A 72089-nucleotide genomic window follows, 5' to 3' on the forward strand; every position below is an offset into this window, starting at 1 on the left:
AAGGTGTGAGTCGTGGAAAATAAGGAAACGAAGGGATGAATTTATAGTGAAATATCCGACAGAGCAATCGAAACAGATTATTGCATATAATCAAAGAAGATCCTGATTTTCTTAATCACCAAAGAACCAAATCTTATTACGTTAGATTCTCTTTAAATCCCTTAAATCCCGGAAATCAATCATAACTACGTCATCGGTTAAGACGAATATATTTTACTCATCTCACTCTTTTATGATAGTCTCATTTATATTCTTCGCATAATCGAATCGTTTTATCTACAATACTCAATGATGATAAAACTCCATTATCACCTTATATTTTTCATGAAAACCTTCTTATTGTTATCCATAACAACCTCTAATAAATTTCGGGGACGAAATTTCTTTAACGGGTAGGTACTGTAATGACCCGGAATTTTCCGACCAAATTATACTTATGAGATTAATATTTACATAAATTAAACCATACCAACATGATAAGCAATCCAAATTGTTGAGACTTGTGTTTTTGAAAAGAGTTTTACACAACGTTTGACCGTCCAATATGACCGATGATATCACGAACTATATAACATACGATAATTATATGTTTGTGTATATATATGTATTTATATATATTTAACATGATCTAAGGATGGTTTAACATCTCATTGTGTACTAATGACAATGAGTTATAAGTATATTTTGAAACTACTAACTTAAGTTTTCAAAATGATAACTATACGTAACATTCTTTGATATATATACTTATAATCTATAATGCTTATACATGTATCGTATATATAATGTATTTAATCACTTTTTAAGGACTTAAATACATAAAACAATATAAGTATATTCACAAAAGATAGCTATATTTGAATTCTCGTTCCGTTTCCTCAAGATTTCTATACGTATATCTAGGGTATATGTACCCGTATCATACCCAGCTTCTATATGTATTTACTATTGGTATATACACATCAAATCAACATCCTAATCAACATTATTACTACCCTAGATATGAGGTAACTAGAATTTGTCAAGTAGTATGAATTATTAGTAAGAAAACAAAATTAGGAATCCTTTTCTTTCTTTATAAACTAAAAACATTTTTATAAATGAACACCATTTCTTCACTCCATTTTCTCATACCTACACCCTCATTTCTCTCTCAAAATACTCCTAACTTCATACTTGATCATCTCCAAGCATTTTTCCCATCATTTAGCTTCAATTACAAGCCTTAAACACCATAAGAAAACTCTTTCAAGAACATATCAAAATAACCACCCATTTGAAGAAGTTTACTTCCAACCTTTTGATCTAACTCCACCACTCTTTGATTCCAAGATTATTTCTTATATTTTGTAGTAACTTTGTCCAAGTAACTTGAGGTAGTAACCTTGTTCATAATCTTATTCAATTTATATTCATATAGCTATCTTATTTTGTGGTATAAAATTTTAACAACAAGAACATAGTTTGAATGATTTCAAACTTGTTCGCAAACTAAATAGATCCTTCTAACTTGACTTTTAAAACACTTCAAGACCTGTAATATATCATAATGATATGCTAACCTAATAAGATATAACTTGGTTTTACAAAGAACATCTTAAAAACTGAATCTACGTCGTCGGAGTGCAACCGGGGGCTGTTTTGGGTTGGATAATTAAAAACCATCTTGAACTTTGAATTGGAAGTTCATGTTCTGTAAAAATGATATTTCTTATGAATATGTTAACACATAAAAATTTCATGGTTTAACTCAAAGTGTAAGTATTTTTAGAAAAATGATCATTAAATGTTGTTTTTATGATGGAAAATGATCACTTTCATAAGTTTCACCAAAGTTTGACCTATAACCTATGATTTCGAATATAAACTAAGGTATTTTCAGTTCATATTCTTAAAATTTGACTCGATCCAAGGAAGTGGCAAGTTGAACCAACAAAAACGGAGTTGTAATGAAGAAACTACGACTAAAACAAGATTGGGTATCCGAAGCTAGTTTAGCTACGAAAATATTTGGAGAAAAAGTAAATTAATCATATCTTTTCTAATAAATATGATATTTTATATATAATTACTTATGATTTGATTTTATATATTTCAGGACCACCCGTAAACAACACGATAAGATTAATCATAAGACCTCATGATTGTACGCAACACGTCATTTGACAACACGGTACTTTATGTACGCAACACGTCATTTGACAACATGGTACCATGGGTCGAGATTAATTCTGATCAATACGAATACGATGGGGTCTTTATTTATTTTATTTAAGTAACTAATTGTGGACCACTAACATCGGACTGCTAACTGCAGACTAAGAAAATATTAAAAGTATTAAAAGTATATATATATATATATATATATATATATATATATATATATATATATATATATATATATATATATATATATATATGTAACGATTACTTAAAAAGAAAATATGTTGATATATTATATATATGGTTAGGTTCGTGATATCTATCGGAGACCAAGTCGAATTAATTACCTTCAAGGCAAAAGTGAGTTTCATTTGCTCCCTTTTTAATTGCTTTTGCAATATATATTTTTGGGCTGAGAATACATGCGCTGCTTTTATAAATGTTTACAAAATAGACACAAGTACTTAAAAATATATTCTACGTTGAGTTGTACCACTGGCATATTTCCCTGTAGCTTGGTAACTACTATTTACATGGGTATTGTAAACGCGAATCCTGTTGATAGATCTATCGGGCTTGACAACCCCAACCGGACTTGACGACCAGTATTCAACGGTTGCACAGTACTTCGTTTTGGTGACTACACTTGGTACGGTGTAGTGAGATTTCATAATAAAGGGAATATGCGACGTTGATTAAATGTTAAGTATGGTTACCAAGTGCTCAACCACTTAGAATGCTTTACATACACTTGCGAGTGTATTATGTTTATGATTATGAAATCTTGTGGTCTATTAACATATTGAAATGATTGTTATGATAAACCTATGAACTCACCAACCTTTTGGTTGACACTTTAAAGCATGTTTATTCTCAGGTACGAATTAAGTCTTCCGTTGTGCATTTGCTCAATATAAGGACATTACTTGGAGCCGATCATCGCAATGGGACCAAATATTGATGACTTCGTCCAGGTGGATTAGGACGGGTCCTTTCATTTATAAAAGTTATATACGTTTTAATAATAAAGTTCTTTTTAAACTGAAAACGTTTTTGTACGTTTGAAAATAGATTAATAGAATATTATGGAAACCAATTCTCCAATAGCTTTTGTCTAACTTTCGTAAATGACACTTTTTATTTTTATTTATAAATAGCTTTACAAATTATTCCGAATATCGTTAAGAGGAATAGATTTCTCAAATCATAGTGGACCTCTCAACAGAGACTTGTAATCATAATTCAATGTTTCTGATAATTCAATCATTTAATATATATTTTTTTAATTTCGTCGATAATCATATTGAAACAAATACATTCATATAAAGCATTATACTTTTAAATACTTTGTTGACATTTTCAATTTATAACATATACACATATACATACATATTCATATATGTTCATTTAATGGTTCGTGAATCATTAGAATTTGGTCGAGGTTTAAATGAATGTATAAACATAGTTTAAAATCCTTGAGATTTAACTTAACAAACATTGCTTATCGTGTCAGAATAATATAAAGATAAAGTTTAAATTTAGTCGAAAATTTCCAGGTCGTCACAGTACCTATCCGTTAAAGAAATTTCGTCCCCGAAATTTGATAGAGGTCGTTATGGCTAACAATGAGAATGTTATTAGGACGATTATGAAGTTTTATCATGTCTAAGAAGTATGGATAAAATAATTCGATTACTCAAAGCGTATGAGGGAAGTTATCGTAAATGAAGGAAATAAGATTATAGTGATTCATCATATCTTTTGACGTCATCACAATTGATCTCCGAATTTAAAGAAAATCTTTGTAATCTATGTTGGATTTGATGCTTCGGTGATTAAGGAGATTATGATTCTCTTCGAATTAATACGATAATCCATCTTGATTTCTCTGTTGGGTATTTCACTATAAATCCACCTCCTTCGTTTCCTTACAACTCACACCTTCTATTCTTTCTCCCTCAACTCATATTTTAAAGTATTTATCAATATGCTTCATCCAGTACTGATTCTCGATATACTCCTCACTTTCATATCTGTCATTCTTCTTTTTCATCTGCCTCCGGAAGAATCTATTTACTTCTACTATATTCTCGGTTTTATAGTGTTTTTAGTTCTTCCGTGTCTTTATATTGCTATATGCATCGATATATACGGTTTATAATTTTTGGGTGGTTGTTGGGTTTTATATCTTCCCTTATATTTCAAAGCCCCTGCTTTTGTCTTCTATAATCATTGACATCCAAGTTAATGCTCCCTTCTATTTGCTGCGATTTATACTCCAATTTCTATTTTGGAGTTTTGTCCTTTCGTTTCTTCTTCTTGCGATTAAGCAACGTTTGTAATGGTCCAGTATTCGCAGATATGAATTTCAGAATGAACATAGTTAATGTTCTAAGAAGGAAATGGTAATGGCACGATCTTGATTTGTTAATTTACCAGAATACCCTGAAAAGACCGAATCATCAAGAAAATATATTCTTGATATTTTTAGAGATTAAATAGAATACAAGAGTCGTGTAACATGGAACATGATGACGGCATGGTCTGTGAATCGTCATGTCCCATTAGAAACTCAGCATGACTTACTGTAATATAATCACGTTGATCAAGTGTCATTATATTATACTAACTCATGCTTCAGTTCCCAACACTACTTCAAAACATTCATAATTTAAACTCGAAAGTTTATAGAATATAGAAACTAATAGTTTCTTATATGATGTAACACTGATAGTGCAAAGAGATAAATGACTTCAGATAAGATTAGTTGTGAAAATATCTTCAGAAATATCGCGGATATTTATAATGAAAGATATGATAATATCTTAGAATTTCTAATATTGATGGATGATGATGAAGATTTGTCTGTAAAGGTTTAGAATAAAGAGTAAGCTATTCGTTAATGAATTTAGCAGGCACTGAATCATTTAGATTCTTTGAAGGCAGATTTAGTCTTTGTGATTTGTCCACAGCCTCCTTCATAGTCTGTTCAATCCGTTTTCCAGTTCCAAACCTTCTCTTTTTCTCAGCTTTACCACCTTACTATTCTTTGTCATCAAACTTTTTACTGTTAAGATCGTTTACAGTTTTTGATGCTTCGTCAGCATTTCAAGAACTAGTTTGCAGTTCAGAATATTTTTCAGAACTTCACATTCAAAGTATGTAAGTCCAGGAGATAGACGTTTTACGTACACATATAACTGTTGGCGTAGACATGCTGCGAGATTTCAAAATACTGGTTACTGTTTTTCGATGATTCGTATGACAATTATCGTTACAAGATGCGAATGAGTAAATGATGTGATTTCAATAAATATAATGATTTTTTGAAAAGTCAAAGATAATTGAAGTTGTTGGTAAGTTTATTACTAAGGTGGCGAGATATGAAAGGTCCCCAGTAACAATGACGAAAGGGCAACGTATCTATCGAGGTTATAATAAGACTAGTCCGACTGAAAAGTCGAAGTTGACTTGCTGGAGCTGTGACAAAACTGTCTACTTTGAAAAGGAATTGAAAAGTCATTTTAGCTAATAAATGCCAAAGGGTCTGACACGGATACGCGTCGAACTATGACTTTGGCTTCGAGAGCTTTTTAGGTACATAAATGTGGGTAATATGTGATTGGATCATCATCTCGATTGTTCATTGTTTGAAGTGTCTTCGAAAACTTCGGAGAGTTTGAACACAGTTTGTAATCGTTAATATACATATGATGTTCTAACACGGTTTTGAAGTCAAAGTATAGCTTTGAAAGATGTAGGAATCTAAGAGTGATGTCTTCTGTTAAATCATGACTTGGATTTTGATTTGTCAAAATCAGAATGCGTAATCAAATTTGGGTGAGAATGGTTGTTTTGATTTCTATACAAGAATGTATATTGTTGTGAGATTTTGAGAGTATAGTTGATGATTTGCTTAATCAGATTCGAAAAATGTAATATATTAATTGTGAATTTATATATCTCTCGGGTATTACCTACCCGTTAAAAAAAAATTTCACAATTAATATTTTGTACAACAGAATTTTATTACAGTCTTTATGAAAATATATATGTGCATATTTTCTTCAGATGTAACATAGATTTAATGAGTTAATATTAAATTAAACTCATTTGATTTACGGTTGAAACTAGAACTGAATAATCCCTAAAGACTTTAGAAATTACATAACTTTTACGGAGTATTTATTCAATAAAATTGAAATTATGAATTAATACTTCATTATTTGTTGGTGTTTGTAACCCTTGCACCATATTCTCTAAAGCCACTACTCGAGCGCGAAGCTCGTTGACTTCTTCTATTACATCGGGGTGATTGTCGGTTCGGACGAGCGGATAAATAAAATCTAGAATTTGATGTAGTATATAATCGTGACGAGATACTCTGAAAATGAGAGAGAAAATGGTGTTTCAGACCGGTTCGCAGGTAAGTGCTTCAGGTTCATCGCCAAGAGGGCGATGTGGTGGATGGAAGGGATCACCTTCTTCTTGTCTCCAATTACTGAGGAGGCTACGAACCTATCCCCAATTCATTCATAATAGATGATGGCTAATTGGTTGATCCATTCCGATCACACTGCTTTCGGAGCTTGAGTGGGATTCCATATCAGAATTCGAGGGACTTGAACTAATGACGAATTCCATTTTGTTCGATTGAATAAAGAATTTTTCGATATGAAATGATTTTTCGGCTATCGGGTGGTATTCTAATTACATAGAATATCTATATATATAGCGCAAAAGATTTCGTAGATTACGGAGAAAATTACGGGATATGTCAGGCAAAGTTTACAGTAACAGATACGCTAAGATATGGATTAGCAGATATGCTAAGATATGAATTTTGTCTATACACTATTCATGCAATCAATGCAGTAAGACGTTTCTAGACTAAGAATGATAAGCAGGCAATTTCCGACAAAAATGATAAGCAAAACTTTTGACATGCAGACACGGTCGAAGTCCAGGCTCATTAATGCATCCTAACGACTATCAGTCAGACACACTAATGTAGACCTGGTTCGCTAAGACCACCGCTCTGATACCAACTGAAAGGACCCGTTCATATACATTAGAAACGATTCACAATAGTTGATTACATCGCGAGGTATTTTGACCTCTATATGATACATTTTACAAACATTGCATTCGTTTTTAAAAGACAAACTTTCTTTACAACGAAAGTTGACGGAATGCACACCATTTCATAATACATCCAACTATAATTGACATAATAATAATCTTGATGAACTCAATGACTCGAATGCAACGTCTTTCAAAATATGCCATGAATGACTCCAAGTAATATCCTTAAAATGAGCTAATGCACAGCGGAAGATTTATTTAATACCTGAGAATAAACATGCTTTAAAGTGTCAACCAAAAGGTTGGTGAGTTCATAGGTTTATCATAATAATCATTTCAATATATTAATAGACCACAAGATTTCCGTTTATAAATATATGTACACTCGCAAGTGTATAAAAGTATTCTATAAGTTGTAGGCACCCGGTAACAAGCCTTAACGTTCATGTTTTACCCTCTGAAGTACACCAGATCAGGTGTGTTTAAAATAACCTCGAAGTACTAAAGCATCCCATAGTCAGGATGGGGTTTGTCAGGCCCAATAGATCTATCTTTAGGATTCGCGCCTACCGTACATAGACAAGTAGTTTAATGTTACCAAGCTAAGGGTATATTTCTGGTTTAAACCCACGTAGAATTAGTTTTAGTACTTGTGCCTATTTCGTAAAACATTTATAAAAACAGCGCATGTATTCTCAGTCCCAAAAATATATATAAAAGGGAGCAAATGAAACTCACCATACTGTATTTCGTAGTAAAAATACATATAACGTCATTTAACAAGTGCAAGGTTGGCCTCGGATTCACGAACCTATATTAATTATATATATTTATATGTTGGTCAATATTTGTCTAACAATTTTTGGTCAAGTCATAGTGTACCACAATCCTAATGCTCGAGACTAATATGCAAAAGTCAACTTGACCCAAAATGACTTCTAAAATTTATACGTATTTATTATATAACTTAGCTATAGTCGTTTTATATATTTAAATATATTTATTAGATTTTATAATAATAAAACTCATTTATTAATAAAAATTTATATTAACGTTTATATATGATAAAATATACTTTTATATATCTTAAGTAGTAAAATTTATAAAGTTCACTTAATATCGTAAAACTATAGTGGTAAGTATTATTAATGTAATTATATTACGCGTGGTGAAAAATATATTTGTATCCCCTATTTATTTGATAAAATAATATTGATCATAATAATAATAAGTAAAAGTTGTATTATTTTGTAATAATAATTATTATTATTCTATAAAAAATAACAATATTTATATTTACTAAAAATGTTATTATGATAAAATGATAATACTAACATAATAGTAATAATGATATTTTATAATAACAATGATATTTCTATTAAAATAATAACGACGATAGTAATAATAATCATTTTAACAATAATACTAAAATTCAGTTGACTATAACTTCAAATCCGTTCATCGAAACCATTCGATATCTAAATGAAAAGTTCTTAATTTTTCGCTAGCTTTCCAATGACATGCATATCATATACCCTATCTCAGTAGCATATGTATCTAATTCAGGATTCAACAAACCTATCTAAGGACAATATCGAATGTACAAGCATGCATAATCCTATATACTCGAGCACTAGTCAGGGATACACTATTGATATATAAAAGTTAAGTTATGAGTGCTCACGTATCAATATTGAGATTCAATATTGCAGGAAAGTACGTAGACGTAACGGAGATGATAAAAACTAGATTGACCTCACGAGCATACCCATGAACCATACCCATCACCTCCATAGCTATAACCCATAATTTCCTTAGCTTCGACTCATTCAAAAAACTATTTTGAAATCACTCGGACATCACTCCGTCGTAATATTTTATGTATACTAATAATATCTTGAAATAATATAGAGCAAATATATATATATATATATATATATATATATATATATATATATATATATATATATATATATATATATATATATATATATATATATATATGTAAATCGATTGAGAGAGTTTAGAGAAATATATTTTCAAGTTTCTATGAAATAATGAAACCTATTGAATTCTATTTATAATAGATTTTTGAATTATTAAAGTGAATTATTAAAGTATGAATTATTAAAGTGAATTATTAAAGTATGAATTATTAAAGTGAATTATTAAAGTATGAATTATTAAAGTGAATTATTAAAGTATGAATTATTAAAGTGAATTATTAAAGTATGAATTATTAAAGTGAATTATTAAAGTATGAATTATTAAAGTGAATTATTAAAGTATGAATTATTAAATTGAATTATTAAAGTATGAATTATTAAAGTGAATTATTAAAGTATGAATTATTAAAGTGAATTATTAAAGTATGAATTATTAAAGTTAAAGTAAAGGTAAAGTAAAGTAAAGGTAAATTTAAAGTATAGTAAAAATATAAAAACTATGTATGTATAATACGTGTATAAATATATATAATATTAATTTAAATCGTTATATATATTTAATGAAATAAAATATAAATATCATTATATTTATTATACTGGTTAAGTAATGAGTTGTCATAAGTGATTCTAGATATTTATAAAAGTTATATACGTTTTAATAATAAAGTTCTTTTTAAACTGAAAACGTTTTTGTACGTTTGAAAATAGATTAATAGAATATTATGGAAACCAATTCTCCAATAGCTTTTGTCTAACTTTCGTAAATGACACTTTTTATTTTTATTTATAAATAGCTTTACAAATTATTCCGAATATCGTTAAGAGGAATAAATTTCTCAAATCATAGTGGACCTCTCAACAGAGACTTGTAATCATAATTCAATGTTTCTGATAATTCAATCATTTAATATATATATTTTTAATTTCGTCGATAATCATATTGAAACAAATACATTCATATAAAGCATTATACTTTTAAATACTTTGTTGACATTTTCAATTTATAACATATACACATATACATACATATTCATATATGTTCATTTAATGGTTCGTGAATCATTAGAATTTGGTCGAGGTTTAAATGAATGTATAAACATAGTTTAAAATCCTTGAGATTTAACTTAACAAACATTGCTTATCGTGTCAGAATAATATAAAGATAAAGTTTAAATTTAGTCGAAAATTTCCGGGTCGTCACATAAGGACTAACAACATTCGGACCTCCGACACTTAGTCGTAGATAAACTACATCGGTATCGTCTCGATTTCGACAGGGTGGCCGATTTGAGAGTCTACCAACAATCTAGCATACGAGGTTGAGTGGCCCAAAGACATGAAGGTTTTATAGTTCGAGGCATATCTGAAAGTCTTTAAGATCGTATGAAGCTTTGTTCATACGATGAAGATATGTATGCTGGTGTTACGTATGAGTAACGAGTATGTTTTTAGGGTTTATGAGCTATGCATTTGTAGGCTCACTAATTAGGGTTTCGGTATAATCTCTTCCCTAATTAAATGTGATCTCTTCCCAACTAACTTTCGTTATTTAAGGAAAAAGAATCCGAATTGATTATATCATACATCTTTATAGAATATACTAGACCCTTATGCAAGTATACAAAACTCGTATCAGATGGTATAGGCACATAGAGTGCGGCTATACCCGTGCCATATCTCTGACATGACAGTTTTGCGTGCGGTTCATGGCTTTAGATGCATAATCCGCATAGTCTTGCGGATATGCGTATCATTAAGTCCCCCAGTTCGATGTTATATACAATGAAAATTAGTGTATGACGTCGAACTAGTAAGAAAATGTACTCATAATGAACCATAACAATACCCTTGATCCAAATTAGCATGCTTAATGACTTTGCTAAAAAATCCTAGTTGGATTCCAAATATAACCGGACAGTGCCTAAGATTATTTAAGTATATATGCGTAACCAGATACTGTATTAGCATTAAATGCAATGTATGCGTACAGTTACCAACCTGTCTTTTCGGCTGCATTTCCTGCACCTGAGGTGACAACTGTCACTATTTTCTGAATAGGTAATGATTGTAATTATGCAACCGCCTGTTGATGCTATCGTGCACCGGACATCTTAACAAAGTGTTTAGCTTAAGATTGATACACGTGTATGGCTACTATTATACCCTTGTTACTTTTTGACTCCCATATTTTTTCTATAAATATGATATTGGCTTTTTCATATCTCACAATCTTTTCCCTTTTAAATCATTCAACCCTTTTCATCTTCTCTGCGAAGACCTGTTCTTGACCAAAAAAGTTATATTTCATACTCTCATACTTTGCATTACGCTATGTAACCCTAGTTACATTTTTTATGTATCATTCATGTGTTGTTCGTTCTGACATTATAGATGAAGTTGGAATCTTACGCACCCAATCCGGCCACCGATTCTGGTAACCATTCCAGTTCACCGGTTAGTCATTCAGACACAATACCTTCACTATACCAAACTCCCGGTACTAGAGGGCTAGGTAACCACAAAAGGTTACATGACGAAGGTACTAATTTCAACCGACGGACTTTTCATTGAATATTGACGTTAAGTTTTTATACGCCATGTTTATCGTATTTGCAGGTCCAGGTGGTGTAGCTAATCATTTCAAACGTGTATGCCCGAATCCAGATGATTTATCTTTACTGATTCTGAATGCCAATGAGTTCATGAAGGTTCCCCTTCCAGTATTTGCACAACAATTTTCTTTTTTACAATCATGTGCCCCTCAGCAATTGATGAAAAAGTTTTCTGCACTTTCACCTACCGAAGAACTTTACATGGATACGCAATCGACGCTGTTCAACTTTTCCAATGACCTGAATCGTTTGCAACTCAAATCTACTACGCTCGCTCATCCCCCACCACCATCGTATAAAGAAACGTCCAAGATAAATGCCTTATAAGAGGATAATGCAAAGCTAACTGCCCAACTCGCGATTGCGGTAAATGCGTACGTGTATGCAGAAGAGCGAATCAATGCTTTGATATTTAAAAGGTAGCAGGAGGAGGATCAGCATGTTGCTGAAAAAAGGTTTATGGAGTCTGAGATTACATCGTTGTCTGCAAAGCTTAAAGAGTCAGAGAACCATGTCATCTTTTTAAACGAAAGCTTTAGTGACTGGATTGCGTCTCAGGAGTCATGGGGCGTGAAACATGACGCTATAAAGGCGGAGTATGACATTCTCCGAAAGGGTTTACCGAACCTTGTCCAGCATGCTCTCGACTACAAAGTCATTGAGCAGCAATTTGGTGCAGCCATGGTTGCCGCACGTGCGTATGAGCGAACCCTGTTCTGGAATATTATTCGCCAGGAGCTGTATGTGCCCCCTGTGATTCCTCCCAATATTGCTGAACTTCTCTCTTATGGAGCCAAAGAAAAATGTGAAGAAGCTTGTGCCCGACTTCAACAAATCCCGATCCCCCGTCTACAATATCTCATTAATGATCCTACCATCACTGCTCAGGAGATAATCAATGACAAACTCGACTGAGTTTGTTAAGCTACTCAGGATGGATATTACTTATCCATCCTTAGGTAGTGTTTTTTTGCTAGTGAGGGATGGGCCTTGCAACCTTGGAGGTTTCGCATCCCTATATTATATTTTTATTTTATGTTTAAAGCAGGGTATGCATCTGATCACTGCGAGCGAGGATGGCATACTCTCCTTAGTGTAGGGCAAACGTTCCAGCTAATGCCACCTCCTTGTTTATTTTTTATATTAGCGTATAGTAGGTCAAATTTTGGTACATGTCCCGCTTTTATCCTAAGCGGGTGACTTTATATCTTCTAACTGTAATTTGTTAGCTTTGGTTGAATATAATTCGATATCTCTTTTGGTTAAAGTGCAATTATTGCGTTTTTATGAAATCACTATGGTGGTTATAATGATTCGTTACAATTTTATGCATTCAATAACTCATGTTTAGAATAAATGCCATGAATTCATGATGGGAGCGATCCTTCAATCGTTTCACGATCTTTTTATTCTTGCGCTAACAATCCAATGTTTTATGCAAAAGTAAGCAAACCAATGCTTATAAGTTTATACTCAAGAATTTTATAAAAAATTTTATAAGTATGTACGCATATACAATCCAATGTAATTTACCCATACTATAGATAAATCAATATCTATACTTAAGAGTCTTCTGGCCACGCCAATGTCCGGGTTATTTAAACAAGTAAACCAAACTTGTGTTTTATAGTCTAGGCTGTGCAAGTCTCCGTCTTGCGCGGTGTACGAGCGTTTGAAACAAACCAATGTTTTACTACTGTCACCATTAAAAATAGTATTAGTAACCAAACTAAACTATGCCACTTGAGACTCGGAGTGTGTCCCTGTGCAGCTTAAGGGGCATGCAATCAACAAATATAAAAATGCACAAGTTATTGGCTTAAATTGCATGATTCAATTTATTTTAAATATATCACTTAACCAACACTTAGTTGTCATGTTTACAATGGAAAATAAAAACTTTACATAATAAAAACTTAAAACAGTTATTTGGGGTGATCAATCCCTCTGCAGTTTTTTCATATGTAGCACCGTTTCAGTGTTTGGGCATGCCATGTGCGTTTTATTGCTTTTCCATCTAAACTTGCTAGTCGATACGCCCCTGTATCGCTTACGCCAATAACCTTGTATGGTCCTTCCCATTTAGGTCCGAGTATACCCGTGTCTTCTTGTGATGGCCCCGTCAAAACACTCAACGGCTCCATTACTTGGTCCCATAGCTTGATCGAACTTAAATGAATTTAATGAACGACATTGCATTCTTTTATTTCAAAAGTTTCCCAAAAAGGAAATATACCAAAAATATGTAGTTTAAGTAACCCAACATATTAAATACCAAAGTTGTCATAAAACATTGTCAACAAAACCCACAAGTTTAATTTATTCAAAAGTAGAATGCAAGTTCAAAGTTTCATAAATGTTTAACAAAATCTGCCCAAATGCATGCAGACTCTTCTAACACAGTGGAAGCATCAAACAAACTCAAGTACCTGTGAAAACATGCGAGTAAACTGTCAACAAAAATGTTGAGTGAATTATAGGTTTAAATAATTGAATAAACTTTAGACCACAAGATTTTAAATGTTAGAAAACATAAAACATTATTCCATTATCAATGAGCCACCTGGTAACCACTTAACCCTTTATTTACCCTTGCCAAACACAATAATAATATACACTGAACAAGTGTATCTACAACAAAATATGAAGTACTAAACTTTCCGATTATAAATTGCTAGCGCGAATAGCTCGAAATGGGGTTGTCAAACCCGATAGATCTATCCGTAGGATTCGCATTCACCAGTAGAAACCAGTGATTAGAGTTACCAGACCAGGGAATATTTTTGTTCAACTCATAACGAATAATTTAAATTTAATTGTCACTTGTGTCTAAACGTAAAATAAAATGCATGTAATCACATCCCAAAAATATACTTTGAAAAGTATGTAAAAACGGGACGATAACTCACCTTAAAGCAAAAGTAGTAACCACACAAAAATGCGAACAGCAAACGAAGTAAAGTGATCAGGAATGATCACAACGTCGACCTATAAATAAAGCAGGTCGATATAAATAACTAACTTAGGTTAAGTCTTAGTATGATAGCTATTGTACATGTTGCAAGTAGACATAGAACAACACTCAACATGCATCGGTTTGATCGAAACAGCGTACGGACACACACTTTCTATTTTTAGAAAGTTTCTATTTTTAGTACGTTTCCATTTTTGAAAAGTTTCTATTTTAGGAAAGTTTCTATTTTTGGAAAGTTTCTATTTTAGAAAAGTTTCTATTTTTGGAAAGTTTCCAAATTTAGAAAGTTTCCATATTTAGAAAGTTGCTATTTTAGGAAAGTTTATAAGTTAGGAAAGTTTCCTTAATTAGAAAGTCAACAAAAGTCAACTGAAAGTCAAAGTCAACCGAAAGTCAACTTAAAAGTCAACCTTGGTCAAACATAGTCAACATTGATTTTTAAAGTATATGTTATAATAATAATAGAGGTTATAATGTTATTTAAAGTCATAAATATATAATTATGTCATAACATAAGTTTAATTAAATTAAATTGAATTATTAAAGTTAACATAAGTTTAAATGATATAATTAATATAACATAAGTATTTAATTAAGTAATTAAATATTAATCATAATATAAGTATTGTTAATTAATAATAAATTTTAAATCATATCATATGTATTATTAATTAATAATGAATTATTAATTATATCATATGTATTATTAATTAATAATGAATTATTAATCATATCATAAGTTTCTAATTATAATTATTAAATCATAAGTATTTAAATTATAATTAAATAATAACTAAGCCTTATAATAATTAAATAATTAATTAATCCTTATTATAAGTCTTAATATAATAATCTCATAATATAAGTTTAATACTTACCATAAGTATTTTTCATTAATAATAAAAGTATTATTAATCATAAGTTTAATTAAAAGTTTGATTAAATCATAATTAATTAATAAATGATATAATAAATATGTATATCATAAGTATTAAATTAAAATAATTACTTTTTATAATATAAGTAATTTATTAATAATGAAATTCGTTATTTATATCATAAGTCATAATTAATAACCATAAGTTTTAATTAAAAGTTCATCGGGTCATAACTTGAGCCCCGGGAATCGGTTTTCGGCGAATCTTATATATATCTTCACCTAAACAACCTACCCGACATATTAGTGTGCTCAAGAACACCCCAAGAACAGCCACCAAGTCGTGACCTACAGCCATTATTCAACTTGGAGCTTTAATCCGTTAAAAAACATGTTTTAGTCATACCGGGTGATCCGTGGCTCGGATTTCAATGACCCGAACATGAAAGTTCATCCAATCATCAATCCTAACACACTAGTACACCCTAAAGACTCTAAAAGTGGTTACAAAGTCAGACCATACCTGTACCAATTCGTTCTTACATTTTAATTTCAATTAAACACCATTTAACCATATCTAGAGCTCCGGGAATCGAAATAACATGAATCCGAAGTCTAAAATTAATGTCTTGATGAGAGGAACTCATATAAACACTCTAATTTTACTTTTATATCAGTTATGTTCTCAGAAAATAACAAACAAACCGCTGTCTCAAAACAATCAAACCGAAAACATATATAATCGAGCATTTCTACGCATACAATCAACAATACAATAACATATAAGCATCATACTATCATTATAACATATAAAAACAGAAAAATATAAGAAAAATCAAAAATCTAGGGTTAGGGTTTATACCCTAATCAATAATTGATTAGTATGAACGCGTAGAGATCGAAGAGATGAATCCGATTATGCTAAAAGCCCTTTGATCCAAGCTAAAATTGATGATGAAATGATGATGATGTTGTTGTTGGGTGATGGCCAAAGAAAAGGAGAAAGGGAGAAAGATGAGAGAAAAAGATACTTGCTAGTTTTAGGTTTAGAAAAGAAATGAGGAATAAAATGGAATGAAAAATTGAAATAAAAATAAAAATGGGGTATAGGGGGTTTTGGCCAAAATTTTTATAGGGGTGGGCCCCACATGGCCAACTTGATCAATGGAAGGAAGTCTTGTGGCCCGAATGCCCGAACGAAACCCAAAACGCGAAAACACGATTACGCAATTGAAAATTCGGAGAAATAACAAAAACGCGATGAAAAATATATATAAACACTATATATATTCATATGACATTAAAATATTATATTTAAAATAATTAGGACTTAAAAATCCAAAAATCTCGACCGTTGGTTTGAAAATCGAAAAGATTCGCCGGATAGAAATCCACGACACGTAGAAACGCACGTTTTAAAATACGAATACAAATATTCATATAACACATAATAATTAATATATTATTATTAAAATAATAATATAGGTCATAGAAATGACGTGGCGCGAATAACAATTAACGGACGTTAAATATTAACGGTAAAAGATAACGGAAAAATTAGGGTCGTTACACTTCTACTCTGCTTGCTTCATTCTTTCGCCATACCAAGTCATCCAATTGGAAAGATAATGGTTGTATGCGCTTATTATAGTAGCTTGCGATTCTTTGTTTGTTGATTGCTTCTTTTATGGCCGCCATTTCCCTGCGCTCTTCAACTAAGTTTAGATTTTCACGCAGTTCTTCGCTATTGCTACTTTCATCAAAGGAAGCTATGCGCATAGTTGGCACATTTATTTCAGCGGGTATTACAGCCTCGGACCTGTACACTAAACTGAAAGGTGTTTCATTGGTCGCGCCTTTCGGAGTTGTACGGTGCGCCCACAGTACATTCGGAAGTTCATCTATCCAACCCCTTCGGCACAATCCAAGCCTTGGTTTTATTCCTAACACGATATCCCGATTTGTGACCTCACACTGACCGTTCGCCTGGGGTGTGCAAATGATGTGAATGTCTGCTTTATGTTAAGCTCTCTTGGCACCAATCGCTAAATGGATTACCCTCAAACTGTGTACCATTATCACTTACTATTTCATTTGGTATTCCAAACCGATAGACGATGTTTTCCCATACGAAATTTCGGATTTGCTTGCCCGAAATTGTTTTTAGCGGTTTGGCTTCTACCCACTTTGTAAAATAATCAATGGCCACTACCATAAACTTTACACCTCCTGGTCCTGCGGGAAATGGCCCCACTATGTCAATTGCCCATTTGCAGAATGGCCATGGGGACGCGACCGACATCATTGGATGCCGCGGAGCCTTGCTTACCGGTGCGTGAAGCTGACACGACTGACATTTGCGTATCACTTCTGCGGCATCCCTATACATTGACAGCTAGTAGTATCCAAGCCGCATTATTTTGGACGCAACTGTCTTGAGTCCTTAGTGCAAAGTGCACATTCCCTCGTGCACTTCCCGTATGATTGACTCTGCTTGAGTTGGATTAAGACACCGCAAATGGGGTCCCGAAAAAGACTTTCTGTATAGAATTCCTTTATGTAACAAATACATTGGTGCTTTCATCTTAATCTTTCTTGCTTCAATTGAATCAATCGGCAATGTACCTTTGCTTAGAAATTCTACTATTGGTGTCATCCAACTCTGCTCCTCTTCTTCAACTGCGGCTGATACACCGTCGGTCTCAATGGATTTTACTTTCACTTCCTCGACCCAAATTTCTTTCTTAAAATGGCTGAATGTTAAGGCGGGTAACTTACTGAGCGCATCTGCCTTTTTATTTAATGTTCTTGAAACCTGAGTTATCTGAAATAAATCGAAGTCCACCGCGAGCACTTGCACAAGTTTCAAGTACTTTTGCATCGATTCATCATGTGCTTCAAATATCCCGTTGAATTGGTTTGCAACTAACTGCGAATCGACATATACAGACAGCTCTTTTACCTCCAGATATTTTGCTACCCGCATTCCGGATAACAATGCTTCATACTCAGCTTCATTGTTTATTACAGGGAAGCTAAAGCGCAGCGCGAAGGTATATTCTTCTCCTTCTGGACTTTTTAGGACTATTCCTGCCCCTGCGCCTTCTGGACCACAAGCCCCCATCTGTGTGCATTTCCTACAGCTGCTCGGGCGGAGGTGGTATTTCTTTTGATTCATGCGAGACTTCGATATCTCCGGCTGTTTCAGCCAGATAATTTGCTAGAACTTGCCCTTTTACCGCACTTCTTGGTGAGAAGCTTATATCATGCTCACCCAATTCAATAGCCCATTTGGCCATGCGACCAGAATTTTCTGGTTTATAAAGCACCTGCTCAACAAGTGTCAGTGAATGTAAACTTGCTAGAATTTATCAAGCAATTTTAAGTTTTTTGACAATACGTTGTTTTTTGTCATACCTGCTTTATTGGCTGGTCTGTAAGGACCATTATTGGATGCGCTTGGAAATATCTCCTTAAGCGTCTAACCGTATGCACGAGCGCATAAATCAGTTTTTCAATTGCAGGGTAGTTTAATTCGCTTCCTGTTAAAGCTTTGTTTACAAAATATACAGGCATTTGTACCTATCCGCACAGTGTAATATATATATGATAAATGACTATTGAATAAGAAACAACTAGATTTTGATTTGAAGCGCGTACCTGTCCCCTGTTTGCTATCAATACTGAACTTATTGCTTCTTTTGATGCTGCTAAGTATAGTATCAATGTTTCTCCCACAATCGGCGCAGTCATTGTCGGCAACTCTTTAAACAACTTTTTCATTTCCTGAAATGCCACTTCTGCTTCCTTTGTCCATTTGAAATCCGTTTTCTTTAAGCAATTTTTTAATGTCCCGAAAAAGGGGAGCGATCGCTCTACGGATTTTGATAAGAACCTTGTTAATGCCGCAATTTACCCGTTAAACTTTGCACTTCTTTTTTATTTTTGGGTGACGGTATATTTTCGATTGCCTCTATTTTCTTTAGATTTGCACGTATCCCGCGCTCATTTATTATATGACCAAGGAACTTTCCTTCTTCTTCTCTAAAATGCACTTCGACGGGTTAAGCTTCATATTTATCTTCCTTAATGATGCAAACGTTTCTAATATATCTTCCAACAAACCTTGTTCTGTTGTGCTTTTTATAACTAAGTCATCAACGTATGCTTCTAAATTTCTGCCAATCTGACCTTTGAAAGCCTCGTCTATTACACATTGGTACGTTGCTCCGGCGTTTTTTAAACCAAATGGCATCTTGGTATAGCAGTATATGCCCTGACTTGTGTGAAAAGCAGTTTTATCCTCATCGTCTGCTGCCATCTTTATCTGATGGTATCCTTTGTACGCATCCAAATAACATTTGTATCGGAAGCCAGCTAGCAACTCAACTTTACAGTCTATTTCTGGTAGAGGATAATTGTCCATGGGACATGGTTTATTAATATCCGTGATGTCAACACACATGCGCCAAGACCCATCAGGCTTTTTTACCATTACTGGGTTTGCTACCCACGTTTGGTACCTTAATTCTCGTAATATGTTTGCTTTGACCAACTTATCGACTTCTGCCTTCAACCATTCGCTTCTTTCAGGTGTCATACCGCGTTTATTTTGTCGCACTGGCATCAAACTTGGATTTGCGTTAAGTTTATGCTCAGCAATTTCTCTTGGCACGCCCGTCATATCTGCTTCTTTCCATGCAAAGGCATCCGTATTAGAAGCTAATATATTACGAAGCTTAAACTTTGTCTCATCGGACAGTCCTCCGCCGATTTTAATTTTTTGTTCTGGATGTCGCGGATTTGCGATGATCATGCAGTTTCGAAGCTGCTCTGCCTCACTTGGCTTTTTTTTGCTTGTTCCACAGCCGCGACACTTGCATCTTGTTTTTCTGACCTTATCATTTCAATTCCTAATGGTGTTGCGAACTTGATAAGGCCATGCACCGTGGAAGGGATAGCTGCCAATTTTTGCAAAGTTGTGCGTCCTAAAAGCGCATTATATTTTGAGTAAGACCTTACGACAGCAAATTCTACCGTTGTACTTCTTACTAACTTCTTATTATCATCATCTACCAGCTCCATTTCTAATTCAATGATCCCGATTGGCCATGCGGACTCCCCAGAAAATCCTGATAATGCGGTGATAGAGGCCACTAGCTTGGCTCGCACAGCCCCTGGCAGCAAGTGAAAACAATGTTCGTACATTATATCAACACCGCAACCGGTGTCTATATGCAATCGCTTGATGATGTACCCGCCGCTTTTAACGCGTCCTTTAATTATGATGGGTGCATCCGAGGGTTCCTGTGCTATGGCTGGGAACATGATGGGAGTGTTTTCCCATTCTTCAGATACTTCTAGCTTGCGTCTCTGATTTGTTCGTCTGCTGGTTACCATATTTATGGTTTTATCCGTTTCCTTTCCCTAATTCTTCTTTTGCCACGGATATTCCTTTTCTCCTTTAGGCTTATCGATTGGTGCTTTTGCACTTTTCTTCAGGTGTTGCAATCTTCCTCTTTTGAGTTCAGCAACTACCTTTTCGATTAGATGCCGACATTCGTTGGTTTCATGACCATAATCATCATGAAAATCACAAAATTTGATTTTGTCTCTATTCCCATACTTTGACAAAGGCCCTGGGGGGTCGAAGCTTTTGCATACTGCCTCTGTAGCCAAAATTTCTTTTGGTGTTTTTGTGAGGTCTTTTATTAACGCAACATTCTCGATGTGGCTGCTTTTAAACCTCTAACTTCCTCCCCCTTTGTTATTGTTGAATTTGCAATACATGTCATTATGATAGTTACCACTCCTTGATTGCCCATTACAACCATAACGCCTGCCAGACTCTGATCCTCTTCCCTGCATTCGATAATAATCATCGTCGATGTCCATACTTGAAGAGGTATTTAATTCTATTTTATATCTTCTTGTGCCCGTATGTAATCATGCGTTTCTTTTACGGCTTCTGCGAAAGTTTCTGGCACCCTTCTATGTAACCGCTGCCATAAATATAGGTGTCTGTCGGTATCTATACAATGTATAAAGTCGGACACCTTCTGGCTTTCTAGCAAGTCCTGTATTTTGGCCAGTTCCTTGGTGTACCTGTCTATTATCTCTCCTAAGCTTTCTTTCGATTTCTGCTTAATGTCGTGGCATTCGACATGTGTTCTTTTGCGTGAGCGCAAGTTATGGAAGTTTAATAAAAATCTTGAGCGCAAATCCGCAAAACCTGTAACCCTTTGGGCTGGCAAATTATTGAAACACTCCCTTGCTACTCCTTGCAGCACTATTGGTAGCATATGGCATGCTACTGCATCACCCCAGCTGTGTGTTCTTGCAGTTACTTCAAATTTTTGCAAAAAGTCATCTGGATCTGATAACCCATCGTAACTTCCGAGTGTTAGAGGCAACACAGTTGCCACTGTGAAGGGATGATTGGAAATATGTGGCACAAACTTTTCAGTTGTAGGAGCTAGCTCAAGACTTTGCCTGGATTTTTGTCCTTGCATTACCGCGAACTAGTTGTTCATGAATTGTTGAACCCTTGCTGGCTCATTAAACGCTGATGCAAAATGCGATCGCGTGACCTGCTGCAACTGAGATATAAAACTATTTGGCTGGGTTAAGACATGTTGCGGTCCGCTATATTGGTTGGTTGCAACATTAGGAATAGGTTGCAAAGACGCATATGTCGTTGACCCTTGTTGCAGTGTCAGCGTGATATATGAACCATCTTGATTTCTCAGACCCATCTGCCTAATTCTTTCTTGAGCGCTCTCGATTGTAACCCTTTCAATAGGAGTTTCAGGTTCCACCGAAGTGATGATGGGCATGGTGCCCACATAGGTAGTTTTAACTTTGAAACCTGGTGGAATGGTCTCGATTGGAGAACCGAAGCTCATATTTTTTGGAGGCAGATCCTCGAATGGTTTGAAGCTAGTTCCTGTTTCTAATATGCTTCCATCCAAAGAATGCCACCAACTCTTAGATGATTGTGTAAGGACCATTTCTGATGCAACTGGTCCTGTACCGATGCTTGATGTTGATGGAGGCTTGGACATGCCTTTGACTGGTGCAGGTGGCGTCGATGGTGTATTTGTAACAGTTGCCGTAGGTGTTTGAAACCCTGGACTTACGGGAGAATCTGATCGCCCCTGATTTTTGGCACTCTTACTTCCTCCACCCATTCTTGCTGACAATCTGAAAACCTGAAAGTGACCGATTAATTAAACAAAAAAGTTTTACGAAAAAAGATACGTATAATAAATCGTATACAACATAAATTACAATCTTATTTGTTTCATATAACCGGTCCCACGGATGGCACCAAATGATCAAGCATATTTTCACGAGGTAAAGGTGAACTTACACTTGAGTGCATAATAGGATTTAAGGACTAACAACATTCAGACCTCCGACACTTAGTCGTGGATAACCCACATCGGTATCGTCTCGATTCTGACAGGGTGGCTGATTTGAGAGTCCACCAACAACCTAGCATACTAGGTTGAGTGGCCTAAAGACATGAAGGTTTTATAGTTCGAGACATACCTGGAAGTCTTTAAGATCGTATGAAGCTTTGTTCGTACGATGAAGATTTGTATGCTGTTGTTACGTATGAGTAACGAGTATGTTTTTAGGTTTTATGAGCTATGCATTTATAGGCTCACAAATTAGGGTTTCGGTAGAATCTCTTCCCTAATTAAATGCGATCTCTTCCCAACTAACTTTCGTTATTTAAGGAAAAGAATATGAATTGATTATATCATACATCTTTCTAGAATATACTAGACCCTTATGCAAGTATACGAAACTCGCATCAGATGGTATAGGCGCATAGAGTGCGGCTATACCCGTGCCATATCTCTGACATGACAGTTTTGCGTGTGGTTCAGGGCTTTGGATGCGTAATCCGCATGGTCTTGCGGATATGCGTATCATTAGTTGTGTGGCTTACAACTCTGAAATTCCTTGAAAGTACACCCATTCTGAATGTTCTGGTTATCCGGTGGAGCTTGAGGGTTGGCATTCACCATGGCTGCGGCTACTCGAGCAGCTATCATCTCCTCAATCTGTGTCGCTGTGGGCATTTTCCTTGGACCTCTTCCATTTGCCATCGATCTTCCAAACAAGATTTTGACTCAAGTCAAAATCCGTATCCAATAATTAAATACGCTACAGTAATATAGTAATCCACTATTCGACCAACACAATACATGTTAACCAACATGTAATAATCATAAGGAAAACGTTGCACAAAAATCAAACAACATTAAGTTCTATTCATAATAAGAAAAGTTGCATACAACTTCATAAGGTTCGTACAATACATGAATGAAAAACATGAAACAACTAATGGGAATACATAATGAAATCTAATACAAGAATCATATGGGGATGGAGGATAAATGATGTCCATCATGTGGGACACATGGTCCTCGAGCTCAGTCACCCGGGTATGTAAGGCATGCACTTCCCTCGTCAGCTCATCGATGGTGGGAGGTGCCGATGGGGCAGGCGGTGCAGGTGGTGCAGATGGTGCAGGTGGCGCTGGTGGTGCAGATGGTCCAGATGATGCAGATGTAGCACTAGAAGTAGATGGAACAGTGCGGACGACCTTACACACAAATGGATCGACAGGATACGGCACAACCCGCTTGCGGGCGGTGACCCTAACCAACTGTCCATGTGCATTAACGAACGGCTTACCTCCATTAACCCCTGCAATAATAGTACCATTGTAGCGGTACTGCTTCTTCGGCGGGGTAGAGGGTGGCTACACGGGCTCTTCCTCGGAGCCCTCCTCAGAATCCTCCTCGCTGGGGTCATCGGATGATGAACCGTCTGAATCGTCTGAACGTAGTGCAGGTACATCACAGGAGGAAGAAAGTGTCTGGCCGGTGGTCATGGCCCGATATCTGCCTGGTGTAATCGTCACGACTCGTCCGTCAATGGTGCGTCTGACCCAATGTCCATGCTCGTTACGAAAGGGACCGCCCCCATTTCCTCCAGGGATCACATTACCATCAAAATGGTGCTGTGGCCCCGAGAGTCTGGGGCTGGGTGGAGCTGGGACCTCCTCGGGTAGTGGTGAGTCAGCAACAATAGTAGGTGAGGTAGCAGACGTATCTGAATCACTCTCGAAGTCAAAGGTCATAGGAGGCATGTCCGACATCTGAACAAGAAAAAAATGACTTTTTCCATGTCAGTAAGACATATAGCAAGCACGTAATCAGGCATAATAACTACAGCAGCCTAGATCGTCTACAACAGTACATAGCATGGCAATAATAACAGTATCATACCGAAGTAACATGAAATCAAAAGCAGATAGTAGCATGCAGTAGCGAGAATAAGCAATAGCATACAGCAAGTTCATATGCAGTAAAAGTAAGCAGTAGCATGCAGCAGTTCCGCAGAAGCAAGTAAACGAGCAAGTTGTAGATTAGTCCTATTAGTGAATCCTACTCGACTCAGTCAAGACACACTAATGCAACCTAATTCCCTACGACCAATGCTCTGATACCAAATGTGACACCCCGTACAAAATCAACGTGTACGGATCATCAACAACGGGATCATTACATGGTCACAACGCTATATGCTGTTTAAAACAAGTTTTGCATTCATGAAAATGTAACGTCTTTACCAACGTCAAATGTTTTACAAAAGATAACATGCTTCTACGAATAGAAAGCATTAACATGAGTACGTGACACAAAGGTCATTACAAAGCCATTGTTCAAAAATAACATAAGTTGCGAATGCAAAACAAAAGTTCCATGATTGAGACATCTCTAAGTAATGCAGCGGAAGTCTAACACAGCGAGTCTGTAATATCAAGTCTATAATACCAAGACTATAAAAACAAGTCTAACAGCGGAGCAACAACATCTAAGCACCTGAGAAATACATACTTAAAAAGTCAACACGAATGTTGGTGAGCTATAGTTTGTTTGCAATCAGTAATGTAATGTAGACCACGAGATTTCGTATTCAAAACAGTATGAAAAATATATGCTTATCCGTGGGCACCCGGTAACTAACTTAACAAGTAATATATCACCCTCTAAAGTACACTTGGCGAGGGTGTAAGTTTACGAAGTATTAAACACCCGTTGAATGCTAGCGTGACTAGCCCGAGTGGGGATGTCAAACCCTATGGATCTATATCTAAGATTCGCGTCTACTGGTTCATAAACCAATAGTTAAACGCTAACGAGCTAAGGGGAATCTTTGTGCCGTTATGTCACCGGCACATATATAAAGTTTAAGTACTCGTGTCTAGTATGTAAAACATAAAAAGTTCATCTATTCTCAGTCCCAAAAATAGTAAAGTAAAAAGAGAGCTATAACTCACAGTGAACAATGCGGTAAAAGTCGATATGAAAAGTATGCAAGTAGTAAGTCGGTCCGAAAGGTCCTCATCCTAAGTTAAAGGTTACTAAGTCAGTAAATTGTTTCCAAAAGTTTTAAAGTAAATAAGTTAAGTCTTAAGTATCATCATCATCATCATCATCATTCGTAAAAGACAAAATAAGTTTTCAACATGAATAGAGGTCGAAACAAAGGGCTGACTTCGGACAGCTGCTACAACCTCTATACAAACTGAAATGACGCGTGGTCAGTGGTCAAGGCTCCGTATGTGAGTTCTCGTACCGCTATCCAATTTTCAGATCCTAACTCGATGTCATTTGACCGTGGCGACGGTTCAAGCGCGAGTAGGTCAGGAATTTTAGCACGTCGTTACAAATGCGTAGTGATTTTCGGAAGGCTATAAATCCTAAACGGTATCTCAGATTTAGGCGAGTCTTAAACGAAAAGTCATCTACTCGAACCGAACTATCTGAAAATTAACTTTCCATAAGCCCCAATGAGTCTGATCAGATCCCGAAAAATAGAAAACATGTGCTCTGGTGGGTTTCTTGGTGCTTGATGCTCATCACGGTTCTCATCCTTGATGCGTGTAAGCCTCAAGTGTACAACTCTTTGATGTTTTAGCATCACTTTGACCAAGTTTCAACCATCAACACACAACTAAAAGTAAAAGCTAACATTCTACAAGTTTTGAACATCAAGGTTGTCTCTTTATTGCATAAACACAATAAAGCTTCAACCTTTGTCCTTTTGACACAAGTTTATGCATCTTCATCATATGAGATGACGAAAACTTGATTTTTATCACCATAAAAATCATAAAAAGGTTTCAAGTAAGTGAAATCTACAATAATAACTTAGATCTCAAGTATTAAGAAACCCTGAGCTAGAAAGGTTGGATTTTTACAAGATTAATGAGACCATAAGCTAGAAAGCTAATATCTAGTAAAAGTAATTAGACCATAAGCTAATAAACTAAGATCTAAACAAAATAATGAAACCCTAAACTAGAAAGCTTGGATCTTTAATGTTTTTGAAGATCCTTAAAGCAAAAAGCTAGATCTACAAGTTATATGAAGATCATAAATACAAGTTTTGATCTTTTAACAAAAATAAAGTGATCTTAAGATATAAAGCTTAGATCCAGCAAAGTAATGAAGATCCAAAGCTAGAAACTTGAATTTTTCATGTTCTTGAAGGATTCAAATCAAAGTTTGAATTTACAAGATATAACAAGATCAAAAAGCTAAAAAGCTTGATCCTTTGATGATGATGATGTCGTGATTGAGAAGAGAAGAAGAAGAAGAAGAAGAAGAAAATTTAAAAACTTACAATTTTAGTGTAAGAAAGACTAGAGAGAAAATTAGAGAGCAAGTGTGTGTAAAATGAGAATGAGATCAAGTGTGAAATGGATGAAATAAGCTTGATATATATAGTGGTGGTGGTGTGGGTTGGCCGACGGCCTAAGGGGGATGAAGGGGGACAAGCTTTGCTTTTTGCATGGTGGTGGTCTAAAGGTGTTGTTTGTTGTTGGGATCCCATGCAACATGTGTGGTAATGGTTAACAAAAATGCTAGCATGTTGGCTCATCTTAATGAGTTTTTGTCCTACTTCTTAATGGGTCATAATTCATTAAAGTTAGGCTAATTTAATGGTCCATTAACTAGAGTAGGGTTGGCTTAAGTCTAATAAGGTAAAAAGTCCAATAAGACTAACTAGTGTGCATTAGTAAATTACTAAGCGTAATTAAGCAACCAATAAGCCAAGTAATTGTCATTAGAAAATAACAATTAGTTTTACGTAGTCATAATATTTCAATTACGACAAAAGTTTAACGTGTATAAAGTACATAGCTCGTTCTAAACGTCAAGTGACACTAACGGTCATAAAACTATTCGAGGATCAAGTTAAGTAACTAAGTACATAACAGCACGTTTTAAAATATAAACGAAAGTAATCAACATGAATTAAGATCCCAGAATATAATATAGCTCAGTACGCACAAATACGCAGTTTCGTGAAAGTAATAAGCACGAAAAAATATAAGTAGAAAAAGTCGGGTCGTTACATCTTGCTCCCGCCTGCATGTCATAATTAAAGTTTTCTTTTAGAAATTTCATCAAACACCTTGCGTGCGCCTTACATTTGCTATTTATTCTTGATCATCTTTCATGGTAAACTATTTCATTGGCTAGAAATGGTGACAATGTTGTGTGATGTTTATCTGACCGATCTCAACAGCCACTTAACGTCACCTGATCCAACATTATTTTTATCTATATAATAGGATGTTTACGACACCTAATTTTTCCCAGTACAATGTATTATTTTGTTTGTTTGATAAATGTAGTTATCTTGCTTTGGTATTCACAATAGCTATTTTGGTGTGTTATTTAGCTCCAACAAAGATTCTCGATAGTTTACCATGAAAGATGATCAAGAATAAATAGCGCACGTAAGTTGTTTGATGAAATGTTTGAATGAAAACTTTAATTATGACATGCATGCGAGAGCAAAAGGCACCTTGCGTCCTTGTGTCCCCGGGACCTTGCGTCCTTGCGTCCACCGGGGAGCAAGGTCGCAAAGAGGCACCTTGCGTCCTTGCGCCTTGCGCGTGTAAATTGTCAACCTTTTTATTTTATGGGTTATGAGTAAAAAAAGGTAGTTAAAATGGGCATTAGGTGAAAATCCCTCTTTAATTTTCATGGCTCACATGAAGATCTCAATCCAGAAAGAAAAGACCAAACCATAACCCATATAAGAATATTGTTTACACTAGGTACTTTGAGAGGGACTAACATTTAGTATCATTTATTCTGACCAAATTAAGTATATCAATCTGTATATAAAAACAACAACAAGTTCCTTAGTCGGAATCTTTGGTTCCGCGGTTCATTAAACTAAATGACTTTAGTATTTACATTCACTTAATACCTAAAATATATCATTAAACAGTTTCGTTTATACAAACCCATGATTTCACGGGTCATTTCACTAGTATTTTAGTAATTGTTATAAGTGTATTTTATTTTATTTTATTTTAACTGTGAATCTATGATAAGTGAAACAGTGTTTATAAAAAATCTTATTTGTTATAAAAGTAATAATTGGATGATAATTTTATTATTATTATAGATATTGCATAGTATATTTTTTTGAATATAAATAGGTGTGTTGAGTTAGAGTTTATTGTATGTATTTTTTGGTTAACAAAAACACTCTCTCTCTAGATTTCAAATGCCACCAAACTCTCATTGTACATTTTTCTATAAATAAAAACCAATTACTCATACCTTTTGTTCAACCTTTGTTTTCTCCGTTTTACAGCATCTCTATCTCTATATACCTTCTACAATCAAGAACCACTAAAGGTAGTTATAAGCCTACTGAATTATAACACGTTATCAGCACGATTATCTCAACATTTATACTAAATATGGTTGGCTCTGCCACCTAACTAATATATGGTCGGTTATACCACCTAAATGATATATGGTCGACACTGTCGCCTAATTTACATTTATGTTATCTAACATTTATTTATGTATACTAACATTTACATTTATGTTATCTAACATTTATTTATGTATACTAACATTTACAGTTATGTTCACTAACATTTATATTTATGTTATTTAAGTTATATATGGTCGGTTATACCGCCTGAATTATATTTTTCTGTAATCTGACTCTTATTAACTTCACTAACATTTATATTTATGTTAATAAGACCTCATGATTGTACGCAACACGTCATTTGACAACACGGTACTTTATGTACGTAACACGTCATTTGACAACACGGTACCATGGGTCGAGATTAATTCCGATCAATACGAATACGATGGGGTCTTTATATGTTATCTAACATTTATGATTACTTATGCAATTAATCATTATTTATTTCATGCATACTAATGTTTATTCTTAAAAGTAAATCTTAAAAGTTAAAATAAGAAAAAAATAGTTTGTATTTTTATTAAAAGTAAATCTTAAAAGTTAAAATAAGAAAAAATAGTTTGTATTTTTATTAAAAGTAAATCTTAAAAGTTAAAATAAGAAAAAGTAGTTTGTATTTTTATTAAAAGTAAATCTTAAAAGTTAAAATAAGAAAAGTAGTTTGTATTTTTATTAAAAGTAAATCTTAAAAGTTAAAATAAGAAAAGTAGTTTGTATTTTTATTAAAAGTAAATCTTAAAAGTTAAAATAAGAAAAAGTAGTTTGTATTATTATTAAAAGTAAATCTTAAAAGTTAAAATAAGAAAAAGTAGTTTGTATTTTTATTAAAAGTAAATCTTAAAAGTTAAAATAAGAAAAAAAATCTTGTCCTTTATATTACTCATACGCGTTTTGATATAGTGACTTTATTCGTTAACGTCAACTAACGACGTTACAACGGTCATATATACATAACGGTTGTTAACGTCAACTGACGACGTTACAACAACTATATTTTTCAAATATAAAATAAACATCTCCGTTTTCACATTTTCACAAATCAATCTTCATTTTTCAGATTACTACTCTCAAAAAGTTTTTGTAAAAATGATTCACACAAGGATGATTTTTCCTATTGTATTGGTCATATTAACTATCATCATTGTTGCTAATATACCACCGGGTGAACCTATATTCTATCCTGCCCTTGTGGTTTTATTATTTGTAATCATACCATTATTCTGTTGTTTGCTGCTTATGAATTTAAAATGATTCTAATTTCATTTTATTATTTGTCTATGAATAGAAGTTGATTATGATTATGATTTATGTTATTCATCTTTATGATAATAGAAAATGTCGAATTTGAAAAGGCTTAAATTTGCTCATTTAGAACAAGTGGGAACAACTACTTAACATGGGTTATGAATGTAGAAAAACATCTCGAATCAAACTGTAATTTAGAAACCCTGAATGAAAATAACAATTATTCCGAACAAGAGAAAGCAATAGTAAGTATTTTTCTTAGCAAACATATTAACGAGTCCTTAGAATCTACATATTATATGATCGAAAATCCAAGTGTATTATGGAAAATACTCAAAGATAGATACGATATTAATTATCAAAAAATAAAATAAAAAAATAAAAAAAATAAAAAATAAAATAAAAAATAAAAAATAATAACAGTGATCCATGAAAGAATAAAATTAAAGATATTAGTAGACGCTCTTATAAGAATTCCGGAGATTCTTATTAATGATCTGGTAACGTGGATCACCAGTCTAGTATTTCTTGAATACATGAACATCTTGTTTAGCTCTACAAATAAGTCCCAAAAGAAAAGAAAACGAGAGTGAATCTGTTGACAAATCTTGATTAAATTAACCCTGAGCTACCTTGAGACTTGAATGGTTTGAATTTTCTAAGATGCCTAGTTTTTTTTATGTATCATTCATAAATAAATGGTTTTAGACCATAACGCATATGTTTTATTAAGTGTTATCTTTTATGTACTTCAGATTATAACTTGTTTGCAGGTAATATAATTTGATTATCTTGCTGAAATATAACTCATTATTTGCATATCTTATTTGAAGTTTTAGTATGAATCCTGCAGAAATACAACATCAATTAAATGGTAAAGACCTATGTATTGCAGATAGTAGTAACATACACACTATGATCAAATCTAAGAAATATTTCATTGATTTAAATCAAATGAAGGAATTATAAATACTATATCAGCTCTTGCAAACTTGATATAAGAAACGAAAAAGGCAAAATTTCATATTACCAAATGGTACGAATTTTTTGGTAAACAATGTCTTGTTTTCTCCCAAATCAAAGAGAAATTTGTTAAGTTTCTCTGATATATATCATAATGGATATGATTATCAGTCAATGATAATCGAAAATGAGAAATATCTATGTAGCACCGAAAAGCGTATAGGATTAAAAGCGCATATGATAAAAAGCGCATATGATGAAAAGCGCAGCGCATATGATTAAAAGCGCATATGATAAAAAGCGCATATGATGAAAAGCGCATCGCATATTATTAAAAGCGCATATAATGAAAAGTGCATATGACGAAAAGCGCAGCACATATGATTAAAAGCGCATACGGTGAAAATGATATATGATGAAAAGCACATATGGTGATTAATGAAAAGCACAAATAGTGATTAATGAAAAGCACATATGGTGATTAATGAAAATCACATATGGTGATTAATGAAAAGCACAAATAGTGATTAATGAAAAGCACATATAGTGATTAACGAAAAACACATATGGTGATTAATGAAAATCACATATGGCGATTAATGAAAAGCACATTGAGAAATAATCACCAATGTTTCTTGAAAGAATTCAAGGGTATATATATGGACCAATTCATCCATCATGTGGACCATTTTTCTAATAGACGCATCTAACGCATGGTCTCATGTTTGTGTGTTATCAAGCCATAATATGGCATTTGCAAAGTTTCTTGCACAAATTATTAAATTAAGAACACATTATTCTGATTACACCATTAAAAGGATGAGACTTGATAATGCTGGTGAGTTAACATCTCAAGCTTTTAATGATTATTATATGTCTACAAGGATTGTTGTTGAACATCCAGTTGCTCATGTGCATACACAAAATTGGTTTATCTGAATCAATAGATAAACGCTTACAGCTAATAACTAGACAATTAGAAATGAGTACAAAACTCTCAATATTTATATGGGGACATGTAAATTTACATGATGTGACATTAATTCGCATTAAATCAAGTGCAAGTTATAAATATTCTCCATTACCAACTTAATTTTGGTGGAGACCAAATATTTTCCATCTTAGAACATTTGATTGTGCAGTGTATTTTTAATTGAACAACCACAACAAATGGTTCCTCAAAGAAGGATTGAAATATATGTTAGATATGAAACATCTTCAATCATAAGATATATTGAACCCATGACGGGTGATGTTTTTACAGCAAGTTTTGTCAATTGTCACTTTAATGAAACATTGTTCCCTATATTAGGGGGAGAAATGAAATATAAATAAAATGATGTTTCATGGTGTGAACATCAATTAAGGAATATTGATCATCGCACAAAAGAATGCGAAAAGAAAGTTCAAATATAATGCATATGCAAGAACTTGCAAATTAATTACTTTATGCATTTAAAGATACAAAAAATAAGTGACTAAATCATATATACCAGCAGTAAATGCTTCAGCTAGAATTGAAATTACAAAAGCTGGCAATAATGTCACTCATGAGTCTTTGCTACGGCAGAAACGTGGGAGACCAATTGGTTCCAAAGATAAAAATCCTCGAAAAAAAAATTAGCTGATAATGAGGTAAAAGAAAGTGTTCAACAAGAACCACAAATCAATACTCCTTCTGCAGAGGATATTGATAAATGTAAATACATAAATTGCAATAAATTATGCAATATTATGAAACTGAAATGAAATGAAAAATCTTGATGAGATATTTTCATATAATGTTACAATGACATCATGAATAAAGATGATGATCTGGAACTAAAATCTGTCATTGAATATCAAAATAGACATGATTGAGCTCAACAGAAAGGAGCAATACGAGCTGAATTAGAATCACTCAATAAAAGAAAAGTTTTCGGATCAATCGTTATCACTTTTAAAGATGTGAAACGTATGGGATATAAATGAATTTTTATCCGAAAAAGAAATGTGCAAATGAAGATACAAGGCAAAACTAGACTTGTAACTCAAGGTTTCCCACAAAGACCAGAAATGAATTATGAGGAAAACTTATCCTTATGTAATGGATACAATTACTTATTAGATACTTAATCAACCTGGTAGTTACTTAAATGCATCTCATGGATGTTGTTACTACTTATCTATATGGATCACTTGATAGTGATATATATGAATATACCTGAAGGGTTTAAGGTATCAGAAACATCTAACGCAAAACCTAAAGAAATGTATTCCATTGAATCACAAAGATTTTTATATGGGTTGATACAATAGTATAACGGATTAAGTGATTACTTGATAAGAAAAGTATATACATATAAACTTATTTGCACATGTGTTTTAATTATGAAAACAATGACCAGATATATATCGTAGTTATTTATGTCAATGGTCTTAATATCATAGGTACCAAAAAAAAAGAGATCCATGAAGCCATTCAACTTCTAAAGAAAGAATTTGAAATGAAAGATCTCGGAAAAACCAAGTATTGCCTTGGTTTACAAATTGAACATATTCCTGATGGTTTACTTGTACATCAAACAACATATACTGAAAAAATTTTAAAACGTTTTAATATGGACAAGGCAAAACCATTAAGTACTCCTATGGTTGTTAGATCACTTAATGTTGACACTGATCCATTTCTTCCCTGTGAAGATCATGAAGATATCCTAGGACCAGAAGTACCATATCTTAGTGCAATTGGAGCTCTTATGTATCTTACAAATTGTACAAGATCTGACATTTCTTTTGCAGTTAATTTGTTGGCAAGGTTCAGCTCAGCTCCTACCAAAAGACACTGGAATGGGATCAAACACATATTTCGATACCTTCGAGGAACTACTGATTTAGGATTATTTTATTCTAACGAATCGAAACAAGATTTGGTTGGTTATGCAGATGCAGGTTATTTATCTGATCCACATAAAGCTAAATCTCAAAATGGATATGTATTCCTAAATGGAGGTACCGCAATATCATGGCGTTCTCAAAAACAAACACTTGTTGCAACATCATCAAATCATGCCGAAGTAATTGCATTACATGAAGCCAGTCGGGAATGTTTTTGGTTGGATCAATGACACAACTCATTATTGATTCTTGTGGACTAGAACGCAATAAAAGTTCAACAACTATCTATGAAGATAATGTAGCTTGCATAACACAGATGAAAGAAGGGTATATCAAAAGTGACCGAACAAAACACATACCCCCTAGATTCTTCTCATACACTCAAAATCTCATTAAGGACAACCAGATTGAAATGAGATATGTTCAGTCCAGCAAAAACTCTGCTGACCTTTTCACCAAAGCACTTCCAACTGCTATTTTCAGAACACACGTTCATAATATTGGCATGAGGCATGTTCAGAAGATGTAACAACTCAGGCGTTGCCTACTTGAGGGGGAGTCAACTCTATGCTGCACTCTTTTTCCCTTAGCTAAAGTTTTATCCCAAAGGGTTTTCTTTAGCAAGGTTTTTAACGAGGCAGTACTAGTTATTCACTAATAAAATTATCATCCAAGGGGGAGTGTTATAAAAGTAATAATTGGATGATAATTTTATTATTATTATAGATATTGCATAGTATATTTTTTTGAGTATAAATAGGTGTGTTGAGTTAGAGTTTATTGTATGTATTTTTTGGTTAACAAAAACACTCTCTCTCTCTAGATTTCAAATGCCACCAAACTCTCATTGTACATTTTTCTATAAATAAAAACCAATTGCTCATACCTTTTGTTCAACCTTTGTTTTCTCCGTTTTACAGTATCTCTATCTCTATATACCTTCTACAATCAAGAACCACTAAAGGTAGTTATAAGCCTACTGAATTATAACATTATTGACTAATTGTTAAATTTCTTAAACGTTTACAACTTTAAATTGAGAAAAGAACATTAAGTTATAATTGGGTCGCAAATTTGGGCTAAACTTATGCTTATGAGCAGCTCATGGCCCAGTTAGATAATAAATAGAGTAGTTCCAACGTGGCAAGACCTGATTGGCTTAATTGACGTGGCAACCAAAGTAAATAAACGTCTTAAAATAAACCACCTTATTGACGCGTCTTTGTTCACAAAAAACTATCAGATCTTCAAACGCAACGATTTCACAACCTTTTGATCTCCACACTAAAAAGGTTAGTTCAATCTTTTTAATCTTAAAGTAACCTATTGATTTGTTCATTTATCGATGAATTTAGCTCGAATTGATGGTAATTTAGTATTGATTTGCATCTCGTACAAACTGTATCCTAGATCTGGCTGCAATTATATATATAATCATATACATGTTAGCGTACTCATATGGATCTAGTCACTTGATCGATCGTTGTTCTTGTACTGTAGTCTTCAATTTTGACCTAAAGTTGTTGATAGTTAGCTCCGAATTTAACTGTGCATTTCGTTATGTGTGTATGTCTAGTTTTAAGGATTCGATTAATCTGTAAATTGATGAATTAATTGAAGTTATTAATATGCATAATTTGTGAGACGTGTTTGAAGTTGTAAGGTTTGATAAAATGCTAAAAAGAAGACAATTGTGTGTTAGACCTAACAATGTTAGATAGTTTAAATGGTTGGTTCTGCAAGTAATTCAAATTACTCTGTTTAGAATTGGTTATATATGATTTTTGAATTTATTTTAGGAAGTGAAATGGTTGAATTCATATGCAAGTATATTGGTGGATTTGAACCGAAGACTTGTCATGAACGTAATCCGTTTTATTGTCTTATCTTATATTCGTATCAAGTTACTGAAGGGCAATGTATGTGATTAGGAATAGAGGATAATATGATATGTCATTCTATTATTATATCTTGCATTGTGGAGTTATATTGAAATTAGATACAAAGCTTGTAATATTGATATCACTTTCTGTTGCTAATGGTGTAATGTTGCCACTTGCCACAATTGTACGTTAAAAAGTCATTGTTTTTTACTTCATTAGGAAGTTCAATCTATCTATTACATTATAACATTTGAAATTGATCAGTTGCATTGTAGATTTGTAACTCTATTGTGTAAGTTTTCATACATTTGGTGTTTATCTATGTTCTTGTTTGAACTATACTAATATATCAGTATGTATCTTAGACATATCTCATATCTAGGTTGAAAATTATATGATTGACGACTAATAGGCACGTATGATATATCTAAAGTTCTTCATATCCAATAAAATTGAGAAAACGTATGGGTAATGTCATTGCTCCAATATAATGTACTAATGTTATTACTACTAAGAAGTCAATAAATTTATAGTTGGACTGTAATATTACTAGTAATAGCATTGCCCCTTTATGATTCCATACTTTTTTGGAGGACGGAGCACAAAATTTTTCTCTTTACATGTCATGGATGTCAGCAGCTAATGCTATTTTTGCTCAAAACATCTTTAAGATGAATCTATCTTCACACCCAAATGAAATTTGCTCTGATCCTATAAGCTATAAGCTATTATAATTATGATTAGACAAGTTCAGCAGTGGTCTATGGATGTTTAGATCACAAGTTAGTGGTAGATAATAGCCAGGATATGTCATATCAAGTTGTCAACTCAGGATTCATTGAATTGATCATCTGATCATGGGTTAATAATCTTTCAAAATATATACCCTTTTTGGTGCAGAATGGCTTTGAATGGGGCAGCTCCACCAAGAGGAAGTGCAGCCGCTGCGGCAGCTAACTTGCGAAGGAGAAGGACGGGTGGAGCCGGAGGGGCAACTGGTGGGACCGCTGGGAACATGCTCCAGTTTTACACTGATGATGCACCCGGATTGAAGATATCTCCAAATGTTGTTCTTGTGATGAGCATTGGCTTCATTGCTTTTGTTGCTGTGCTTCATGTTGTGGGTAAGCTTTACTTGGTCCGTAAGGATTAAGGCGAGTATCATGTGGTTGAAAGATGAACTCAGTGACTAGGTTTGGTTTTGCTTAGTCTAGTTTTACTTTTTTGTTTGTCAAGTGGGCAGAGATTTTGTTTCCTTTTTGTTCTTGAAATCTTTTAAATGATATATGATGCTGTTTCGTTAACTGATCAACTTATGAGATGGATGTATTACTGTGCTATGGTTATATGGTATATGGTATGTGCCTTAGACTGTTTCCAACCCTGATGTCAGAGTCGGATTGGCAACTTTTTGGTGAAAAAGTGGATTTTTGATTGTGACTGTGCTTGACCCACGTTAATTCAAAATGTCAAGTTTTTGTGACAAATATTTGAAGGATGAGATGGTAAAATCTGATTGGAAATTGGGTGGGAAAAAAAATAAATTAAATATAAATATAAAATGGCAAAAACTTGTGATTGGCTCTACCAAATCTGACGTGCATGGCTTGTACCGTCAAAAAATTAACTAACGGAAGTTGGCGTCAAAAATTGACGCCGGGTTAACGGCGTCAAAAACCGTCAAAAGCTGCCACATATGTTGACTGATGCAGCGTTAGTAGTAGTCTTAGGAAAAAATGAAGGTTGAGAAAAGTAGGATCATTAATCAATAGTAAGCTAACAGACTTTTGAAATAGTGAATTTGTTTTAAGAATTTCCATCGGCAGTAAATGGGCAGGCCGAGCGTGTAACAACCAACACATTTTATTAAGTTGTGTGTCCGATGAAGATATGCATCTCTCTACCTCTACCGGACCTGATCCGATCCGATTCATCCGATCTGTTTTAAGAACCGGTTCTCGAAAATGTGGTTCTGGATCTTCGAAATGATCCGGTTCTATCTGGATACGAATTTTGCAGAAAACTAGATTTTTTCTGGATATAAACCGGACACGATCCAAATCTGGTTTTAGATCCGATCTGGATCCGGTTTTGGAGCTGAAAAAAATAGCCGTTATTTTTGAATTCTTGCCCAATTTTTTTTTTTTTTGGTTTTTTTGACCATTTTACCCTCCGAATGTGTATTATAAACATGTAGTAGTGTTTTGGTTGAAAATGCACCAACGTTCACTCTAAAATTTCTTTCTAAATCTCTAAATATTCTCTAACGACACTACAATTACTCTTTAATCTTTACTTATCCTATAATAAATAATTCACAAGTTTCCGCTTCCGTTGGAACATCTTCACAAGGTTACACCATGGTCGATATTGACTACAAAAAAGAAACGAAGTGAAAATGTGACGTTTGGTCTAAATTTGAGTTGTGTGTAATGAAGAATGGTGACGAAAAAGCTCGTTGTATAAAATGTTCGAAGTTCCTAGGTACTTCGGGTAATAGTACGTTAAGAAAACATCTCGAAAAAAGTTGTAGCGCAAACGCAAGAGACCCGAATAGCGTACTAGTTTTACAACAATTTTATATAATGACGGAAAAAATTTGCTATTTTGCGAACTTAAATAATATTATTTTTAGACCAGTCATTTTTCATATAAGAAAAGAAACTGAAAAATATTTTAGAGCGATACCGAAGGTATTTTTATGTGCGGCCGACTTGACTCACGATTAAATTTTAAAGGGGTCGAACGATTGATGACAACAATATATAACAATTTTGATGATTTTGATTGTACGTATAGTCCCAAAGATAACCAATCCACTATGTAAAAAACGAAATACACGAATTTAATGAAGTTTTTGAGCAAACGTTTGGTATTTATGCAATAAAATATGATCGACAAGCAAACCCAATTGTTAATCAAATTGCGGCCTTATCATCTTCTCGAAGGGCCCGAGACGTCAATATAAGTCTTTTTAACCTAGTACGTGAAGACGCTACCAAGTGTGCACGAACATCGAGAGCGACAAGCGAGTTGGGAAATTATAAGATTGGAAACTTTGCACTACAATGAGTGAACAATTTCACAACCTTGACGTTTTAAAATGGTGGCAATCAAAAGAAGACACATATCCACTATTATCCATTATGGCTCGTGACTTATTGGCCGATTAAGCTTCAACCGTAGCTTCCGAACCGGCCTTTTCTTTTAGTGGTCTAGTTATATCAGATAGAAGGTCACGACTCTCTACCCCGTCCGAAAAAACCGACACCTAGAACCAGAACCGGTTCCGGAAAATGCGGAAAAAACCGGGTTTTTTTTGGCTTAGCCATGGATCTGTCAAATATATAGATATGCAAATACATTTAATATTACAAATGAATTTGTCATTACAGATATATTTTGTTTGCAACCGTATAATAAATTAACTATGATATATTATAATAGAGCATTTATATATAAACATACAAATTGCACATTTGATTTGTCACAGTATATAGTATTTAATAGTGAACGTAGTGATATGTTTTCAATAAAGATTACACGTTGTTGATAGCTTTTAATTATGTCACATTATATATAATCTTGTTATATTATGTTTTAGTTTTTATCACATATCTATTGTTAATATTAAAATGCTATAATGATGATGTCATTATTAGGTTAATTCCTTTGTTAAGCAAAAATAAAAAAGAAAATGAAAAAAAATCTAAACATGGTGAGTGATGTCATTAATCTAAATAATTTTGAACTAAAATTAAATCTTATTAATTAATTATTATTATTACATCTTATTAATAATTATTTTAATTATTAAAATTAAATAATTTTGAATTATTTTAATTAATTATTTTGAACTGAGTACGAGAAAATATAAAAGCTAGGCAGAAGGAAACCAATTTTAAGATTTATACTTTAATTTACACTTATAAAATAAAATGACACAATATTATCTCTTATGATTGGATATGGATTGTTTAATATGCATTTTAAGTGTTTGATGAAATGTTTAGCTGACGAGTTTCTTAGTCGGACTCTGTGGTTCCACGGGTCATTAAACTAAATAACTTTAGCATTTACGTTCAGTTAATACCTAATACATATCATTAAACTGTTTCGTTTAAACAAACCCGTAATTTTACGGGTCATTTCACTAGTTAGGTAAAATTTCAACATTTTTTGAATATTCAATGGAATCAATTAACCTTTTTAACTCACTGGATATAGATATGGATAAATAAAATGAAATGAAATTGATATAGATAATTAGATATGGAGATAAATGGGCAAAAATTAAATTGATATGTATATGGATGAAATGAAATGAATATGAATATGAATATAGATGGACAAAAATTGGATGGATATGTGTATAAATACGGCATTACCGGCTTAATATCCATCACTTTTGGATGTGAAAGAGAGATAAGGATCGATTTTGGAATATTATTAGTCACGTTAAAAGTGGAGACGTTTCTTCATTAGTGATGATGGTTTTGTTTCGACGGATTATAAAATATTTCTATTAAAACAAGTGTAAGTTTTTTGCTCCGTACGATAATAATAATAAAAATAATTATGAAAAGGTTAAAATGCGTTTAAACTACACCAAATTCTACATGTACATTGATCCTTAACTATGAGTTCTGATTACATCAAAACTGCATATGTCACCCAAGTTACCGTCTTCTCATTTCTAGTTATTGTTAGCTAGTGCCGCATACAGCCACTACTTACTATTTACTACCGTTTTATTCGCTGGTGTACGTGTTTGTGTCATGCGTGGACATGCAAAGACTCTTAATCAGTGGTGAAACTCGAACATAAGGGTTTCAAAACTATTTAACCCTAGAATTGTTATATATATACTCACATTTATATTTGAAGTAGGGGACTAGAGAATACATGAGAAGCGGTACTCCAAAAAAACAATCCACATAAAGAACCGAAATCGGTTCTCTTAAGAACCGGTTTGCACCGGTTCCCAAAGGATACAATCGATTGGTTAAAACTAGGTAAAAACTTGTTAAAAACCGGTTCCAAAAAAATCAGTTCCGAACCGGTTTTTTGGTCCGGTCGTATTTTACGAAAAAAAAAACTAGCTGTTTGACCTTGTTCGTTTATGTCTTGTTGCCGTTTGGACCATTTTACCCCAACAAGTTTAACATAAATAGATGGTATTGCTTTTGGTTGAAAACACACCAACAAACACTCTCAAATATTTCTTTAATTACTTTCAATTATTAACAGGGACGAAGCCAAGATATCTCACTGATGGCACAAAAGTTCAGGCATACGATTATTTGTCCAGATTGGTATCATGGCTTATAGGGGTGTCATCGGGTCAGATTTCGGTTTTGAAATATTCTAGAGCAAAATCGAAACCGAATTTAAAATTAAACTAAACCTAAACCAAAATCGAAAACTGAATTTAAATTAGGTTTGGTTTCGGTTAAAATCAAGAATCATGAAAAAAATCATAACCATGATAGTTTGATTCTGGCGGACAATTTTTTTGAAACGATCCGCAAACCGAATTAACAGTTAACTTATAAAAATATGACATTTTTTTTCCTTTAGGAGATAGATCATCACAATCACCATTTGATTACAACCATCATTCAAAAGCTAATACAAGTTTAAGAAATACATCAAGTTAATTGTTTACATCACCGGTCTCACAAGACCCAAAAGTTTAACCAAAACGACTCCTTAATGAGCATGACCGTCGGGACCATTACCAAAAAGAGCCTTCATAATCCGCCACAAACGAGCTAGGACAAACTCTTACCCTTGTCCTTCGATGTGCCATTATCTAAAAAAAAAGTAAACAACGAAGGAGTCAGCTACAAAGCTTAGTAAGTGCAATACTTATATGCATACATACATAAATCCCTTACTTGTACCATTTACACAATTATCCGCATACAAGCTAGCATCACAAGTAACATAAATCCAAAATAACGTGTTACGCTACAACATGACAATATGGTTAACCATGCAAAATAGTGCTAGTCATCAAATGAAATAGCACTACCAAACAATTGCACATGGCCGCGAAGGTACCTTCCGGATGGCACCGCCAAGTACACACAAACGTGGTCGCCGAAGAATGTATTCGTTGAGTGACACTCACCACATCCTTAAACAATGTGTGGCCGCCGAAGAGTGAATAACACTCGCCACAATTACAATCACAAACATGGTCGCGAAGAGTGAGACCTTATGGGTACACTCACCACCTTGCACCAAATGGCCACGAAGAGTGAACCTTACAATCGGTATCACTCGCCATACATAATACAAGCAAACAATCTATATATACACGCATATAAATACTCCACTCACCTTGAACAATTAGATGAGTCAAAACCAAGCTAGGACTTCAAGATTGCTCCAAAAGCAAGTTACCTAGCATAAATCACACAACATCAAGCTATGAACACTAGTAGCTTGATCCGAAACTCACAAGTGCAACTTTGACCCAAATTGCCCTCAAAACACCAACTAGGTCAAACAAGACCCAATACCCCCAAATCACTAAAAAATAGTGATTTGGTCCCAAACTTAACCCAATACATCTTATGGTCAAGGGTTAAAGTACTTCTTGACCCAAATCGAGTTTACACCCAAAATTGCACTACCAAGAACACTCATTTAGGTTTCATTCATCAAAAACATCACCAACACTTGTGATTATGCCCAATTTGCAAGCCTACAATGACCAAAATATCCTCCAACCCAAAACCCACCAACAAGGGTCAATCATCACCCATACTAGCTCTAAACACCCATTTATGAGCTAGATGAGTTAAATCAAGAACATGAAATCAAAAACCTTAACCTTAAATCGAATGAAAATCGGAGTTAGGACTTACCACAAGTACCAAGAGATAGCTAGGAATGAGATGATCAAGATTAACACCTGCACTTTGGAATGGTTCAACCTCTTTCTTCTCTAAAACAAGCTTTCTATCTCTAAAAGTTGATTTTATCACTCTAGAATGATCGAGAGTGTTTTAGTAGGTGGAAGATGAAATTGAGATGGATCTAGAACTGATCTTTTCACTAAAAGTCCGTTCATGGGTGAAAAGACCCATTTGCCCCCACTTAAACCCTTATAAAAATCTAATTTCAGCATATTGCCCCGTAGATAGGTGCGTCGCGGCCTTCTGGACCGCTGCGCGGCTCCAAGTGTTATTCGGGACCAGAAACTTTTCACAAAACTGACCATCAGTTCAAAGCAAAAGGCGCGACGCACCTTTTCTCCCCGCGGTGTGGCTCATAGCACAATTTGACATCAGTAACTTTTCTTTAAAACAGCCATCAGATATACCTTATAGTCGTGGCGTGGCCTCAAGCCACGCGGCGCGGCTCCCCTTGGCATCAAATTTTGGGGTGTTACAACTCTCCCCCACTTGGACCCGTTCGCGGCCCCGCGATCCACGCAGCAAGTAACGAAGGCAAATGCTCCTTCACAAAATCCTCGAATTCCCATGTACACTCGGACCCCTTTCGGTGACGCCATTGCACTTTATAAGTCCGCATGCTCTTATTTTGGATCTCTTTAACTTTCTCATCAAGAATAGCAATCGGCTCTTCCACATACTCTAATTTGTTATTTAGAGTAATTTCGTTCAACGGTACCCACATCGAGTCATCCGTAAGACACTTGTGAAGGTAGGAAACATGAAATGTGTTATGGATTCCCGCAAAATCTTCGGGTAACTCCAAACGATACGCAACTTCACCAACACGAGCCAAAACTTTAAAAGGTCCAATAAACCGAGGGGCAAGTATTCCCCTCTTTCGGAACCTAATTACACCCTTCCATGGCGACACTTTAAGCATCACCATATCCCCTTCATTAAACTCAATTGGCCACCTCCGCTTATCCGCATACGACTTTTGTTAATCTTGCGCCGCTTTGAGGCGGGCACGAATCACATCAATCTTTTGGATAATCTCAAGAACCACTTCGGTACCACCAACTTCTCTTTGACCCATCTCACCCCAACAAATTGGGGTTCGGCATCGTCACCCATAGAGCATCTCATATGGTGGCATTCCAATACTAGCATGATAGCTATTATTGTACGAGAATTCCACCAATGGCAAATGCTCATCCCAACTTCCACCAAAATCAATTACACACGCCCGAAACATATCCTTCAAGGCTTGGATGGTCCTTTCGCTTTCACCGTCCGTTTGAGGATGAAAAGCGGTGCTCATCTTCACTTGAGTACCCATTTCCGTATGAAACTTACCCCAAAATCGAGAAGTGAAACGCGTATCTCGATCCGAAACAATAGACACCGGTACCCCGTTGTAACAACCCTCACTTTTCGACTTCTAAATTACTGAATTAACCCTAAGGTTATATGTCTGACTATATGTATTAAGGGTTGTTATATACAATTAAATATTGACCGAATAGTAATTTTTAGTCAACAATGTACGCTTAAATAAATAATATATTATTAATTTATATAATTTGACATAATTTAACTTAGTATATAAACTTTGTATCACTTTTATTATTTAGTTAATGTATTATATATTTAACTATATAATAAATCCAATTATATATAAATGTAATAATATTTACAAACTTACTAAAACTATAGTTTAATAATTAAAATCATAATTATTATTAAAAATACAAAATACCGAATTATTTATTATTTTTATGCAAAATTTGTATTTATTAATTAAATAAAACAAAAATAAAAAAAATAAAAATAAAATATTATTGACAAATATTCTTGGAAAAGCATTAAATCAATTTATTTATTTATATAAAAAAAATCCTTAAAATAAATGAAAAAATAAATAAATAAATAAATAAATAAATAAATTACTTTTTAATTAAAAATTGTAATGGAAAAACTACTTTTATTATTTTATTTTGTGCATTATCCCATGACCTAACATTTAATATTTTTAATTTTAAAATCCCATTAAGAATTAAAATATTTCTTTTTATTTTAATTATTTTATTCTTTTTACCTAATTTTTTCAAGTATAAATACCCCTCATTTCTCATTCAAATCCACACCAAAATTTCTCTCATTCTCTCTTTGAAGAATTACTACTAGTAAGTATTCTTTTCTTACTTTTTATTTTTTTACTTTTTACTTTTTACTTCAGTTATTATTTTTACCGAAACATGTAAATAATGTTATAAATTATATGCAATTAAAAATAAAATAAATAACATGTATACACTATTACTATTACTAGCACCTATAACCTACTACTTATATTGTAACATAAAAACATTTTGGGATATGTATTAGAGATGTATAGATCTTCGAACTTTCTTGGCGAATGGTTTCTATGAGATTCTAGGCAGAGGGTTTGGATTTCCGATTTAAAGGGTCCTATGGCTCAAGCCCCTAGATCTAAATTAGCCATTCGAAGGGAAAGGGGTGATTGGAAGCTTATCTAATACGACAAGTATCCAAAATGGAAAACACTGATAAAAGTAGAAACTCTCTAGTCATATAAACTTAGTAAAATAAGAAACTTTCTAAAAATGGAAACTTTATAAAAATAGTAACTTACTAGGAATAGAAACTTAGTAAAACAAACTATACTTAAACACATACTTAAACTTAAACATGGGCAAAACACTTAACTACTCTTAAATGTCAATAGGTTGACTTTCCTGCTCACTCATTCAACTCTTTATTCCGAGGAATAACTCTCTCTCTACTTACTAAGGTGAATTCGTAGCCCCTCTTTATTGCTAGCAAACTTACTTACTTTTACTTGGGGTGAGACACATGCTGTTTTTACTTTTTACACTTTAGACACAAGTACCAAACTGTTAAACTATGCTATACCCGGCTATGTCCGACTAAGTCCCTACAGTGATATTTTTAATTGCTGCTGCATGCTTAATTATTGGGGGTAGGCCTATCGGGAGTAACGTCCCCGATACATTTGACTAAGTCTTTGTATTACTTAATAATGAAATTAAACCGACAAGGACAGACACAACTTGTCATGGGGCAAACTTAAACTTTTAGTCTAAATATCACGCATTGGCATAACTTTTTGATCCTGCGGGAGATCAACTTTACAAACTAAATCTTGTGGTCTAAAACAACGACAAACTTTTTGTTAAACCTATGAACTTCACTCAACCTTTTTGGTTGACACTTTAGCATGTTTTGTCTCAGGTGCTGTTTGATTCAAGCTCTTATACTTACCGCTTGTGTGATGCTACTTGGACATAGGATCAAGAGATATCGCATTTATTACTTCTGCATGTGAACATTTACGATATTGTTATTCCTGTCATTGTAACGACATTTCATTTTCCGCTGCGTACTCATTAAAGTTAAATTCATCATTTAGTATTGTTCTCGTTTATTATAATATGTTGGTATGTTTTGATATTAGTGACGTTCCTTCCAGACCCTATTGGGAGGACGTTACACCCGTGCCTCGAAATCACCTCTTTAATGAACAACCTTGCCAACATCTCCGACGAAATCGCCTCGCGTATGGGAAGGAACAAGGCACTTTTCGTCAACCGATCAACGATTACCCAAATTGTATCATATTGGGTTCTTGCCGTTCTTGGAAATTTAGTGATAAAATCCATGGTAAGATGCTCCCACTTCCACTTCAGGATCTCTAACGGTTGCACCATATCATATGGCTTTTGATGTTCGGCCTTAACTTGCAAGCAAGTAACACATTGCTCAACATACTTAACCACATCACGCTTCATACCGGGCCACCAATAATCCTTCTTCAAATCAAGATACATCTTTGTAGCACCGGATGAATAGAATACTTCGATTTGTGCGCCTCATCGAGTAGCACCGTATGGTGACCCCCCAATTTTGGCACGCACACCTAACCTTGAAAACACAACAACCCATGCGTTCCTAGGATAATTGACTCCGTTTATCCTTGAATTCTCTCTTCATGCTTATGATTAACAAATGCCTCAATTTGAACCTCACCGAATTTCTCGAGAAAATCATTTGAGAGAATTGTTCGCAACGATTTTACTTGCAAACTCAAAACTTGATTCTTCCGGCTTAACGCATCTGCAACCACATTAGCCTTACCCGGATGGTAAAGTATCTCAAGATCATAATCTTTCAACAAGTCCAACCACCGCCGCTGACGGTTGTTTAAGTCACGTTGATCAAAGAATTACTTTAAATTCTTATGATCCGAATAAACTGTACACTTAACCCCATAAAGATAATGGCACCAAATTTTCAACGCATGAACCACTGCCACCAACTCAAGATCATGAGTCGGGTAGTTCTTCTCGTGCTCTTTTAGTTGTCTCGAGGCATAAGCGATCACTTTACCCCTTTGCATAAGAACACAACCGAGCCAACTAATTGAGGCGTCACAATACACCGCTATGTCTTCAAACCCTTCCGGTAACACTAGCATCGGAGCTTGACACAATTTGCTCTTCAATATTTGAAAAGCGATTTCTTGCTCATCTCCCCAGCTTCGTTAAAGATGAAGCAATCTTGGAAAAATCTTGAAAAAACCGACGATAATAACCGGCCAATCCGAGAAAACTTCGGACTTTCGTAGGTGTAGTCGGTCGTTCCCAACTCTTAACCGCCTCAATCTTCCCCGGATCTACTTTAATCCCCTCGTGATTTACAATATGGCCAAGAAATTGCACTTCCCTTAACCAAAATTCACACTTGGAGAATTTTGTATACAACTTCTCCTTACACAACGTCTTCAACAACTCATGCAAGTGGTGGCACATTACTTATTGAACTTAGAAGAAAAACATTTATGAAATAGGTATATTACACATATGGGATTATACGAGATTCAGTGGTGGCACTTGTCACCATAAGTGCATGCTTGCCTCAGCCTCTGATTCTTTATTTCGTTGCTACTAATCCTATAATGGATCACTCAATCACAAGCTTTCATATATGGTTCCGCTTCCGCTTCTGTTGGAACATCTTTACGCCAAAATTTCACAAACAACAATGTTTTAAGGGTTAAATCTACTATCTGAAACCAAGATATTTGGTCTCATTTCGAATTGTTTGTTACGATTGATGATAAGGAAAAAGCTCTTTGCAAGAGTTGTATGAAGTTTCTTGGCATAAGTTCTAACTCTACGTTAAGCAAACATATTGCTCGTACTTGTAAAGGATTTATTGAAGATCCGGCATAAGCTATATTTGGTTCGAATGGTTCAATTTTTATATATGATGTTGAAGCCCTTCGATTAGATTTCACAAAGTTTGTCATTTAACAAGGGCATCCATTCAATTACTTCGGTAATAAAAAGTGTTAGAATACAGCAAACAAGACAAGTTACCATTTTTGGGTAACTTGACTTTTGGGATCAGAAGTCAAATTTCATCATTTCCCTTTTGAGATAAGTCACAAGAACACAACAAACTGATAAAGCAATGCTCTCATAACAACCACATTTCCTCAATTGTAAAAAGGGGTTCCAAAAGTTTAATTGGATCCATTCCTTTAGTAGAATTAGGAAGTTATAGTGTATAAATTAACACTTTGTAATTGTAAAGGGAACTAATTCAATTGTATCAAACACATAAGCATTCAATACAAGATCAGATCACTTTATCGAATTATTGTTTTAACATGGTATCAGAGCTTTAAGGTGTAGATCCTTGATCATTACATCCTTTTTTGGCTCAATCATTTACCGATTAAAGGGTTGCCATGTCTTTCGATGGTAACCCAGTTTTTTCTAGCTCAAAAATACAGGAGCAGGGAAAGAGCTTCGTGAATATAGCTGCCATTTCACATAATGACAGTAGCAAAATAAGAAACACTTACCTGAATGTCCTCTGTCAATCATCAAAATGAAAACCACCTACTTCCATTACCAAAACAGAAACCATCACTGCAAACCACCATCGGCCACAACAAGAGCTGAGTTGTGTTTATTGTGGTATGTCACAACACACAATAATTCAGTGTTTTAAGCTCATTGGTTATCGCAAATAGTGGAACAAACTGAAACACAACAGAATGGTGATGACAGTAGCAGAGGCTGCCGACGACAACCATAAGGTCACCTACAATGGCAGCTTCGGATCTAACAATCGATCAACCCAGAAAGCAACAAGAGGTAACTCAAACTCTAATTTACCTCAAAAATTGACCAAATGGGTGAAGGTTAAACCTATAAACCCTAATAAATCATAATAATCGATCAAAGTGATTAGGGTAAACCCTAATCTCTGTAAATTGAACGGAGTAATAGAGGCCAATTATAATCGATTCAATTGCTTACAAGATTTGATGAGAGAAGAAAAATTGAACCTTAAAATCGAAGTCACCAGATAGAGATGAGAGGGAGTATTCAGGCTCCAACCCTAATTTTAATACTAAACCCACGTTTGTGAAAAGAAACAAAAGGGGTGTGTTTATTAATTCTGTACCCGAACCTAATAATAAATTAAGAGATGGGTGGGTTCATTTGGCTCACTTTACAGATAGGGTCAATATAAGTGATTCAGCCCAAAAAGATAAAGGGTGTGGACAGAGTGTTCAGGCCAGACACAAAAATCAGATATGAATAAAAATAAATAAGCCCAAAACCTTTTTAAAAATAAACATTTAACTAGCAACTCAAGTTTTACCGAAAAAGCCAATATTATTTCAAATCACGTAAAAAGTAACGAATGGATTTTTGATTGTGGTGCTACCTACACCATGAGTTTTGAAAAACCAGACTTTTGTTCTGAATGAAACCCTCGGGTAAATAGAATTCAAACTGCCAATGGAGGGGTTGTACACGTAAAAGGGGGTGGGAAAATTGAAATCACACCAACTATGAAGTTATCTAATTGTTTATATATCCCGGCCTTGTCTCATAACTTTTATCCATTAACCACGTTACAAAAGAACTAAATTGTTCAGTTCTACTACACCACACTTTCTGTATCCTTCAAGACATTAGGACTGGGGTAATTATTGGGCGTGGTACCGAACGGGGTGGGTTGTACTATGTGGACGAAGTAACCCAACAAGGTGAAATGCCCCATTCATATACAATATAAACGATTCACAATAGTTGATTTCATCGCGAGGTAATTGACCTCTATATGATACATTTTACAAACATTGCATTCGTTTTTAAAAGACAAACTTTCTTTACATCGAAAGTTGACGACAAGCATACTATTTCATAATACCTCGAACTATAATTGACTTAATAATAATCTTGATGAACTCGATGACTCGAATGCAACGTCTTTTGAAATATGTCATGAATGACTCCAAGTAATATCTCTAATATGAGCAAATGCACAGCGGAAGATTTCTTTCATATATGAGAATAAACATGCTTTCAAGTGTCAACCAAAAGGTTGGTGAGTTCATAGGTTTATCATAAAACAAAAAAAATTCATCATTTTGATAGACCACAAGATTTAAATCCTGCATGGTACAAATGGGCCCGAACCCTATACCCACCTGTAATGTACATGCGATATCTTTTAAATACAGTACACCTTTCTCGTGTACAAAATCATCTTTCATAAATCTTAGTAACCGTACACATATCTTGTGCACAAAAATAACATACACATAACATGTGTATAAAATCATTCTCTCGATACATAACATTCACTTTTCATTGCTTTCATAGCTTGGCTTGGTAACCGACCTTAACATATAATGCGCATAATAATATCCCCAAAACAGAACATCTCGTCTTTATAATAATCATATAAACTTCGAAGTACTAAACACCACGCCCACTAGCCCTTCCGTCTAGTGAACATTCTGGGTGGGGGTGTTAAACCCGGTAGCTACCTTTAGGATTCGCATCAATTAGGCGTGCACTAATTCTCAAAATTAGTGATGTTCCATAATTCTTAGGTTACCAAGCAATATTAATCAGAGTAAAAATATTCATATCAATTGTGGTAATTATCACGTCCACATAATTCAATGGTGGCAATTATCACGTCCACATAATTCATTCGAGGAATGTTTTGCTTGTGTCTAAAATGTATTTCAAAAGCATTTAATAAAGCAGTTATAAAAGTAGCGCATGTATTCTCAGTCCCAAAAATGTAAAGAGTAAAAGGGAATCAAATGAACTCACCATACTGTATTTTGTAGTAAAAATACATAGAACGACATTGAACAAGTATAGGGTTGTCCTCGAATTCACGAACCTATATCATTTGTGGATATATTAATACACGTAATCGTAATCGATCAATTATATGTATATATTTTGTTATTAATAGTATACTTGTTATACTATATGTTATTTAGATAATTTTAATATATTTAGTTTATATGTTTTATATAATTATTTCTTATGATTAATAATAAAAACTATATATTAAGGTTTAGTATATATTTATATAGCTTAGCTAATATATGTTTAGTAATAAAAGTATAACGTAATGTATTTTTATATAAAAGTATCTTTTTATGATAATATTGATAGTTTTAGTGATAACAAAATATTAATTTTATAAGAATGATAAGAATGATAATAAGTTTAATAATAATAATACTAATGATTATGTTAATAATAATAATGATAATATTTATACTACTTATGTTACTAATAATAATAATAATGATAACTAATACTTGTATGACAAAATTTATAATAATAAATACATTAGTAATGTTAATAATAATAATAACGGTTTTAAGACTTATAATTATGCTAATAATACTAATAAATGTTATAATACTAATAATAAAAATAATATCAATAAAAATAATAATAATCATGGGAATAACATTAATAATAATAATAATAATATAATTGATAATCAAAATAATAATAATAATAAAAAGGTGAAGCTACCTTCATGGAATTCGGCCCCAAAAAAAAAAAAAAAAAATACTGCCCATCAGGGACTCGAACCCGCGACCATTAGCTAACCCAACACACCACTCAACCATCTGATCCATTGTTCTTTTCTGAATATTATGACACAACAATTTTTATAACCCGTTTTCTTTATTTCTCTTCTTCTTTAATCTCTCAACTCATACAACTCAGGAACTAAACCAATTATTATAATAAATCTTGATTCCAGACTTGATAATGAATAAAAAGAAAATGACTTGTAATGATTCCAGTTTTATTTAAACAAAAATTTATGAAAAAGGCCTACTGTAATTACCTTCGATGAACACTCAAAACCCAAATTCAATTTCGAAATTCTAGAACGTTTTAGACTATAACTATAACATGAAAAAGTTTAGAAATCTCCTTTATAAACTAACTGGATCATCAATTTAATGCTAAATACTATAAAACGCTCGAATTTTACCATGAACAAAACCGTTGACTTTTGACTTGAAAACTTTGACTCGAAAATTGAATCTCGTTAGGATAAATTTGAAACTGAGCTTTTACAGATAGTTGTAGTAAAAGAATCCCAGCAAGATGGCATTAATACATTTTGAATTTGATTTCGTAATCGATTTTTAAAAAAAAAACTGATACAAGAACAGGGTCGAAGTGTAGTGACCCGAACTTTTCCATGTTTATATATATTAATTGAGATTGATATTTACATGACTAAATGTTTCCAACGTGTTAAGTAATCAAACTTGTTAAGACTTGATTAAATGAAATAAGTTTCATATAGACAATTGATCACCCAAGTTGACCGGCGATTCATGAACGTTACAAATTTGTAAAAACTACATGTTGTGGTATATATATATATATATATATATATATATATATATATATATATATATATATATATATATATATATATATATATATATATATATATATATGGTTGACATGAGATTATGATGAGTAAGTATCTCACTAAGTATATTAACAATGTGTGATATACATAAGAAATGATATTACTAAGTTAAGAAACTCGAATTGATATATATAACGATTATCGTTATGATAACGTCTACTAAATATATATGTATCATATTAAGATATTGATACACTATATTTAACATGATAAAATGATATTTAAATATATCATTAAGTGTGTTAACAATGAACTACATATGTAAAAACAAGACTACTAACTCAAGAATTATGAAACGAGACTTATATGTAATGATTATCGTTGTAACGATATTTTAATGTATATATCATATTAAGAGATATTAATACATCATAATATCATGATAATATAATAATTTAACATCTCATTTGATATAATAAACATTGGGTTAACAACATTAATTGAGATCGTTAACTTAAAGGTTTCAAAACAACACTTACATGTAACGACTAACGAAGACTTAACGACTTCATTAGAATGTATATACATGTTGTGTTTTGATATGTATTCTTACACTTTTGAAAGACTTCAAGACACATATCAAAGTACTTCTACTTAACAAAAATGCTTACAATTACATCCTCGTTCAGTTTCATCAACAATTCTACTCGTATGCACCCGTATTCGTACTCGTACAATACACAACTTTTAGATGTATGTACTATTGGTATATACACTCTAATGATCAGCTCTTAGCAGCCCATGTGAATCACCTAACACATGTGGGAACCATCATTTGGCAACTAGCATGAAATATCTCATAAAATTACAAAAATATTAGTAATCATTCATGACTTATTTACGTGAAAACAAAATTACATATCCTTTATATCTAATCCATATACCAACCACCAAAAATACCTAAAAACACTTTAATTCTTCAATTTTCTTCATCTAATTGATCTCTCTCAAGTTCAATCTTCAAGTTCTAAGTGTTCTTCATAAATTCCATAAGTATAGTTTCATAAAAATCAAGAATACTTTCAAGTTTGCAAGTCTACTTCCAAGCTTTCTAATCCATTCCAAGTAATCATCTAAGATCAAGGAACCTTTGTTATTTACAGTAGGTTATCTTTCTAATTCAAGGTAATATTCATATTCAAACTTTGATTCAATATCTACAACTATAACAATCTTATTTCGAGTGAAAATCTTACTTGAACTGTTTTCGTGTCATGATTCTGCTTCAAGAACTTTTAAGCCATCCAAGGATCCTTTAAAGCTAGATCCATTTTCTCATTTCAAGTAGTTTTATCCAGAAAACTTGAGGTAGTAATAATGTTCATAACATCATTCGATTCATACATATAAAGCTATCTTATTCGAAGGTTTAAACTTGTAATCACTAGAACATAGTTTAGTTAATTCTAAACTTGTTCGCAAACAAAAGTTAATCCTTCTAACTTGACTTTTAAAATCAATTAAACACATGTTCTATATCTATGTGATATGCTAACTTAATGATTTAAAACCTGGAAACACGATGAACACAATAAAATTGGATATACGTCGTCGTAGTGAAACCGGGGGCTGTTTTGGTTTGGATAATTAAAAACTATGATAAACTTTGATTTAAAAGTTGTTCTTCTGAAAAAATGATTTTTCATATGAACATGAAACTATATCCAAAAATCTTGGTTAAACTCAAAGTGAAGGTATGTTTTTCAAAATGGTCATCAAGATGTTGTTCTTTCGACGGAAATGACTACCTCTTTAGTAATTGACATGTAACTTAAATTTCCGACTATAAACCTATACTTTTTCTATTTGGATTCTTAAATTAGAGTTAAATATGAAACCATAGCAATTTGATTCACTCAAAACGGATTTAAAATGAAGAAGTTATGGGTAAAACAAGATTGGATATTTTTGATCTTTTTAGCTACGGGAAATGTTTAACAAATCTATACAAATCATATCCTAGCTAAATTATATTGTATTATACATGTATTCTAATATATTGTAATCTTGGGATACCATAGACACGTATGCAAATGTTTTGACATATCATATCGACTCATGTATATATATTATTTGGAACAACCATAGACACTCTATATGCAGTAATGTTGGAGTTAGCTATACAGGGTTGAGGTTGATTCCGAAAATATATATACTTTGAGTTGTGATCTAGCCTGAGATGTGTATACACTGGGTCGTGGATTGATTCAAGATAATATATATCGATTTATTTCTGTACATCTAACTGTGGACAACTAGTTGTAGGTTATTAACGAGGACACCTGACTTAATACACTCAAATCTTTAAAACATAATAAAAATGGTTGTAATTATATTTTGATCATACTTTGATATATATGTACATATTTGTATAGGTTCGTGAATCGATCCGTGGCCAAGTCTTATTTCCGAGGAAGAAAATATCTGTGAAAGTGAGTTATAGTCCCACTTTTAAAATCTAATATTTTTGAGATGAGAATACATGCAGGTTTTATAAATGATTTACAAAATAGACACAAGTACGTGAAACTACATGCAGGTTTATCGAAATTGAATATGCGCCTTTTTATTAAGTCTGGTAATCTAAGAATTTGGGAACAGACACCCTAATTGACGTGAATCCTAAAGATAGATCTATTGGGCCTAACAAACCCCATCCAAAGTACCGGATGCTTTAGTACTTCGAAATTTATATCATATCCGAAGGGTGTCCTAGAATGATGAGGATATTCTTATATATGCATCTTGTTGATGTCGGTTACCAGGTGTTCACCATATGAATGATTTTTATCTCTATGTATGGGATGTGTATTGAAATATGAAATCTTGTGGTCTATTGTTACGATTTGATATATATAGGTTAAACCTATAACTCACCAACATTTTTGTTGACGTTTAAAGCATGTTTATTCTCAGGTGAATACTAATAGCTTCCACTGTTGCATACTAAAATAAGGACATGATTTGGAGTCCATGTTTGTATGATATTGTGTAAAAACTGCATGCAAGAAACATATGTCGATGTAATATATTTCTATTGTAAACCATTATGTAATGGTCATGTGTAAACAATATATTTTAGATTATCATTATTTGATAATCTACGTAATGCTTTTAAAATCTTTATTGATAAAATAAAGGTTATGGTTGTTTTAAAAATGAATGCAGTCTTTGAAAAACGTCTCATATAGGGGTCAAAACCTCGCAACGAAATCAATTAATATGGAACGTTTATAATCAATATAAACGGGACATTTCAGTTGGTATCCGAGCGTTGGTCTTAAAGAACCAGAAAATTTGCATTAGTGTGTCTTATCGAGTTTGTTAGGATGCATTAATGAGTCTGGACTTCGACCATGTTTTCTTTAAAAATGATTGCTTAATATTTTTGTTGGAAACTATATATTATTAACATGTAAATATTATGTGATATATTAATCTCTTAACATGTTTGATATTGTGTGATAGATGTCTACCTCTAGCACAAATCCCATTGACTCACCTAATAATAACGAAGAGTCGAATATATATTGGCAAGATTCACAAGTTCCCAAAGAACTGGAAGAAGAGGAAACGGAACCGGAAGAAGAGGAACCGGAAGAAGAGGAACCAGAAGAAGAGGAACCGAAAGAAGAAGAGGTTCCGCAGGGGGGAATAGTAGGAACCACAGAAAACCGGTCAAATAAAAGAAAATCCTCAACCAATGGACCAAAGTTAATAATGGTCAATGGTTTTTCCGCTAAGGAAGCAAAATATTGGGAAAATTACCAATTTTTCGATGAACCGGATCCTGATGAGCATTCCGATGATGTTATAGAAATTAACCCAACCCAATTTAATGAGGCAAAAGAAAATAATAAGGGAAAAGGCATCAAAATAGAGAAATCTGATTCCGACCCCGATGAACTTTATATGTACCATCAACACCCGTATTTTCAATATCGTGACAATAACCCGGGAACCTCTAAACCACCAGGTTTTTCTAAACCAATGTGGAAAATGACGACTCGTATTAGAGGAACATCATATATCCCTAGAAGATTAGGAAAAAGAACCAAGTCCGAAGAAGAAGAAACCAGTGATTCAGATTAGAGGGGTGTGAGCATGTTGTGTAATAAATGTATTATAGTGTGCTTGTACTTTTATGTTCTATGTAAAAATTGTTTGTATTGTTTGTTATTACGAATCTAATCCTTGTCTATTTTACAGTATAAAAACAAAATGGACGTTAAGGGTAGACAACCGAATATTTTAGAAGACCTACCAGAGGATATGATTGAGGAAATCTTGTCTAGAGTCAGTCAGAATTCATCATCACATTTAGTTATGGCGAAATTAACTTGTTAAACATTTGAAAGACTTTCCAGAAATGCCTTAGTTTATAAAAGGCTTTCCTTTAATAGGTGGGGTATATCACATTGGGGAGACTTTAAGTTACGCCGTGTTTCTTTAAAGCGTTAAATGCGGGGAACCCAAATGCAATTTTACGCTACGGGTTAAGAACCTATTTTGACTCAACATATCCCAACATAGGATTTCGTGAATTAGAAAGAGCTTCTAACATGCAACATAAAGAAGCATGTTATGCTTACGGGTTAGTGATGTTCGCTTCTTACCAAAGTGAGAAAAAGAACGTCGGATTGCAGCTCTTAAATAAAACTTTCCCACAAGTGATGAATTCAGTAGTTGGGGTGAGAAACAAGGTTTTTAGATTATTACGGGGCTGTTGGACATTACAAAACCCTCGTCCTTTTGACGACATTACAACATGCTGCCTAGCCAATGGTCATAACGATTATTTTCCACAAGACCAAGGATGGGAAGTCGTCTTAGTAAAACCAGAATGCATGACTTGTTTATGGACTTATGAATTACGTGTATTTATTTCCTTTGCTGAACAACTTGTGTATTAACTAGATTTATCTTCAAAACTGTCCTGTATCATAGTGTACTATATTTCATGTTATATGTAATATAACGAAGTTGTAAGTTTGAAGAATATTTGTATGTGATATATTATTATAATCAGTTTTTCATATGGAATTGTAGTAGTTGAATTGTATATTAGCTACTAAGTATGAACTTAACGGGTAGGTAGTACCCGAATTTAAACTTATAAAACGCTAATATGAAGAAAAAGCTTTTATAAATGAGTTCATATTATGCTACGAGATACTATTGACTACTCTTAATATTCTATATCATTAACTTGTTTCATTTGACTATTTTGAAGGAAATGACACCGACTACTCGACACACCTTGAATATGAGCGAAGAGAAATTTCGTGCCTTTCTTGCTTCAAACATAGCCACAGTACATGACGCGCTACGTACCAGCAATAACTTTGAATCTAGCAATACAGCTAACGGCGCAAGAAATCGTGTAGGATGCTCCTACAAAGAATTCACTGCCTGCAAACCTTTAGAATTTGATGGGATCGAAGGACCAATCGAATTGAAATGGTGGACCGAGAAAGTTGAATCGGTGTTTGCCATAAGTAAGTGTGCTGAAGGAGACAAAGTGAAGTACGCTACACATACCTTCACAGGAATTGCGTTAACATGGTGGAATACCTATATAGAGCAAGTGGGACAAGATGCTGCTTACGCGCTACCGTGGTCAGCATTCAAGCACTTGATGAACGAGAAGTACCGTCCCAGAACCGAGGTCAAAAAGCTCAAGTCTGAACTTAGAGGGTTACGAACACAGGGATTTGATATTACTTCGTAAGAAAGACGATTCACAGAATTATGCCTATTGTGTCTGAGAGCGTTCGAAGATGAGGAAGAGAAAATCGACGCGTTTGTGAAAGGGTTACCGGAGAGAATCCAAGAAGATATAAGTTCACACGAGCCTTTCTCCATACAAAAGGCATGTAGAATGGCTCACAAACTAGTGAACCAGATTGAGGGAAGAATTAAAGAACAGGCGGCCGAAGAGGCCAACGTAAAGCTAGTCAAAAGAAAGTGGGAGGAAAATGGTGATAAGAGTCACCAAAACAACAACAACTATCCCAACAATCGCAACATCAATCGCAACTACAACAAACGGCACAACAGCAACAACAACAACTACAACAATCATCCCAACAACAATAATAACCGCAACAACAACAACAATCAGAAGCAGCTATGCCAAAGGTGTGAAAAGTATCACTCGGGGTTCTGCACCAAATTTTGCAACAAGTGTAAAAGAAATGGTCATAGCGCGACGAAGTGTGAGGTCTACGGACCAGGGGTTAACAGAACGAAAGGAACAAATGGTGTCGGAACGAGTAATGGCGGAGCAAGTAGTGTCGGAGAAAGTTATGCCAATGTAGTTTGTTATAAATGTGGAAAATCGGGCCACATTATTAGAAATTGCCCAAACCAGGAGAACACGAATGGACAAGGCCGCGGAAGAGTTTTCAATATTAATGCGGCAGAGGCAGAGGAAGACCCGGAGCTTGTTACGGGTACGTTTCTTATTGACAATAAATCTGCTTACGTTTTATTTGATTCGGGTGCGGATAGAAGCTATATGAGTAGAGATTTTTGTGCTAAATTAAGTTGTCCATTGACGCCGTTGGATAGTAAATTTTTACTCGAATTAGCAAATGGTAAATTAATTTCAGCAGATTATATATGCCGGAATCGAGAAATTAAACTGGGTAGCGAAATATTTAAGATTGATTTGATACCAGTAGAGTTAGGGAGTTTTGATGTAATAGTTGGCATAGACTGGCTGAAGGAGATGAAAGCAGAGATCGTATGTTACAAAAATGCAATTCGCATTGTACGAGGAGAAGGAGAACCCTTAATGGTGTACGGAGAAAAGGGCAACATGAAGCTACATCTTATTAGTAATTTGAAGGCACAAAAACTAATAAGAAAAGGTTGCTATGCTGTTCTAGCACACGTCGAGAAAGCACAAATTGAAGAAAAGAGCATCCATGATGTTCCCGTCGCAAAAGAATTTCCCGATGTATTTTTGAAAGAATTACCGGGACTACCTCCACATCGATCTGTTGAATTTCAAATAGATCTTGTACCAGGAGCTTCACCAACAGCTCGTGCTCCTTACAGACTCGCACTCAGAGAGATGAAAGAACTGCAAAGCCAACTGCAAGAACTATTAGAACGTGGTTTTATTCGACCAAGCACATCACCATGGGGAGCTCCTGTTTTGTTTGTCAAGAAGAAGGATGGTACATTTAGGTTGTGTATTGACTACAGAGAGTTGAATAAACTTACCATCAAAAACCGTTATCCACTGCCGAGAATTGATGGCTTATTTGATCAACTACAAGGCTCGTCGGTTTATTCGAAAATCGATTTACGTTCTGGATATCATCAAATGCGAGTAAAGGAGGATGATATTCCAAAAACTACTTTTAGGACACGTTATGGTCATTACGAGTTTATGGTTATGCCGTTTGGATTGAATAACACACCAGCTATGTTCATGGACCTTATGAACCGAGTGTGTGGGCCATATCTTGACAAGTTTGTCATTGTTTTCATCGATGACATACTTATTTACTCAAAGAATGATCAAGAGCATGAAGAACATTTGAGAAAAGTGCTAGAAGTATTGAGGAAAGAAAAACTGTACGCTAAGTTTTCAAATTGTGAATTTTAGTTGGAAGAAGTTCAATTCCTCGGTCATATAGTGAACAAAGAAGGTATCCAGGTGGACCCGACAAAGATCGAAACCGTTGAAAAGTGGGAAACCCCAAAAACTCCGAAGCATATACGTCAATTTTTAGGATTGGCTGGTTACTACAGAAGATTCATCCAAGATTTCTCCAAAATAGCAAAACCCTTGACTACATTAACGCATAAAGGGAAGAAATTTGAATGGAAGGACGAACAAGAGAAGGCGTTTCAGTTATTGAAGAAAAAGCTAACTATGGCACCTATATTATCATTGCCTGAAGGGAATGATGATTTTGTGATTTATTGTGACGCATCAAAGCAAGGTCTCGGTTGTGTAATAATGCAACGAACGAATGTGATTGCTTATGCGTCTAGACAATTGAAAATTCACGAGCAATATTATACGACTCATGATTTGGAATTGGGTGCTGTTGTTTTTGCATTAAAGACTTGGAGGTATTATTTATATGGGGTCAAAAGTATTATATATACCGACCACAAAAGTCTCCAACATATATTTAATCAGAAGCAACTGAATATGAGACAACGCAGGTGGATTTAACTGTTGAATGATTATGATTTTGAGATTCGATACCACCCGGGGAAGGTGAATGTGGTAGCCGACGCTTTGAGTAGAAAGGACAGAGAACCTATACGGGTAAAAGCTATGAATATAATTATTCGTACTAACCTTACTACTCAAATAAAGGAGGCGCAACAGGGGGTTGTAAAAGAAGGAAAGTTGAAGAATGAGATACCCAAAGGATCAGAGAAACATCTTAATATTCGGGAAGACAGAACCCGATATAGGGCTGATAGAATTTGGGTACCAAGGTTTGGAGATGTGAGAGAAATGGTTCTTAAAGAAGCACATAAAACCATATATTCAATACATCCCGGAGCGGGAAAGATGTATAAAGATCTCAAGAAACACTTTTGGTGGCCGGGTATGAAAGCCGATATTGCTAAATATGTAGGAGAATATTTGACGTGTTCTAAGGTCAAAGCTAAACATCAAAAACCATCAGGTCTACTACAACAACCTGAAATCCCGAAATGGAAATGGGAAAACATTACCATGGATTTCATTACTAAATTGCCAAGGACTGCAAGTGGTTATGATACTATTTGGGTAATAGTTGATCGTCTCACTAAGTCAGCACACTTCCTGCCAATGAGAGAAGATGACAAAATGGAGAAGTTGGCACGATTGTATTTGAAGGAGGTTATCTCCAGACATGGAATACCCGTCTGTATTATCTCTGATAGGGATGGTAGATTTGTTTCAAGGTTCTGGCAGACGTTGCAACAAGCGTTGGGTACTCGTCTAGACATGAGTACTGCCTATCATCTACAAACTAATGGGCAGAGCGAAAGGACGATACAAACGCTTGAAGACATGCTACGAGCATGTGTTATTGATTTCGGAAACAGTTGGGATCGATACCTACCGTTAGCAGAATTTTCCTACAACAACAGTTATCATTCTAGTATTGAGATGGCGCCGTTTGAGGCACTTTATGGTAAAAAGTGCATGTCTCTGATTTGTTGGAATGAAGTGGGGGATAGACAGATTACGAGTCCGGAGATAATACAATAAACTACCGAGAAAATCATCCAAATTCAACAATGATTGAAAACCGCCCAGAGTCGACAAAAGAGCTACGCGGACAGTAAAAGAAAAGATATAGAGTTTGAAATTGGAGAAATGGTCATGCTTAAGGTTTCACCTTGGAAAGGCATTGTTCGATTTGGTAAACGGGGGAAACTAAATCCAAGGTACATTGGACCATTCAAGATTATATATCGTGTCGGACTAGTAGCTTACCAACTGGAGCTACCTTAACAACTCGCGACTGTACATAACACTTTCTACATATCGAATTTGAAGAAATGTTTTGCTAAAGAAGATCTCACTATTCCATTGGACGAAATCCAAATCAATGAAAAACTTCAATTCATTGAAGAACCCGTCGAAATAATGGATCGTGAGGTTAAGAGACTTAAGCAAAACAAGATACCGATTGTTAAGGTTCGATGGAATGCTCGTAGAGGACCTGAGTTCACCTGGGAGCGTGAAGATCAGATGAAGAAGAAATACCCGCATCTATTTCCAGAAGATTCGTCAACACCTTCAACAGCTTAAAATTTCGAGACGAAATTTATTTAACGGGTAGGTACTGTAGTGACCCGAACTTTTACATGTTTATATATATTAATTGAGATTGATATTTACATGACTAAATATTTCCAACGTGTTAAGCAATCAAACTTTTTAAGAATTGATTAAATGAAATAAGTTTCATATAGACAATTAATCACCCAAGTTGACCGGCGATTCATGAATGTTACAAATTTGTAAAAACTACATATTGTGGTATATATATATATATATATATATATATATATATATATATATATATATATATATATATATATATATATATATATATATATATATATATATATATATATATATATATATATATATATATATATATATATATATATATATATATATGGTTGAAATGAGATTATGATGAGTAAGTATCTCACTAAGTATATTAACAATGTGTGATATGCATAAGAAATGAGATTACTAAGTTAAGAAACTCGAATTGATATATATAACGATTATCGTTATGATAACGTCTACTAAATATATATGTATCATATTAAGATATTGATACACTATATTTAACATGATAAAATGATATTTAAATATATCATTAAGTATGTTAATAATGAACTACATATGTAAAAACAAGACTACTAACTCAAGAATTACGAAACGAGACTTATATGTAACGATTATCGTTGTAACGATATTTTAATGTATATATCATATTAAGAGATATTAAAACATCATAATATCATGATAATATAATAATTTAACATCTCATTTGATATAATAAACATTGGGTTAACCACATTAATTGAGATCGTTAACTGAAAGGTTTCAAAACAACACTTACATGTAACGACTAACGAAGACTTAACGACTCCATTAGAATGTATATACATGTTGTGTTTTGATATGTATTCTTACACTTTTGAAAGACTTCAAGACACATATAAAAGTACTTCTACTTAACAAAAATGCTTACAATTACATCCTCGTTCAGTTTCATCAACAATTCTACTCGTATGCACCTTTATTCGTACTCGTACACTACACAGCTTTTAGATGTATGCACTATTGGTATATACACTCCAATGATCAGCTCTTAGCAGCCTATGTGAGTCACCTAACACATGTGGGAACCATTATTTGGCAACTAGCATGAAATATCTCATAAAATTACAAAAATATTAGTAATCATTCATGACTTATTTACATGAAAACAAAATTACATATCCTTTATATTTAATCCATGTACCAACGACCAAAAATACCTACAAACACTTTTATTCTTCAATTTTCTTCATCTAATTGATTCTCTCAAGTTTCATCTTCAAGTTCTAAGTGTTCTTCATAAATTCCATAAGTATAGTTTCATAAAAATCAAGAATAAGTCTACTTCCAAGCTTTCTAATCCATTCCAAGTAATCATCTAAGATCAAGGAACCTTTTTTATTTACAGTAGGTTATCTTTCTAATTCAAGGTAATATTCATATTCAAACTTTGATTCAATTTCTACAACTATAACAATCTTATTTCGAGTGAAAATCTTACTTGAACTGTTTTCGTGTCATGATTCTGCTTCAAGAACTTTCAAGCCATCCAAGGATCCTTTGAAGCTAGATCCATTTTTCTCATTTCCAGTAGTTTTATCCAGAAAACTTGAGGTAGTAATGATGTTCATAACATCATTTGATTCATACATATAAAGCTATCTTATTCGAAGGTTTAAACTTGTAATCACTATAACATAGTTTAGTTAATTCTAAATTTGTTCGCAAACAAAAGTTAATCCTTCTAACTTGACTTTTAAAATCAACTAAACACATGTTCTATATATATGTGATATGCTAACTTAATGATTTAAAACCTGGAAACACGATGAACACCATAAAATCGGATATACGCCGTCGTAGTGAAACCGGGAGCTGTTTTGGTTTGGATAATTAAAACTATGATAAACTTTGATTTAAAAGTTGTTCTTCTGGGAAAATGATTTTTCATATGAACATGAAACTATATCCAAAAATCTTGGTTAAACTCAAAGTGAAATTATGTTTTTCAAAATGGTCATCAAGATGTCGTTCTTTCGACAGAAATGACTACCTCTTTAGTAATTGACATGTAACTTAAATTTCCGACTATAAACCTATAATTTTTCTGTTTGGATTTTTAAATTAGAGTTCAATATGAAACCATAGCAATTTGATTCACTCAAAACGGATTTAAAATGAAGAAGTTATGGGTAAAACAAGATTGGATATTTTTGATCTTTTTAGCTACAAGAAATGTTTAACAAATCTATATAAATCATATCCTAGCTAACTTATATTGTATTATACATGTATTCTAATATATTGTAATATTGGGATACCATATACACGTATGCAAATGTTTTGACATATCATATAGACCCATGTATATATATTATTTGGAACAACCATAGACACTCTATATGCAGTAATGTTGGAGTTAGCTATACAGGGTTGAGGTTGATTCCAAAAATATATATACTTTGAGTTATGATCTAGCCTGAGACGTGTATACACTGGGTCGTGGATTGATTCAAGATAATATATATCGATTTATTTCTGTACATCTAACTGTGGACAACTAGTTGTAGGTTATTAACGAGGACAGCTGACTTAATACACTCAAATCTTTAAAATATAATAAAAATGGTTGTAATTATATTTTGATCATACTTTGATATATATGTACATATTTTTATAGGTTCGTGAATCGATCCGTAGCCAAGTCTTATTTCCGAGGAATGAAATATCTGTGAAAGTGAGTTATAGTCCCACTTTTAAAATCTAATATTTTTGGGATGAGAATACATGCAGGTTTTATAAATGATTTACAAAATAGACACAAGTAAGTGAAACTACATTCTATGGTTGAATTATCGAAATCGAATATGCCCTTTTTATTAAGTCTGGTAATCTAAGAATTTAGGAACAGACACCCTAATTGACGCGAATCCTAAAGATAGATCTATTGGGCCTAACAAACCCCATCCAAAGTACCGGATGCTTTAGTACTTCGAAATTTATATCATATCCGAAGGGTGTCCCGGAATGATGGGGATATTCTTATATATGCATCTTGTTAATGTCGGTTACCAGGTGTTCACCATATTAATGATTTTTATCTCTATGTATGGGATGTGTATTGAAATATGAAATCTTGTGGTCTATTGTTACGATTTGATATATAGGTTAAACCTATAACTCACCAACATTTTTATTGACGTTTAAAGCATGTTTATTCTCAGGTGAATACTAAGAGCTTCCGCTGTTGCATACTAAAATAAGGACAAGATTTAGAGTCCATGTTTGTATGATATTGTGTAAAAACTGCATTCAAGAAACATATGTCGATGTAATATATTTCTATTGTAAACCATTATGTAATGGTCATGTGTAAACAGTATATTTTAGATTATCATTATTTGATAATCTACGTAATTCTTTTAAAACCTTTATTGATAAAATAAAGGTTATGGTTGTTTTAAAAATGAATGCAACTTTGAAAAACGTCTCATATAGAGGTTAAAACCTCGCAACTAAATCAATTAATATGGAACGTTTATAATCAATATGAATGGGACATTTCACGAAGGCTGTCCTTCTTGATTTTTCTGTTTTTATAACTCAATTGCAGTAATGATTGTCACTATATGTAATGTGTAGTCGAATATGTGCAGCTGTTAACCATAGTACAATCGATTTGTTCTTTATTGGATCCTTGTCGACAAAATCAGAATCATAAATAGAAAATAAGAGAAAAAAATAAAAAGGGAAAAGGATGTGTAACAGATTATTGTTTGTAGTGCTTTGGATTGTAACAAATTAGAGACAGGGATAGAATCATTCACAGTTAGATAGCAATATTATACAGAATACGATTTCCCTTATATATATATATATATATATATATATATATATATATATATATATATATATATATATATATATATATATATATATATATATATATATATATATATATATTAATAATTATATTATTAATTATTAATACTATATGAATACTGATTTTAGGTATATACCAGTATATATATATATATATACATATATATATATATATATATATATATATATATATATGTCTGATGTTATATAATTTGTGCATATATTGGTATATATGTATATATATAACCGTATAGATTAGTAATTTATATATTATAATTAATCTTTTTATGTAACTTTATTAATATTACCCTTAATATTATAAATGAAAATAATAGTAATAATATAATAATAATACTAATTAATAATAATAATTTTAGTAATGACAATATCAAATAATACTAATATGAATAAAATCATGATAAAGTAATGGTAAATATAATTTTATACACAAGTGATAATTATATTATTATTAATGTTAATGATAATAAAAATAATGGTTTTTAATGATAATAATAATATCTAATGATAATACAAATAGATAATAATTAAGATACAACAAGTTACATGTATCAAATTTCATATTAAAAACAATAATATTAATAATACTGATATTAATATTTAATATTATTATTTATGTCAATGATAACAAGAAAAGTAATAATAAGAATTTTAATATATTAATTATATATTATGTTATAATTACATATATTTATTTTATATGCTATTAATTTTATAATATTAAATGTTTACACATTACATATTATATATTCGATATTTATACTTTTAACATTATACATATAGTAATAATTATGTATAGAATTTATGTATTTAGATATAGATTCATTTTAAATTTACACTTAATTATTTTGTATCCTATTTTACATATTTAAATTTAATGTATATTTCATAATTTCAATTTATTATATACACTTACACACACACACACACATACACACACACACACACACACACACACACACACATATATATATATATATATATACATATTTATTTATAAACAATTGTTCGTGAATCGTCGAGAATAGTCAAAGGTCAAATGGTTTCATGTAAACTGTCCAAAAATTTAAAGACTCAACTTTATAGACTTTGCTTATCGTGTCGGAATCATATAAAGATTAAGTTTAAATTTGGTCAGAAATTCCCGGGTCGTCACAGTACCTACCCGTTAAAGAAATTTCGTCCCGAAATTTGAGTGAGGTTGTCATGGCTAACAATAAAAATGTTTTAATGACGAATATGAGTTTATAACTAAATTTTTTATCATTAGTGAGTAATATAGATAAAATGATTTGATTACTCGAAGCATACGAGTGAAGCTATCACAAAAGAGTGAAATGAATAAATGAAGGTTTGTCTTAACTGGTGACGTAGTCACAGTTGAGTTCCGGAAATCAAGGAATTTAGAGAAAATCTTCGAAATCTATAAAAGATTTGAAAATTAAAGAAATTAGGATCTTCTTTGACTTAATTCGATAATCTGACTTGATTGTTCTGTCTAATATTTCACTATAAGTCCACCCTATTCATTTCATATATATTTTGAAGTTCTATCCTTTTGTTTTCTCTTTCCGACTTTAAGTCAAGCGATTTATGATCCAGAATTCGTAGGTATGGAGTTTCGAATGAACATAACTAATGTTTTAAGAAAGAAATTGTAATAGCACGATCGTGATTTTTCAAATTACCAGATTATCCTGGAAAAATAGATTCATCAAGAAGATATGTTCTTAATATGTTTGAAGATTAGGTAGAATGTAAGAGTCGTGTAACATGGCACATGACGACGATATGGTCTGTGAATCATCATGTTTCTTTAGAAACTCAGCATGACTTACTGTAATATAATCACGTTGATCAAGTGTCATCCGTTCATATTGATTATAAACGTTCCATATTAATTGATTTCGTTGCGAGATTTTGACCTCTATATGAGACATTTTTCAAAGACTGCACTCATTTTTAAAACAAACCATAACCTTTATTTTATCGACAAGGTTAAAAAGACACCACCTAGATTATCCAGAAATGATAATCTAAAAATATCACACTTACACACTACCAATACATATTGGTTTACAATATTAATATGTTACAACAAAATAAATCTCGAATGCAGTTTTAAACAATATTATACAAGCATGCTGACACCAAATCTTGTCCATATATTAGCATGCAACAGCGGAAGCTCTTAATAATCACCTGAGAATAAACATGCTTTAAACGTAAAAAAAAATGTTGGTGAGTTATATGTTTAACCTATATATTTATCAAATTGTAATAATAGACCACAAGATTTCATATTTCAATATACATCTCATACATAGAGATAAAAATCATTCATATGGTGAACACCTGGTAACCGACATTAACAAGATGCATATAAGAATATCCCCTATCATTCCGGGAAATCCATCGGACATGATAAAACGACATCGAAGTACTAAAGCATCCGCAACCATGAATGGGGTTCGTTAGGCCCAATAGATCTATCTTTAGGATTCGCGTCAATTAGTAGGTCAGTTTACTAATTCTTAGGTTACCAAGCAAAAAGGTGCATATTCGGCTTCGATCATTCACCCATATAATGTAGTTTCATTTACTTGTGTCTATTTCGTAAAACATTTATAAAACTGCATGTATTCTCATCCCAAAATATTAGATTTTAAAAGTGGGACTATAACTCACTTTCACAGATTTTTACTTCATCGGGAAGTAAGACTTGGCCACTGGTCAATTCACGAACCTATAACAAAGATGTACGTATATATCAAAGTATGTTCAAAATATATTTACAACATTTTTAATACGTTTTACTGTTTTAAGTTTATTAAGTCAGCTGTCCTCGTTAGTAACCTACAACTAGTTGTCCACAGTTAGATGTACAGAAATAAATCGATATATATTATCTTGAATCAATCCACGACCCAGTGTATAAACGTCTCAGGCTAGATCATAACTCAAAGTATATATATTTTTGGAATCAACCTCAACCCTGTATAGCTAACTCTAACATTACTGCATATAGAGTGTCTATGGTTGTTCCAAATAATATATATACATGGGTCGATATGATATGTCAAAACATTTGCATACGTGTCTATGGTATCCCAAGATTACATAATATATTAGAATACATGTATAATACAATATGAGTTAGCTAGAATATGATTAATATAGATTTGTTACCAATTTTCACGTAATTACAACAAGCAAAAAATATCCAATCTTGTTTTACCCATACCTTCTTCGTTTTAAATCCGTTTTGAGTGATTCAAGTTGCTATGGTTTCATATTGAAATTAAATTTATGAATCTAAACAGTAAAAGTATAAGTTTATAGTTGGAAATACAGGTTACAAGTTGTTTTTGTAAGGGTAGTCATTTCAGTCGAAAGAACGACGTCTAGATGACCATTTTGGAAAACATACTTCCACTTTGAGTTTAACCATGATTTTTGGATATAGTTTCATGTTCATAAGAAAAATCATTTTCTCAGAAGAACAACTTTTAAATCAAAGTTTATCATAGTTTTTAATTAAGTAACCCAAAACAACCCACGGTGTTACTACGACGACGTATATTCGGTTTTACGGTGTTTTTCGTGTTTTCATGTTTTAAATCATTAAGTTAGCATATCATATAGATATAGAACATGTGTTTAGTTGATTTTAAAAGTCAATTTAGAAGGATTAACCTTTGTTTGCGAACAAGTTTAGAATTAACTAAACTATGTTCTAGTGATTACAAGTTTAAACCTTCGAATCAGGTAGTTTTATATATATGAATCGAATGATGTTATGAACATCATTACTACCTCAAGTTCAGTAGGTAAACCTATTGGAAATGATGAAAAAATAACTTGAGCTTCAAAGGTTCTTTGATGGCTTGGAAGTTCTTGAAATAGAATCATGACACAAAAACAAGTTCAAGTAAGATTATTACTCGAATTAAGAAAGTTATAGTTATAGAAATTGAATCAAAGCTTAATATGAATATTACCTTGATTTATAAAGATAACCTACTATAAATAACAAAGGTTTCTTGATCTTAGATGATTGCTTGGAATGGATTAGGAAACTTGGAAGTAAACTTGTAAACTTGGAAGTGTTCTTGATGTGTTCTTGAGTAATTGTTTTTATGATGATTATAGGTAATAACCAAAGCTTAAATTTGATGATTTTTTCTGGAAAAATAATAACTTAGACGTTCATGGAAGAGTGTGTGTGTTTTGAGAGAGAATTGGGAAGAAAATTGGAAGTGAAATGGAGTAGGTGTTGAGTGGTGAAAGTGAGTGGGGTTAAAAGGAGTTCTTGTTTTTGTTTCCTTGCTCATAAGTCATGATAGTTGTCTAATTATTGGTTCCACATGTTTGTTTACTATCTAGGGCTGCTAAGAGCTGAATTATTATGTGTATATACCAATAGTATATACGTCTAGGAGCTGGGTATTGTGCGAGTACGAATACGGTTGCATACGAGCTGGGTATCTCATTTAATGTTGTTAACCCATTGTTTATTATATCTAATGAGATGTTAAATTATTACATTATCAAGATATTATGATGTATGAATATATCTTAATATGATATATATATACATTAAAATGTCGTTATAACGATAATCGTTACATATATGCCTTGTTTCAAAATTCTTAAGTTAGTAGTCTTGTTTTACATATGTAGTTCATTGTTAACATACTTAATGATATATATAATTATCATTTTATCATGTTAAATATTGTGTAACAATATCTTAATATGATACATATGTATTTAGTAAGACGTTGTAATAACGATAATCGTTATATATATCGTTTCGAATTTCTTAACTTAGTAGTCTCATTTTTATGTATATAACTCATTGTTAATATAATTATGGAGATACTTAATTATCATAATCTCATGTTAACTATATGTATATCCATATATAGATCGTCATGTCGTTTTTACAAGTTTTAACATTCGTGAATCGCCGGTCAACTTGGGTGGTCAATTGTCTACATGAAACTCATTTCAAATAATTAAGTCTTAACAAGTTTGATTGCTTAACATGTTGGAAACATTTAATCATGCAAATATAGTTTTCAATTAATATATAATCATGGAAAAGTTTGGGTCACTACAGTACCTACCCGTTAAATAAATTTCGTCCCG

General features: G+C 33.3%; 2 protein-coding genes across 2 annotated transcripts; one reads left to right on the forward strand and one right to left on the reverse strand.

Moving 5' to 3' along the window:
- Window positions 1-18100: 18100 nt before the first annotated feature.
- On the reverse strand, window positions 18101-18781 carry LOC139900891 (uncharacterized). Its single transcript, XM_071883641.1, has one exon. It carries the CDS (start codon window positions 18779-18781, stop codon window positions 18101-18103), a length of 681 nt encoding a protein of 226 aa, XP_071739742.1.
- Window positions 18782-35773: 16992 nt separating this feature from the next.
- Window positions 35774-37776, forward strand: LOC139897296 (protein transport protein Sec61 subunit beta-like). Its single transcript, XM_071879991.1, has 2 exons — window positions 35774-35873; window positions 37365-37776. Exon 2 carries the CDS (start codon window positions 37366-37368, stop codon window positions 37615-37617), a length of 252 nt encoding a protein of 83 aa, XP_071736092.1. The 5' UTR covers window positions 35774-35873; window position 37365; the 3' UTR covers window positions 37618-37776.
- Window positions 37777-72089: the final 34313 nt, after the last annotated feature.

Source organism: Rutidosis leptorrhynchoides, chromosome 3, assembly GCF_046630445.1.
Source record: "Rutidosis leptorrhynchoides isolate AG116_Rl617_1_P2 chromosome 3, CSIRO_AGI_Rlap_v1, whole genome shotgun sequence".
Taxonomy (NCBI): Eukaryota; Viridiplantae; Streptophyta; class Magnoliopsida; order Asterales; family Asteraceae; genus Rutidosis; species Rutidosis leptorrhynchoides.

Bases quoted from the DNA above. Each gene is read 5' to 3' on its own strand.
- LOC139900891 (XM_071883641.1), bottom strand. From the start codon at position 18,781: ATGGGGGCTTGTGGTCCAGAAGGCGCAGGGGCAGGAATAGTCCTAAAA.
- LOC139897296 (XM_071879991.1), top strand. From the start codon at position 37,366: ATGGCTTTGAATGGGGCAGCTCCACCAAGAGGAAGTGCAGCCGCTGCG.